At 34.7% G+C, this 72,089-nt stretch overlaps 1 protein-coding gene and 1 pseudogene across 7 annotated transcripts; one reads left to right on the top strand and one right to left on the bottom strand.

Moving 5' to 3' along the window:
* Nucleotides 1-3,395: 3,395 nt before the first annotated feature.
* On the bottom strand, nucleotides 3,396-10,704 carry LOC149565620 (uncharacterized). 7 transcript variants are annotated; one of them, XR_016362058.1, is made up of 4 exons: nucleotides 10,420-10,680; nucleotides 10,103-10,335; nucleotides 6,162-6,396; nucleotides 3,396-4,294 (listed from the first exon to the last, which is right to left on the bottom strand). XR_016362058.1 is itself a non-coding variant. In XM_089819127.1 (2 exons), the coding sequence occupies exons 1-2, from the start codon at nucleotides 10,632-10,634 to the stop codon at nucleotides 4,129-4,131; spliced, it is 381 nt and encodes a 126-aa protein (XP_089675253.1). In that variant the 5' UTR covers nucleotides 10,635-10,649; the 3' UTR covers nucleotides 3,396-4,128. The 7 variants fall into 7 exon arrangements, 1 of the variants encoding a protein (XP_089675253.1); XR_016362062.1 differs by lacking the exon at nucleotides 10,103-10,335 and having other exon boundaries at nucleotides 10,420-10,704; XR_016362060.1 differs by lacking the exons at nucleotides 10,103-10,335; nucleotides 10,420-10,680 and adding an exon at nucleotides 8,359-8,950 and having other exon boundaries at nucleotides 6,162-6,402.
* Nucleotides 10,705-54,670: 43,966 nt separating this feature from the next.
* LOC149565621 (DNA replication licensing factor MCM4-like) lies at nucleotides 54,671-58,918 on the top strand (annotated as a pseudogene).
* Nucleotides 58,919-72,089: the final 13,171 nt, after the last annotated feature.

Below are 72,089 nucleotides of genomic sequence, written 5' to 3' on the forward strand. Positions count from 1 at the left end.
CTACACAAAGAATATTCAAAAACCCTTCAAATAGTGTATCCAATGATTGAATTTGGTGTTTTCTAGCTTCCAACACCATGAAACTTGTATTTTTGGTTGGAACAATAAAACATAATATAGACAAAAACATAGAATATGGGTCAGTAGGGACCCAGACTTTCTTTGTAACCATTTTTTTGGGTGTTTTTACATAGTGCGTACACACTATAAAGCATGTGCACACTATGTGATCTCTTTCTCTCTCTCTCCCCCCCCCCCCCCTCTCCCTAACCCATCCTCTCTCTCTCTTTCTTTTCATCATATCATGTACTCTTTCCCCCATCCCCCCCCCCCCCTCTCTCTCTCTCTCTCTCTCTCTCTTTGTGTCTCTCTCTTGAGCTCTATCTTTATTTCTCTCACTCTCCTCCTGTCCTCCCTCTCATCACCTACTTTCTCTTAATCTCTTAATCTACCTTAATCCCTCTCTCTCTCTCTCTCTCTCTTTGCATCCTATCTTGTGCTCTTTCTCCATCTCCTTATCTCTCTAGCCTTTTCTCTCTCCATCCTCTCTCTTTTTTCCTCTACTCTCTCCCCATCCTCTATCTCTCTCTACATCCTATCCTGTGCTCTTTCCCCATCTCCTTATCTCTCTAGCCTTTTCTCTCTCAATCCTCTCTCTTTTTTCCCCTACTCTCTCCCCATCCTCTATCTCTCTCCACATCCTATCTCCTACTCTCTCCCCATCCTCTACTCTCTCCCTCTCTCTCTCTCTCCCCCCCCCCCCCCCCTTCTCTCTCTCTACCTTTCTCCTTCCCTCTCTCCTTATCCATCCTCTCTATTGAAATACAAGGCTTACAAAGTGTGTGCGCACTATAGTGCATGCATGCTATGTAAGCCTTGAATTTAAAAATGTTTTACATAGTGTCTATGCACTATAGTGTGTGCACGCTATTGCACACACATGCTATATAAAGTATTGGATAAAACCAAGCCTAAGGCTTGGATTTTCCTTAGGGATCCAAGCCAAAGGTTTGGAGGCTTTAAACTGAGACATGTTTTGTAACAAACATACAAAAAAATGCTCCTTCAACTTTCCTTGTGGTTAAGTATCGATAAAATTAGGTTATGTAATATTGTAGATCTTTGTGTTAGCTATATAACCATATAATTTATTTCAAATTCATACTAGTCTTTCAACTATAATTTATTTTGAAACTATGTTCATTTTCTCTCAAAAACCAACATGTACTACTTGGGGTGTAGATTTTCATTTGTTCATTGAATTTCACAACAAGTTAGTTTTTTAGAAACTAGACTGCATTCTACACACTTTGAAAAAAAATAAATTGATTTTGGAATAGTTTTCAATAATTTCTAGGGGAGACACATATATTTCAAATTTTTAAGATGTGTCCACTTATAATATTTATTAAAAAAATACACATCATAAAATTACCCAAAAAATCTAGGATAAAGTAGACAATATTAGATAACTTTTGACCAAAGGAATCAAATAATTTTTTTAAAATGTTCAAATTTTAGGGGGACCACACTTTGCACTATGTTATTTTTTTTGTGGAAAATCAATACCACTTTCTGTGGCCCCTTTTTTTGAGGGCCTAAAAGTAAACTATGTTTTAAAAAAAGTTAGTAATTAAAAACTAGATTCAAAGTACTACTACTTTTGTTTTTGTCATATCTTAAATTTTTGAACGTAACTATCTTCAAATTCTTGTCGAAGCTAATAAATTGTTGACTTACGAAAGAAAGAAAGAAAGTGTCCACTTATACTCCCTTTTGGCACCACAAATTTTTGCACATACCCATATGTTTATGGACACACACACACACACACACACACACACACACGTGTGTGTGTGTGTGTGTTAATGTATATGTATATATGTACATATACATATGTATGTGTATATGTATATGTATATGTGTGTCTACACACATAAACATGTGTATGTTATATGTATGCATGTGCATATCTATATACACATACATATATATGTTGTAAACGTATATGTATATAAATTTATGTATACACATACATAAATGCATATACACATACATATATATATACACGTACATATATATACACATGTTTATACATATTTATCAAATAAAAATATTAAATTAAAAAAATACAAAAAAACACAAAAATTGACATGTGCCTTGTTCTGATGGTCAACTTTCGAATGCCACACCTTCAATTGAAACTTCTCACAGTCACAATGAAAGTGAATGGGGGTTTCACGTGGTTAAAACCCCATACTAATTACTTTCAATTGAACTCTTTCTAGTACTTTTGATTGAAAGTAGTTAAAATGCCATACTAATTACTTTCAATCGAACCCTTTCAAGTACTTTCGATCAAAAGTACATTTGATTTAAAGTATTAATTTTTTTTTGACTTTTGATCATAAGTGTCCCAAAAAATACTTTAGATCAACCATTTGGTACTTATGGTTGAAATTATTAAGAGATTATCTCTTGAGAATGATTTTAGGGTTATGCTTGTTTTGGAAGAATTTCTTCCTCCAAAAAGGCATAACCCACTAATATGGACTCACCATGTAGCTAAAATGAGCCTCATGAGCTTAAACATAAAAATATCTCTAGAATTGAAAACTTATATTTGGACAATTAAGGCTCATTAGGACCACAATAAATAAGTGAATACAAATTCAAATTTGTTATCAATAATTAACAAACTAGAGAACTAAGGAAAACATGGTTAAAAAAATGCAATGTTTAAATAGAAGTCATTAAGAATGTAACATTTAAAGATGCCATTAAGGGTAAAGAAGAATTAGCACATGTGGTGATTTTGAAATTATTGAAGTAATCCTTCAGTTAGTTGGATAAATAAGAGATGCTTGCTAAATTTTTTTAGGCAATAAGCTTAATCTAAATTTATTTTGATATGGAAGGTATAAAGTGTTGGTTTAGAGAGGAAACTTATATTGGTATAAATCAAAATAATCAATAGGATATTAATTGATGTCTTGTGAATAATGTTTCAATCAAGAATAGAAAATTATTTGAATGCTTGAAACATCTTCCAATTATTTCATATTATAAATTTGAATTAAACATATGAATTATAAGAAAATAATAAATAAGATATACAAGATACAAAGCTATCATTATACTATGATACAAAGATCTCATTATGAAAAATGCAATAGAAATGTTAAGGTAGGCCCATCTAAATAGAATCTGTTTCAAATCCCAAATTTCACCAAATAGAGGCATTTTTTGAAGGTTATTTTATCATAATACTAGGAAAAAAATAGTTAAACAATTAGATAGCTAGTGGATGTAGTTGCATCTTTATCATCAACAATACTTACAAATAAAACTAAAAAATATCACAATACGTTATTTCTATTTAATATCTTAAGAAATTAAAAAATACCACAATACTTTATTTCTATTTAATATCTTATATCATAGGGTGTGACGTCCCACCAATAAAAAGAACATTCCGCTTGCCAACGCCTTTCCTGAAATTCCAGTTAAAATGATATTTTGTCCTCGCAAACAATTACCGCATCTGAGTATCAGAGGGTTTACACATAACAGAAGAACCCCATTAATGGATACCGTGTATAACTTACCCATATCAAGATTGTTCTATAAAAGTAGAATACAAGAACTCGGAAGCGTGGAATACTGAGCTTTTATATAAAGCTGTTGACTTGCGAAGAATGATTTCTTCCAGTGAAAAAGTTAAAGCATACAAAGTTGCAGTTTGAATCGGATCCCAGTCTCCCGCTTGACATTGCTTCTTGTACATGCTGACTCGTCTATAAATAAGGGATACTAAAAACAGTTAAAAAGATGATCGCAATGTTTATTGATCCTTGCATATGTCTCCTCAGTAGCTAACAATACTCTGAGGTTAATCTTGTCATTTTGACTGTAACATTAATTATACATCATCGGTGGTCTATAAAGAATTATATATACTATGGGGCTGTATACATTGTTATATAAAAACGATTGAGCCGTTCAGCCAATATCACAAACGGAAAACGAGATTCAGAGAAAAAAACCATGGTGAGAAAACCGCATTTCCAAAATCACAACTCCCCAAATAATATGGACTTGAGAGAGTTTCAGATTGTACAGGCTCTGCTACTTTCCTTTGCTCACCCCAATGCTAATAATGCAAGCTTTTCTTCGTCTGCATCCCCTGCCATCTGCCTCCTCCTCTGCCTGTGCATCCATGCCAGATTTGATGCGTATTGAATGGGAAGAAAGATCCATTTTATTAACTGGCACAGCTCGGCACAGCTCACCCCTGCAAATTACAACTGCTTCGGTTAGGAAAAAAGATCAATCCAGTACATCTCAGTTTGATTTCACTGTTTACGGCAGTTGGTGTAACCAATAAAAGGACTGGGACTAGGAGGGATCCTGCGGTCAGAAGATAGAACGTACTGTTAGATACGTACAGTAATGGCAGGCTACTCATATCACTTTGATTGCATGTACATGGCCCAGTTTGTGGATATGGTTTTTGTTACTTGTAGGGTAGCGATGGGGGACCATGGCCACTCCATTGCACCGTACCTGTTTTGAATATCGGAAAATGACTAATCTCCGACCCACTTCACTGCTTGCCACTTGCTTGCAGCCATAGCTGAGATTGTGACTCCTGAATGCACCCTTTTTAAGATTTTTTTCAGTTTCATTCACTGGGCCAGGTTAAGATTACGGAGATTGTTTACTTTTAGATATCCATCAGACTGATCTTGAAGGGATTTTTCTTGGGTTAAGGATCACTTTTACTGACAAAACATTTCAATCAGTGTGGTTAACTAGCACTTCCACTGTTGAAAGGTGTAACGTTTTTGTCAAGAGGAAAATGACAGGGAAATGATGGAATTATTAATCTAGACAAATTATGTTGAAAGAGATATCAAAGATGTTACATAACATCCTCCTTTTTAATTTTAGTGTGAAACTGCTTTTGGAATGTGAGACAACATTTCTGAATCTGATTTTTTTGGATTTGAATGGCAACGGAGAGAAAATCATATTGGCTACTAAATATGCTACGGGTACTTTCTTACAAATAAGGAAGGAAAATGATTTTTCCATTAAACAAAGCTGAAATTTACTCTCTAACTAATTAAGATGCTTCTCGGTTTTAGTCTGGTTTGCTCGGACCTTAATTGTACTAAATATAGTGTGAAGTCGACAAGGAATCCGTCAAAAATCACATCTCGAAAGGCCTAGTAGGACCCCTCCGCGCTGGGCTCTTAGTCAAGGAAATTTAAAAAATTTGAGATCTGATATAAGATACAGTATGTTATGAACGTCGTCCTTGAATTTCGTAGTTAGACTCAGGATGTGTATTTTTTTATTTTTATTTTGGTAGTAGTAGAATTTATCTATGTACATATGGTTCATTTGTGTGTCATAATATTATTAGAGGATCATTCATTCTCATCAGAGAATGGGTTTCAGATTAAACCTATACTGTGGAAGTCAAGTCTCAAGTCTAATTGCAACTTGCCTTGGCTGGGCTGTTAAGCTTACACTATGGAAGCCTTAAATATTATTTTTAAAGGATTTACATTTCGCCTTTACAAACGTGTTTTCTTGTAGGCCGATGGCTACCCCTATGTCAGTCTTTATGGATTTTATATTTTGTATCCCGGTTCCACGCGCGTTGCTCAACTCTTCCCAATCATTAGACTCTGTTCGTAGAAAATACCTTCGTAAACTATCAAACGGCAACATATTTTTAAGGTATTTGGATTTGTACAGTATAACAGCCCATGTTCTGCGTGCAAATGGTTTTCTGCCGAAATAAGGGAGAAATGCAACAATAGTACATCGCTGTGTGAAACCAAATGTATTATTATTGTCACACTTTATCATATTTCTCCATATCCAGTAAGATCATAAAGTAAGGGCAAATTGTTCAAAGTAATTTTCCTGTGGATTTTGTAAGCATTCGCAATTGGACTCCTACCATGTTCGTGCAAATCTAACTGTTGAATCACGTTCTCTTAAGAAAGAAACTACTTTTCTCTCCAGATAATGAATTTTATATGCTATACTATTTATATACAGTAAAATACCAAATATCACTGCAAATAAGAAACGTGAAAAGATTTTTCCGAAAAAAAACAATAAATCGAGCTTTGAAGACGGACCTGATGAAAATTATCCGAGGCAATTCTTTCAAGTGTTAGAACCCAGAAATCTTTTATGAAGGAGCTTTGTTAGCCAACATTTGCAACTATCTTAATTGAAAACCTGCAACTGCCTCTGAAACCTTCCCTTGTCGAATCAAACTATTCATAATGCTAAACTTATATTTCCCTCAAGTTCGTTGCAGCAGCAGTGCTAGTTAAATAAACATCTAAGACTGTCCGCACGTGTATTTATCTGCAACTACAAATCTGAATGTTAGAAAACAATTACGACTGAAAACAAAGGGGCAGCTTAGAAAGAAGACATAATTTTGCCAACACAAAAAAGGCTGGAAGCGTTAGTTTAGCAATACACGACAACAGTGTCCTACTGACAGGTGAACTGGATAGTGGGCAGCATTCCATATTTCTATGATATTATTTTTGTTTCCTTGTGTAGTTCAAAGATACACTGACAATATAGCAGAGCTGCTACAATACACATCATATACTGGAAGTTTCAGATGTGTTATCAGAGCTAGTGTCCCTATATATAGAACACACGCCAGTATATTGCAGCGCAAAACCCTCTAGTAAAGGCGCTCTTGACATGTCAATAACAATGTTGAATAACCCAACCCGTTTTCTAGACAAGGTGGACGGTCAAATTTGGGATTTGGTGCTTCATTAATCGTCGTAATCTGGGACACACCCAACCTCAGATGTAATCCATTTTAACTCTTGAAATGTAGTGCCAACTAAACCAATGCTATGGAACATCAATACAGATTTGCAGGCAGTTATTCATTTACAGAGGTTAAAATCCAGAGGCGAGGATACAGTCAATCTTTCCAAAGGTAAAAGAAATGAGCTTCCTTTTCCTCTCTGTGGACAGAAGGCAATAGTGAATGCTAAAGCGAAAGTTGAGCTTGGGTTTCAAGTTAACAGCTGGTAATTTGCGGTGATGGCTGTATAAAAAGCATTCGACAGTAGCTTTCGCGTCGAATGTGCAAAAATACATTGTTGCAATTTGAACCCATGATTTGTTTCTGGTTAATTGACAGCTTCATTGATTTGTTTACAAATGTCAGAAATATATCCCACCTCTTATATACTTTGTTTCCATTAAAATCAAAATTACAACTTTTCGACTGCTCAAGATTTTCCATTATTAAGACAACCCAGCAGGCACTAGACACCGGCTAATGCAGCGGCTAAAGCAATTCATTTCAACTACTATTACTGCAAATCATCATGTCCATCATACGAGAAAGGTACTCACAGGACAAAATATTCGCTGCTCAGAAATGCAGTCCATTAGCGGTTTTGTAAAGCGTGCACTTCAATGGACTTAGATGAGATTCATATGGAATATGCTTACGCTGGAGTACTGCTATCACACAATCATCATTTCATTTCCTCAATTTACCTGCTTCACAAAATTTAAATTCCACAGCATGCCCAGCTCATTTCCCTAACTTGTTATGCTCCAACGGTTACACACAGGCCAACGCAGTTATGCTTTCTAGACCAAGGTTATGCCTGACATTCGATGGGTAATAAATTTGTTATAACTTGAAAGACACGATGCAGCGATCGCCGCAAAATATTTCTAGCATTGTGCGGCAAATGCAGAGGAGCTGATTAAAATTTCAACGGCGATATTGCGCGCCGTAAGAAACGATATTTGCGGGGTATTGAGAAATTCTCACAAATCATTTTTCGAGAAAATGTGCCTTCAGATATAATATTCTGTGAATTTGAAGCTAAAATTTGACAGTTCCAAACGAATCTATCTTTATAGAAACGGAAAAACTCTCAGCTTAAATTTAACGCAGAATTCAAACTTCAGATAAAACTTAAACCAGACTGCAAAAGTATTGTTTAATCTCTCGGTCAACAATAGCAGCAGGCGTTCTTGATACAGAATTCGAGATTTGTGCACTCCAGATACAAAATATACCTCTTCGTTCATCTCAAAAATTAAAAATTAAAAGTTATACATGGCGGAAACATCATTTCACTACATAGGGCAGATAAGAAATTGCCGTGGAAGTTTCATTCAAGTGTTACCGTATAAAGTAATCAAGAACAAATTCGATGTGCAAAAAGCTTGATTTAAACGTCGAATCATTTCACAGTGGAGCCTAGAAATGAAATCATACAAGAAACTTAACATTATAAAAAGCTTGAAAATAATTGATCTAAAACCACTTACCGAAAACGTAAAATGCCCCCAAACAGCTGCGGATCGAATATCGTTTTGGACGCACCTTAATGCAACCGCAAATACAGTTCACAGGACAAACGCACACGTCTAATAAACCCTATACTGAGCTGTAACAAATCTCGCGAATTCCGCCCTTTTCTCTCTACCCTCTCCCGCCCATATTAGATACCTTTAGACAACCACAAAATCGTCTCTCCCTCCACAACCAAATTGATACGTGTTTTTCCTCCTCTTCTTTCCCTCTCTCCTTCCTCTCTGTCTGGGTTACATTATTTCCTTTGAATTAAATTGCATGAAACACCGGGCAAACCACAGCAGCAGGTGAGGTCGGGTCGGGTCAGATGGCAGAGGCACGCGTGGCAAAATCCCTTTTCTGACAAACCAAATCCACTAACTACACATTAACTCAATTTAAACTCTCCTGCTTCAGTCCCCACCCTTGGCTTAAATCAAGATAATTCCAGTTCTAAAAGGTTATTTGAATCAGTGTTGTTGAATGAAAAAGTTCAATAATCCAATAAAGATGAGATGAGGTTTGAGATTTTTTATTTTTTTGGGGTCTTGATTCTTAGTAGAAAGAGACAATTGATCAATACATTGATTCATTGGTCTTGTAAACTTTTAAAATTCTGCAATATCAAAAGGTTTAACAGTCAAAATGACTTAGTCTTTTAAGTTTTCAGAAAATTAATAGTAATTAACACCTTATCAATTGTACAAAAATAAATAATTGTTCTATTTTTATTAGTAAAAATAATTTTTGACTATTCAACAATTTGATATTTAAAAATAGTGTCATGCAAACTTCAAAATAGTCTTCTAAATTTTGTCTTGCACTAAACAAATTTAAAGGACAAAATTATTATTCTCACTTTATGAATCTTAAATTGATAAGGGGTCCTGCCTATCAAACTATTTAGAACAATTACACAACCAAAACTATCTTTGAAATAATAATAAATATCCTATATAAAATGTACATCTCATCTGTACAACTGTAATTTCATATTATTTCTATCCAAAATCTCCACTTTCATGAAGAAAAATTTCCAAAAATTCAATAATTTAAGAGTAAAAACTTCCCCTAAGAGTACATATACCTTAATTTTTTTCAAAATTTAGTGCACTTTATCTTAAAGTTCCAGTACTTTGAAATTTTAAAATCTAAACCTCCAAATATAATCAGACAGCTATTAAATTTAACTCTAAATAAAATAAATATAATTATTATCTTTAATTTTAATAAAAAAATATAAGATTGTAACTCAAATTCTAATATATGAAAAACTTCTCAATATGATCATTCAGTCATTAAATTTAAATCTTAAACATAGACATCTTCAAATTTAAATATATTTACAACACACTAATTCATAATTCTAATACTTTCAAAATTTATATTATAATTTCTAGACATGATCATGCACATTAAAATTAGAATCTATATTTATCTTTGAATTCTAAAAAAAAAATATTGAAAGGTAGCTCATACTTCCAATATTTTGAAAAATTAAAATAAAAACTTCTAAATATCATAATACAGTCATTAAACTTGAACTCTGGGAATACAGATCTTCAATTTTTTAATAAAAAATCATTACACTGTAACTCAAAATTCTAATACTTTTCAAAAATTGAAACTAAAAACTTCTTAATACAGAAATTAAATTTAAACCCTAGAAGTACAGATACTACATTTAACCTCAAATCTAGAAAAAAAAAAAAATTGCACCGAAGTTCAAAGCTCCATTTTCTCTGAGTGCTCTGTGCGCGGCCTCCCTCTCTTTTTCCGAAACGAGACTTTGTATCACATTCTCTTTATTCTATTCCTTTGTAACTTCTCATTCACATGCGCGCCGGCCTGGCTTTCGCTTTTGTTTTCTCTGTTTCCGGCGCGGCCATCGAGACGAGACGAGACGCAGCGAGGGACCAGAGGCGTTTTTCCACCATGTGTGTGTTTGTTTACTTTGTTGAAAAAGATAAATAAGTAAAGCAAAAGCGTCGAAGCGACAAAAGCAAAAGAGGCTGGGAAGGTTGAGAGAAGAATACCTAGCTATTGTTCTTTCCGTTTTCCTGTGTCGTAGGTTGTTCCTTTTCCCATTTGCTCCCTTTCTTTTCCATTTGTTTAATCGCCTGGTAGACCCGGTGCACTCGATTAACGTGGAGAGATGTCTGAAAATAATTGTTGTATTATCAAATGAAGTTGTAAGGCAGGAATGGCAGCTGCAGTTGCTCAGACTGTGACCAAAACGGTCTCCGTGCATTTCTCCAATCTGAAAGCGACAAATCCTTTTTATACAAGACTAGTTTTCTTCCCCTCATTCTAACCGCTGCTCCAAATACAATGTAAATCGCCTTTATGTCTTAATCACACCACAGGCCAAATTTCTAGCGTACGGTTCCACCATAGGACCGCCGGTTTATTTTTCGGGGTAAATTTGACACCTGTGTGTCCGTTCTTATGAGTTTGATCGAAATAATTGTTTTCCAAAATCAAGGTCTCTCTTATTGATTTAGAGTCCATTGATTAATTTACTATTAGAAATTTGGGATAACATAAATGATAAATTTAGCTTTCAAATTTTTTCAAATTTTTTTTCCTTAAATATGGTCTAATTAGACTTTGTTCATGTGTGTATGTATTACATTCTTTTTTCCTAACAATTTATATTATAATAGGATATAAGTTATGTGATATTCAATATTGTTTTTAAAATATGAAGAAGTTTTAGTAGCATTCATATATATTATAATAGGGTATAAGTTATGTAAGTTTTGGATGACATTCATTTATGAGAATATGTGTGGAGTTACAATCCAAACAAAAACAATAAAGACCTTCTATCTAGTTTTGTTTTGGTTACTTATATTTTGTTGGGTTAGATACTTTTTAATTAATCTTTTATTTGTTTGAGGTATGAATTATATATTGTGGACGTGCTTCTTTAATATTGTATTATCTTTTATAAAAAAAAGTTAAATGAAATTAATTTTTTTTAAATAAATAAATTTAATAATATGATATTATTGGTTGTGACTATCAAATCATGGGTATTAATTATTATAATAAATATGTCAATTTGATCTAAGATAAAAGAAAATATTTGATTTCATAAAATACACCACATATTATAACTTATGACTTAATAAGTAATAGTTATACTTAATGCACAACTATTATTTTAACCTTTTAAAAAACCAATTTCTACACTTTAACCAAAGACATTTTATTATAACATCATGTTTACTAATGTAAACCTAAAACTTTGTATTAAATAGAAAACCATCAAATAAATCATTATATAAATATAAAATTATTTTGAATAATTAAATATATTTTTAGACTTAAAAATAAAATGATCACATATATTAAAAACCTTTCTACTATACCAATGAAAAAAAATTAAAATTATTTTAAATAAAAGGATATAAAGTATTTGCTATATTAGAAGAGTCAAAGTTCAAATTCAAAGTAAAAGAAGACAACGAATTGAAAGTTATTTTCTTTAAAGTGGAAATTCCTTCAAGTAGAAGTCATAAAAGTTCTAAAAGTGGAAGTAAAAGTAAAAGGAGAGCTCGTATCACATTCTCTTTTCCCAAATGGGACTTGGTATCATATATGCAACTTTATATAGTAGACCTAAAAAGGTGCTTTAATAAATCATGAGCCCTAGACTAGGGTAGTATTGAATAGTGATATTGACTACTTAATATACAAGAAGAGGTATAACATAAAGCTTGTTAAACGTTAGTAAATGAAATTACTTGTTATTATAACGAATTATACAATCTCAATAAAGTTTATCATGATTAGGGAATTTTAGTGAATTAAAAAATATTTATAGTGTAAAACGTTAAGTAATAAAAGTTTAAATTAAAAAGAAAAATATATATTATCAATATTTCTATTAAGATGTATATAGTATATTATATAATTTTTAGTTTAAGATTTTTATGTTTTTCTACGAATAAATAAGAATAATATTACAATTATAGAACTCTTTAAAGTAAGTAATGGAAAAATGAGAAAATTGCATGAACATTTTAAAAGAGTACAAATGAGTCTTCTTTATAAATTCAAACAAGATGAGGTGATGAAGTAAAAGAGTGAAACTTAGTCTACCCCTTCTAAGTATGAAACAAATATAAGCTTTTGTTAACAAGTGTTGGGATTCTTGGTGAATCTACATGAGGTGAGACAAGTCTACCTAACATCTTAGAAATGAAGTTAAGCATAGTGTGAATAGGACTTTATTGTGTAAGATAAAATGTAACTACTTTTAAAAAATTCATTTTTGCACTAACATAACATACTAGCATTCTTTTAAATTCTTCTAATTTGATTAGGCCTAGTATGTAGAAATATCATATACACATTTTTCATCCACTACAAAAATTGGTTAAAATTAACTAGAATATTTTTTATGTAGACAAAAACATCAATTTGTTTCATTTTACTCAAATAGATACATTAAAATGTGCAATCGTTTATTTTTAAATTTAATAAAATATAATTATAATCTCAATATTAAAAGTAAATTTCCAAATACTATAGTGAGCACCTAAAGAGAGTAGAATTATCAATCTATCTAGTAAAAAATAGGGCTTCTAAAAATAAAATTTTGAAATTGATGAAAGCTCAAGCCCACAACTTCTAAGAGTCGCTCCATGCAAACACCTATCACAGAAAGAGAGGAGCAAAGCTATGGAGGCTCGAATTCATAGATCCACATAAGATGAGACATTCGTGATGCGCAAAAGATAAATTGCAATTGAATTGAATGAATTAATTTTACAAAGAGAGATCAATCCTATAAAAGGAATCTAACCGAGGTTGCATGATAATAATTAATATGAGAATTAATTATTACATACCCAAAGTTTAGCTTGAGTGAACTAGAGATAATAAGTGACTTAATAATGAAATCAACATGATTTAATTAATAAGAGAATACCTTATTACTCTAACACACACACCCCCACCCAAGTTAAACATAGGGAGTAGCTAAAAACCTAGAAACTACTACTAAAAGTAAATTTGGGTCTCGTCAACGAGGCCTGATCAGGTACCCAAGAAAAACAAATCTCTAAATAGAGGAGAAATAGAGTAAACCACATGGGAAAAACCCTACTCCAAAAAGAAATGAAAATAATGTTCTAAAAGATAGGAATAAAAGGACGATCAAGAAGAACACCACTTTAGCATGAAGCTACAAACACTGCCAAACTATTCATTCAGATAACCTCCACTTAATAGAACATGACCAAGTAGGGAAGATACACAAAAGAATACACATGTGTGTATTGAGGTGATCAATCTTAGACATTTCATAAGGCTAATGTCATAGATGGAATACTCATTGACAAAGGAAGATGGCAAACAAAGGTGAAATATCAACACCCCATGACAATTTATTTAGAGTAGTGCATGTACAATAAGGCACAAGGTATGGTAAATCTCATAAATACAATAATTTGCATGAGTTTCCTCAGATGACACTATTCGAATCAAAAGGCAAAATAAGGTAAAACAACTAAAACAAAAATACATATTAAATATGACACTTTATCTTAGTGCATTTGCAAAAATACATAAAAATGATGTCTACAAATACTAGAAGAGACATAAGGTTGATACAAGAGATAGTACAACTCATGACAAATCATCTTAAGCAAGAAAATTGATCCCTAGACCTAAAACAACCAAGATATCTACCGGAATGAAAAATGCAAAAAATTAATACAATGTTCCTAGAGAAAAATCTAGAAAATCAAGCAACATCACTAGAAAGAGCTCTGAAAGGCCTTTCCAATGATATAAAGAATTCCCAAATCGAAGATCGGATGCTCAAGATATGTCTCCTAGAGTGCAAAAAGAACTCTTGAATTTGATACCAAAAAAGGTCATCAAACAAGCATCAAAACTAAAAATTACCTATACCACTGTGACAAGGTGGGAACTAACTTTTTGTTGATATCTTGTTTGTAAAAAATAGAGTTTGTATGAGCAAGTTATGGCCAAAAAACCACAAGGTTCTTTGTAAGGGCCAAAAGGCCATTAAAATGGCATGTAATGATGATGTCATCAGTTTCAGTGGCCTAAATTTGATGGCCATATGAATGTCACATATAATAATAAAAACCTTGTTGATGTGGTAGATGACTATACAATCTAGGCATTGAGGTGGCATTGATAGGGTATGTGCAGGATCATGGTGTGCCAAAAGTGGCGATATGAAAAAGGTGGAGTTTTAAAATGTCTAAAAGCATTTCAAAATCTGCTCTGACTTTTTTCCACCCATCCTAATACCACACCTTTTTGAGCCAACCTCAAGTAAGTACTTTTTTTTGTTTATTTGATTGTTTTCATTGAATTACATTTAAAATTAGGTTTTTTAATAGAAATCATTAATTTTTTAATTTTAATTTAGAATTATTAATACAAATAGTAATTTTTTGATTCTTTGAAATTTAATAGGCATGGTTGACCTAAATGATGTTGATAACATTGAGCCACGAAACAATATTCCTCAAAACCCTCCGCCAAATGATCCCCTACCCCCTCAAAACCTTCCTCGAATTGAATATTTGATACAAGAAAATCTTACCGAATTGAGGGGTTTTCAAGCCACATATAACAATATACCTACATTAGCTCCCATGTTATCCACATTAAACACCATAGTGGATAATATTTAGTCACTTACCAAATAACAAAAATGTTGCTTTTCACTGGCATGAGAAAATGCATGCCATGTTTGATGAAGGGTTGGACTGTGATGAGGTTGTGACCCTAGACATAACTAAAGATGATATAGTTAACCTTTTTGTGAAACCAAAGACTGGTAATAAAGTAGAACTTGGACATTATACATTTTATTGTCTTAATAATGAGCTACCTTTGGGTGTTGTGTGCCATCTCTAACATGTGAGGTGATGGATGTAAAGTCAACCTTCTCATTGTGATGCAAGAACATATGGGTTCAAGATAATCTTGTAAATTTAAAATTATTATTTTCCTCTTTATTTAAAGTTTTTTTGTGCTTTGGCTTTTGGTCTTGTAAGTAGGATCTTCATTCAAAATTTAGTCTCCCCCATCTCTATTGAAAACTATTAAAAATTGGAGCTTCTTTGCGAGGTTGAAACTAATTTTCAATGTAATTTAGATGTTACTTTTCAAAATTGTTTGGGAACAAAATCTCATGCCTATTAAATAATTGGATCATTCAATACATATTTTTTTGCTTGTTGAATTGAAATCTATTTACCTATTTAGACTTGGTTATCCCCAAGTTCTTGGTGAAGGATAAAGTGGGGTATGTAGAGATTGTGAACTCAGTGGATCTAGAAACATCTATAGTGGTCAATGTGTGGAGGCTTAACTAGGGATATTCCCACGACCAACAAGGGAAAACAAAAAATAGAGATTTTTAGTTTGATGAATACAATGGTCATTCTTGGAGAGGAAAAAGAGAGCATGAAGTTTTAAAATAGATAAATTTGACAAAAGAATGAAGGTGACTAGAATATGGTGTTAGAAATAGATAATACTGAGAGCGGGGGGTGAATCAGTATTTTCAATCTTTTTACCCACAACTAAATATTATTATTTACTTTATCATGTACTTAAGAAAATAAACCAATAGTGCATAACAATGTAAACAACCATACACAAAGAGAGATCATGACAACATGTTTTGTTAACTAGGGAAACCCTGGCCAAGGGAAATCCCTGGTGGGGATGGAACCCGCTAGATGATCCACTATAGAAAGAATCTGGTTAAGGATATTGACCCTGTTAGAAGTCTATAAAGAATGCATAGTGTCTTGAGTCCTTGCTAGCAGACTAGGCCTTGTTAGAAGCCTCAACCATGTTAGGAGTTTCTTCAACCCTATTAGGAGTTGGTGGATTACATATAAATGTGTGCAAGTAGAGCCCACTACGCTAACATGCAACTATACAATAAGTTTTTCAAGAATTAGGTATACATACAATACTGAGTAGTTTTTTGTACTTCACAAATCTTCTGATTGATGATTCTTCACACAAGAGCGACTATGCACATATCATACTACATCATATCTTTGCATCATATAGCAAAGTATCACATTCACTTGTTACTCACATTTCACAAGATCATATTGACTTCGCATTTACTAATCATTGAATCATCATTCACTTTCGCACATCCTTCTTCACACTTTCTTTTACTTCGCAAATAAATTTCTTTACTTATACAAAAAAATTTGGTAAATTCTTCCTTAGTTGGCTCATATAACATTTTTAGAGTCAACTCAACATAATAAATCAAATTGTTCAACATATTCTGCTGATACGCTTTGTTCTGCGTTGTATCATCACTGCATAACTAATTACTTCATACTTGAACTCAGTTGACTATATGGACATGCACACTGGTATACGTCATCATTATGACATCATGTATCTCTGGTCAACTACACAAGAGAATATTCTGTTATCATCAAAACTGTCATGCTGTTGTAACATTGTTTGACACTTTTTGCAAAAACAAATATGTTGCCATAAATGACAACCATAACTTACCTTATGTGATTTTTTGGACATATTGCCAACAATCTCCCCCTTTGGCATTGATGGCAACATTTTGGGAAAATTGGCTAAATCTCAAATATGTTGTCATGCCAATCAGAACAAAAAGTCATAAAACATTAAAAACATTTGTATTCATGTTATGAAAGATTACATCCCTTATAACTTCCTATTACAACTTATTTCTCACCCTTACATATTATACACATTAAAATTTCTTACAATACAATTTTTCCATACATCTCCCCCTTTGACATCAATGAAAAAGGTATAAAAAACTGTCAAAATCTGGTAGCTGCATATCAAAACTTGGAAAAAAAATCACTAAAATTGGTCTTCAACTGCTCAAATTGTTTCTTCCAGTTATCCTTTAGTGCATTAGATACACTGATAAGTGCACATAAAGCGTATGATGCCAATTCTACTGTATTCAAATCTGTAGCCACAAATTTTTCATATGAAGACTTTGCAGACAAGCATTCTTCCAATTGGTTTTCCAGTAATGTTATCTAAGGGAATAAATGTACTCTCAAAAGAGTGAACCTCTTTAGGATTTTCTCCTTCTCCACTTGTATTTCCCTTATATTATCATGAAGTAGCTAAATTGTATGCTCAATGGTATTCACTTTTTTATTCTACTTCAAAAAGTTGCTGGTGACTGTCTGAAGCTTAGTCACTTTATCCTTGATTTGATCATCATATTCTTTGAGATAAATGTATGCTATGTTACACTTAGCATATGCATGTTTTCCTTCCTCTATGCACTATCATAGTGCTTTAATACATATGTTCAGAGTTTCTATATCATTTCTCATGTTAGTGCACATGGTGTTTAGAAGCTTACCATTGTGCTCAATTTTTGCTTGAATGATAGCCACATTCATGAGTGTAGTGAACTCATTATCAAAAGCCTTGCGCAAAATTGTTGTGCGATGTTGAATATCAACTGGGGTGTCAATAGGGCTTATTAGCTTTTCCATCTTGTCCAAAAATGTGGTCAAAGTCTTCTCAAGTGACTTGACCGATTTCTTCTTCTTGAGGAGTTTTCTTAGAGAAGATATAAGGTTCTTCGCCTCATCTTCTTCATCAGATTGAGCTGGATCTATTATTGCCGTTTTTTGGGTAGGAGGAGTGGAAGTTCCTACTACTACTATTCCTATCAAAGGCATACTTGAGATACCTTCTTCAGTGATTGTTTCCATCTTTTGTGTGACTTCTCTAGTAGTCTCTTGATTCGCTTCTTCATCAAAACTACTATAATCCACAATATTGCCAACAATGCTGGCACCAAAATCCTTGAATGGATCTTCTAATTTATCAACAATCACTTTAGTATTGTCTACTTGCATAGAGTCACTACCAATAGTGATGTGGGGAGGAGAACTTGGTGTACCTGCTAGTTCTGTACTGTGAGGAGGGCTATAAGCTGTAGGACTTTCCTCCTTTGTCTATGCACTCTCCTTGGGTGTCTGGCTGGCTTTTGTTGACTACACGCTTACTTCAAGCTTCTTGTTTGCCTCTTTTGTCTACTCACTATCTCTAGGCATCTATGCACTTGCTTTAGGTATCTGCACACTTTCTTCAGGCATATGGCTTACCTTCTTATTCTACGCACTATCCTTAGGCATAGTGGACATGAAGGAAACTATAGCCTCCTGAGTTTCTTTATTTACTTCCTCATAATTTCCTCCCATAATAAGAATGGATCTTTTGTTATGCCTTAGTAATGGTGCTATTCCTTTCAAAATTTCTTTTATGTCTTCTTCATTATTTATAGTGCATAACTTTCCCACCATGTTTATTCTTATCTGGTTATCCTCTTCTATAACTTTGCTCTTCCTGTTTAGCAATCTATTATACAAATATTTGGGTATTTGCCCGTTTATAGTATCAAACCTTTTATCTTTCAAAATCATGTTCCTAACTACAACATTTTCTAGCTGTCTCATATCCATGTTATTATACAAGTCATAGTATTTATTTAATTGTACATAATTTTTGTCATTAATAATTTGCATGTTAAGGTTTTCTACCTTTGGTTTCCATGCTCTATGTCTTGTTGATGTCTTGGCTTCTTGATCAACTGCTTCAACTGGTCTATCACCAGTCTCTTCCTCAGACTTAGATGAGGTAATCTATAGAGTTTTCCTTCTTTTTCTTGGGCATTGATGGTCTGTTGTACTCTCCTTTTAGGAGGGGTTGTTATCATCATGGATTTTCTTGATGCTGATGTTTCCTCCATCTTTACTAGTTTTCTTGGTGGTTGTTGCTATGCAACTACTGCATAAGGCACAAAAGAAGTCTGCGCACTTGGTTGGGCAACTGTGACCTTTTCAGTAGGTCATGCCACTGCTATGGGTGTAGGGGATAAGAGCTCAGTTTGATCACTGGCCTTCATTTCCATAGCAATTTTCTTAACCTCATCATACTCTTTCCTTATCATTCCAGATTCTTTCAAGATAGAATCAATAGTTTTTCCACCTTTTTCCTAGAGTCCTTCATTACTTGACCAATTTTCACTTCTCTCATTTTCTCTGTATATGTTCCCCATCTAGGACAGTTAGAATCAACTTCAGAGTGAAGGATTATCTGTGCATATCCTTTAATCAAGTCCTCGCTCATCTCATATCCCATAGGTTCAATAAATTTCACTTGAGGAACTATTACCTCCATGCATGTAAAATCAATCTCAACCATGAAACATAGTTCATCCTTATATTTTTCCACTAGTACTGGAGGTATTCTATACCTTTTCTTCATTTCTATTTGGAAAGATTTCATGATCCTATCCAAATCGCTATCTCTGATAGCTTCAGGTCTTGACCTATAAGCTCAAGTTATCTGCTGCACAATGCACTCATTTTCATTCCAAACTGTGATACCAGGAAACTTCTTGATAGCATAGAAGAATATGTTTGTCAGAAGGGATTCAAATTTGAATACTACACTTCTTGATTTCTTGATTCTTGAGATATTATCCAACAATTGTGCTCTGACAATATCACACATGTTCACTTCTTCACCTCTTACTACCAGGTAAGCTGCATGAAGAAATTTTGTAGGATTGAATCTATTCTTGATCCATGATTATACTTGTAACCCAAAATCTTGCAAATAAGTCTCACTCCATCATCTTGGATTGAGTTGACTTTCATGTTCTTTCCATTGAAATATGTGCTGAGATTTGTCTCAACAAGTTTGCGTGCATTCTTGATGTTTATTGGATTGTTGCCCTAATTGCTCAATCCTATGACCTTGTGAAGTAGGTCATTGTCAATGCTAATGATAGAATCTCCCAACCATAAAAGATCATCATGTACTCTACTAAGAATTATTCTTGTCCAATCGTTATTATCAAAATTCATGTAGAACATGTGCTTAACTAGGTTAAGATGTTCTAGATATTTGTGTTCAGATTTCAATGATAAATCATTGTTGTACATTTTCTCCAAATCCTTGTGAATCTTTGAATCACCTATACTTTCAATCTTGTAGTGAATATAACCTCTGATATCTTCCACATGAAGAATATTTTCTAGAACTCACAAAAATGCTCCAATGGGGTCATCAAGAAAAGAAACAAATGAGTGTTTCTTAAAATTATACCTAGGCATGTTGCTTACATTATAAACTTCTTGCCTTGCCATTCTTGAAAGATTATGCTCAACAATTTAGAAAAATACCTTAATTTTGCATGCTAGGGTTTTGGGCGACTTCACGTGCTTGCATGGCTCTTTAATTCTCCAAATCTCACTTCAATCTCGCACACAAACTTTGCACAAGAAAATGATGTATGCAAGTCAATTTGCATCCTTTAAATCTTTTGTAATCTATTCTATGCAATAAATGCATATGTGCCACTAGTTTAGTATATTGTCTCTATGCAACAAAGAGTTTGATCCTTTCATATATCCTCATCCTAATCATATCAGGCAACGCACACTTTATTGTAGATTTTTCTCAATGTCTACTACCTATTGTTAACTACGTAACCCTTAATATTTCCTCTAGCATAAGTCATCAACAACTAATACTTTGTTCCACTAAGAATGCTCAATTCTGGTGAGAGGAGTCACAGATATTAAGTGACTTTATTGACCTGTCGGGTGCATTTTCTACATCTGTATGAGGGTTTTTTGGTTCCTTTGCCTTCAGAAATGATTGCTTTAGTTCATTTGGCTATTCTTTTACTTCATTTATTCTATTGTTCCTTCTAAAATTATGATTCCTATTTAGGTCTCTTCTATCCATTCTACAAAACTTCACTATGTGTCCAAAGTTGTTACACAACTGACATACAGGTTATTCTCTTTTCTGTTCATTCAACTTGTCATTAGGTGTTCTGTAATTCCTTGCAATGTGTCCAAGATTATTGCATCTGTAGCAAAAAATCTGTCTTCTTTCTCCACTATCATTACTATGGGATCTTCTTCTGTTTCCTGCATGGTTAGTGTTCCTATGTATCCTACTATTTACATTATCACTATCAAATTCAGGTTTCTTACAATCTATTACATAATGATCATATCCATGACAATTATGACAATAAAACTTAAAAATAGATTTGAAAGACTTACCTTCACTATTAACTTCAATGTTCTTAGGTTCATCACACTAGGAAATATATTCCTTTCTTTTGTTATTCATATCTTGATTAGATTCTTTAACTATCTCAAAGTGAACAACATTCACTTGGTCTTTAGATGTGTCATCTGTCTTGCTTAGGTCCTTATTGACTTTAGGAGTGATAGGTTCTTTTGTTTCAATAGATTTCTTGATGGATTGACCAAGAAAGAATCCAAGTCTAGTTTTTTCATAATTGGGTCTTTGTGCACATAATTGTTCTTCAATTTTATCACTGCTAGTATATAATTTCTCAAGTTGCTACTTGGTTTGTACCAATTCTCCTTTCACAATGGTGTTATATTTTTCTAATTCTACATGTTCTAACTTAATTGATTCTAGTTCTGATGTTACCTTGCTTAACTGGGATCTTAGATCTACATTTTTAGCTTTTATTTCAAAGTCAATCTTTCCTCCATTTTTCTTAAGACTTAGCTTAAGTTCAACTATCTTTAATTCATGTTTTAGGATCTCATTTTCTTTCTTCAGATCTTCAATGTCATCATCACTGGTATTATTAGTAGGTCCTTTTTTCTTTAGGTCATCTATCTTGTCCTTTAATTCACCAATGTAGGCTTTAGCATCCTTGTATCTATCTTTGAGGCCATCTCTTTCATCAGTAAAAAGATCAATCTGTTCAAGTGCTTCTTCAAGATTTTTCTTCAGTTTTTCCATATCCATAGGGATCTTATTCAAGCTGTTAAGCCTCTTCTGAATAACCAATCTCTGATACCAATTGTTAGAAATAGATAATACTGAGATGGGGTGTGAATCAGTATTTTCAATCTTTTTACCCACAATTGAATAATATTATTTACTTTATCATGTGCGTAAGAAAATAAACCAATAATGCGTAACAATGTAAACAACCATACACAAAGAGAGATCATGACACCATGTTTTGTTAACTAGGGAAACCCTGGCCAAGAGAAAGCCCTAGTGGGGATGGAACCCACTAGATGATCCACTATATAAAGAATCTAATTAAGGATATTGACCCTATTAGGAGTCTATAAAACATGTATAGTGTCTCGAGTCCCTGTTAGGAGACTAGGCTTTGTTAGAAGCCTCAACCCTGTTAGGAGTTGGTGGGTTACATATAAATGTGTGCAAGCAGAGCCCACTATCCTAACATGCAACTATACAATAAGTTCTTCAAGAAATAGGTATGCATACAATATTGAGTAGTTTGTTGTACTTCACAAATCTTTTGATTGATGATTCTTCACACAAGAGTGACTACGCACATATCAGACAGCATCATATAACAAAGTATCAAATTCACTTGTTACTCACATTTCACAAGATCATATTGACTTTGTATTTACTAATCACTGAATCATCATTTGCTTTCACACATCCTTCACACTTTTTTTTACTTCGCAAATAAAGTTCTTTACTTATACATTTTTTTTTGGTAAATTCTTCCTTAGTCGGCTCATATAACATTTTTAGAGTCGGCTCAACAACAATTCATAACTCAACATAATAAATCAAATTGTTAAACATATTTTGTTGATATGCTATGTTCTGCACTGTGTCACTGCATCACTAATTACTTCATGACTTGAACTCAGTTGACTGTACAGACATGCGCACTAGTATACATCATCATTATGATGTGATGTATCTCTGGTCAACTGTGCAAGAGAATATTCTAAGGGAATGTTTTTTTATCATCAAAATTGTCCTGCTGCTGTAACACTGTCTAACACTTAGACAATTTTGTTCTGCAACTGGATGAGGCTAATCTATAAAAAAAATATTTTTCCATAAATGACAACCATAAATTACCTTATTTAATTTTTTGTAGATATTGCCAACATATGAATGCCAAGAGAAGTTACTACAAAGATTTGGGAATGAATTTTCTTTCATATAATTGCTTTGTGATGTCTTTACTACTTGTTTACATAGGAGTTTGTAGTGAAATTAAAAATACACAAAGGTTAGGTTAGGATTGTAACTTATTTCATGTAGCTTGTGTTGGCATTCATCATATGGTTTGTATCTTAATAAAATTTCTTCATGTATTATAGACAATTATTAAACAATTTTCATGGTTTCATTATTTTTATTGTAAATGTTTTCTTTTTGAACGTTTGGTATTTGAATGTGTTACAACAATTGATAATTCAATCTTGAATTCTCAAATGTTTTCAGTATCTCATTATATAATGATTACATTTTTCTCAAACCTTGTGAAAATTACTAAATGATATAATTGATCTTTTCATCACTAATGTTAGTAACAACTTGATGTAACCATTGCAGTTCTTAAGTTATGTCTCTTTAAGTTCACTTAGAATGTGTTTAATTATATCACATAGTTGCCAAACTTTTAGTCTATCCCTTTGAGCTTCTAGTTTGATGGTATTCATTATAATTATGTTCACTAGTTTGTCTAGGCAACCCCTAGGTGGCTCTCTTCTCATCAAGTTCCCTAAGAATCTCACTTTGTGTCTTTTTTGGGTTTCCCTTGATCCACTTCTCCTTATACCTCCATGTAGGATTTTTGCCATTCTATTGCATTTAGGTCTTAGGTGAACTAAATATGGATGGAATGTTGTTTGATCATCTTCCTAATGAGAAGAGAGTCTTACTTGTTTCTGCAATTCTATTCCTACTTTAGAAGGCATATTTCCTATAGATTATGAATAATTCGACTAGCTATCCACCTTTGGTGAACTTCATAGAGAGGTTATCTGAAGAACACAATTATGATAGAATCTGTAGATATACACCCACTCATTTTATGATGAAAAGACCAAGAGGAGAAAATGTATAGAGCTAAGAAACTCTCAAATCTAATTTCCAAAGCTAGAGTTCATTTTTCTATAGAGAGACGGAGGTTCATATTTTTAGCTAACCATCTGTTGGAAACAAACTTGTTCTATTTTGTTCCTAAAGCTAAGAAAACCTGCACTCCATTCTGTTGGAATTCTTTAGAATAACTGACCGGGGGGTGAATTAATTATCCAAGGTCCAAATGTACAAATAAAACTTTTTACAACTTAGTGAACCCATAAAACATTTATCATCATGCATGTATCCATAAGATTATGCAATCACTTAAACTTGTAGGTTACTGTCAAATCAATTTCTGGAAATATAAACATAAAACATAATAGATTCAATAACACACTTGACACAATGATTTACATAGAAACCCAATTGAGAAAAACCACCAGTAACATGCTACTTTTTCTTACTCTTCTAAAGTGATGCCCCGTGAAAGGCCAACCCTATTAAAGGTTACAATACACATTGTTAAATGTGACCCTATTAAAGGATTTCAATCACCTTGGTAGGAGTGAGCCTTGGTAGAGGACTTTAGACCATTCACTTGGAATGTCACCCGGTTAAAGGATTTACAAATGACTATTAGGTCAACCTTAATCAAAAGATTTACCCTAGACTAATACAATTATTAGAGAGTAACAATAAGGCTTGATTTGATAAAAACTTACAACTCCATTTGTAGATTACAATCTCTGTTTTAATCCTCCATTTTTCTTGGCTTTCACACACTTTAGCTCTGATAGTTTTTTCACCCTTCAAGCATACATAACCTTAAGCCTTCTTGCTTAACTTTCCAATATAGACTCTTTACTTAGGTCACTGAATGAAGCAATACCCTAGACTCCTTTTCTTCTTTTGGTTCTCACACATGACAACCTTTTTTTCATTCCTTCTCCATCGTCCAATTTAGGGTTATGATAGATTAGGTAGGATTCAATGAATCTACCCCTTATTTCATTTCATTCCCTTCTAGAAACTTCTCCTTTAATCCTCTTTGAATTCACCTCATAATGGTTTACCATGAATTCTATGCCACTAGCTCATCAATCTTATCTTCCACATGGTTCACACAATCCAAGAAAATAAACTTGTCAGCTCAAATTGATTGAATTTATGATCTTTCTAATAATGCTAACACTCAACATTAACGTGCTTCTGATGCTTGGCACATATTGCATTGCTCAACATCCATTGTAAAATCACTCGCCATAAACTAAAGTTTACTAGTGCTTGGCATCAACTAAACTTTACTAGGCATCAATTATTTTACTCATCTTACACTAGAATAGACTTTTGCTCTGCTTCAACTAATTTTCTGCTCAGCTTGCACTAACATTTCTTGTCACCTACTATCCATTCGATCCAGCTTGGCAAATAAACTTTTTTAAACTTGTTCTTCTGAACTTGCTTAGTGTAACCAACCTTTGCAACCATAACTAGATTATCAATGCACTATGATATTACTGTCTTAGTTGATTCTTGTACTTCTTTTCATATCATAACTCAACCTTTTCTCTAGGTGTTATTGTTACATCATTTGATCAAATCCTCTTCACCAATCAAATAAGTGATCGTCCTTAAATCATATAAGCAGTTGTCTTACCAGCAAATAATATGTTTGACATCAGTGAAAAAACAATGATTGATACATTTATCATACTTGTATCAATCTATTTTCAACAATCTCTCTATTTGGCATTGATGACAAACCAAACTGATCAACCAAACTAACTAGGTTTAAATAGTAAGACCAACAAAATACCTAAAAGAAAATAATTCCTTGTATTGAAATCTCTTCCTCTATCAACAACTTTCATCTTCTGAATAGGTTACAAAATTCTATTATATTATGATTAACAGGCAATCAACTCATCCTTATGACTCCCTCTCCATTACTTCTTATATCTCCCTCTACATTATCTTCCTTTTACTAGGTAGATGTAATCAATAGATACACTTTCTCTATCAGTAGTCAGAATTTCTCCTCATAATGTGTGTTATGATTTCTCCCTCTTTGTTTAGTTTCTTTATGTGTTGTCAACAATATTTTTCTTCAATATCTCTCAGGTTCCTTATATATTTTCCTCTCACAGGTTTGTGTTGTTCAGTTATATCTCCCTCTTCCTATATATATCTCCCTCTTTGACAATAATGCCAAAGACTTGTCATCTTAATATGCAGATATGAACTTCTTCAGTTTCTTCCTTTGTCACCTTGCTTGTGGCTGATTTTTAGTTCCAACACCTTGATTACTTTAGTTAGCTCCTAAAGTAAGATACATTACATCAATGTGTAACATATGTCAATCAACTTGTTTGATGTAGGGCACTTCTCTTGTTTCTTAGATAGCCTTTTATAGGGGTATCAACCCTAGTTTACCTCTTAGATTCTAATGAGTATCCTTGGGTAATGCTTTTGTGAAGATATCAACAATTTTCTCTTTTGTGTTAACATATTCCATCTTGACCTCTTTATCTTGAACTAATTCTCTCAAGTAATGATACTTGATTGCAATTTAGTGTATATCACAGGATTCTTTGATATATTTATAGCATTTGTATTATCACAATAAAGTATCACTAGTTCATTGATCTCTTCCTTCATACCTTTGAGTAGCTTTTTGATCCATACAATATTTGTACAATTTACTACAACAACAACATATTCAGCTTCAATAGTAGATTGAAAAGTGTAGTTCTATTTCTTGCTAGTCCATGTAAGTAGCCTCTTGCCTAAGAAAAATGCTCCTCCACTGGTGCTCTTTCTATCATCAATATTTCTAGCCCAATTAGCATCAGTATAGGCTCTTAATTCAAATTTCTCATTTTTCTTGTAGTATAGACCATATTCCTCTGTTCCTTTCATATATCTCATTATTCTCTTTACAACCATAAAATTATTCTCCCTAGGATTAGCAAAGAATCTTGCCACTATCCCTACAAATAATGCATTATTAGGTCTTCCATGTACTACATATTGTAATTTTCCAATCATAGACCTGTATAGTGTTTGATTCACCTCAGCTAAATCATCATTCTTTGAAAATTTATGTCCTATCACCATAAGAGTACTTACTAGCTTGGAATCGTCCCATCCAAAAGTTTTTAGTATCTCCTTGACATACTTTGACTAAGTGATGTATATACCATATTTTATCTGATGTACTTGCAAACCCACAAAGAACTTGATCTCTCCAAACATAGACATCTCAAATTCTTGCTTCATTTCATTTGCAAAGGCCTTACATAAAGTATCTTGACCTCCAAATATGATATCATCAACAAAAATTTTAGATAATAAAATACATTTACCTTTCTCTATCTTTAAATAAAGATTGTTGTTATCATCAGTCCTTTCAAATCCAATCTTCACAAGATAATAAATGAAGTCTCTCATACCATGCTTTTGGTGCTTGCTTCAAACCATATAAAAAATTGTGTAGTCTACATAACATATTTTTATTGTCAACATTAAAAAATCCTTCTGGCTATTCTATTTAAATTTTTAAATGCAAATTTAACATTCATTTGATAAACTTTGAAACCTGTGTATGCAGAATAAGCAAGTAGAGTTCTTACTCCTTCTAATCTAGCAACAAGGGAACATTTTTCTCCATAGTCAATCGCTTCTTATTGTGCATATCCTTTGTAGACTAATCTTTCCTTATTCTTTGCAACTTCACCATTTTCATCTAACTTGTTTCTATATACCCACTTGGTACAAATCACATTTTTGTCTTCAAGTCTAGGAACTAGAGTCCATATTTTTTTTTTCTCAATTTTTTCAATCTCTTCTTCCATGGCTTTTCTCTAGTCCACATCTTCTAAGGCATCTTTCACCATTTAGGTTATTTCATGCTCAACAAACATTTATCATTTCTCATCTTGTTCCTTGTCATTGGTCTAGCATCTTTTTCTCCAATGATTTGTCCAATAGGATGATGTCTCTTGATATATTTATGCAATCTTGGTTTAGCTCTGGTTTCTTCATTTGGTCTTTCAACTTTTGAATCACTATGTACATCTCTATCAGGTATTTCAATATTTCTTTCATTTACACTAATCTCAGAATCATAATGTGCATCAACTTCATTCTGTAACTCGGCACTTGAATGTAGCTTGGTTCCTAAATGTAACTTGACATTCATAGTATGTGACTCGGTAGTCATTGAAACTTGCTATTGGTTTGTAGCTTGATTTGCAACATCTTCTTTAGTAGGCATACCTTCATAAAAGTATACAAATGATTTGTATTCTTCTAGTTGCTTTATAGGTTCAGCCTAATACATTTTTGTATATTCATCAATTTTCACATTTGTACTTTCCACAACTTTGTTAGTGTTAGTATGTAAACACTTATAAGCTTTAATTCTTATGGAATAACCTAGGAATATACCTTCTTCACTTTATGCATCTAGTTTACCATTCCTGAAACCTTTTGAGAATATAGCATTTGCTTCCAAATGCCTTAAAATATTTTACATTGGGTGAGTATCCATACCATAGTTCAAAAGTTGTTGAATGAGTACCTTTCTTAACTTGTACATGATTCAAGGTATAAATAACTATACTTACAACTTCTCTCCAGTATTTCAAAGCAACATTTTTCTCCATATGAGTGTCCTAGCACAGTCCATTATAAACTTGTTCCTCCTTTTAGTAATTCCATTTTATGGAGGGGTTCTAGGAGAAAATTTTCTTTTGATTCTTTGTCATTACAAAACATCTCAAACTCATTTGATATAAATCGACAAATTTTTTAGTGTTAGTATTTAAACACTTGTAAGCTTTTCTTCTTGTAGAATTATCTAGGAATATACCTTCTTCACTTTTGGCATCTACTTTACCATTCTTAAAATCTTTGAAAATATAGCATTTGCTTCCAAATACCTTAAAATATTTTACATTGGGTGAGTATCCATACCATAGTTCAAAAGGTGTTGAATGAGTACCTTTCTTGACTTGTACATGGTTCAAGGTACAAATAGTTGTACTTATAAATTCTCTCTAGTATTTCAAAAAAACAATTTTCTCCATCATGAGTGTCCTAGCATAGTCCATTACTGACTTGTTCCTACTTTTACTAATTCCATTTTGTGGAGGAGTTCTAGGAGCAGATGTCTATCTTTTGATTTCTTTATCCTTACAAAACATCTCAAACTCATTTGATGCAAATTCTCCTCCTCTATTAGATCTCAAACATTTCAAACTTTTATTGGTTTCCTTCTCAACTCTTTCTAAGTGCCACTGAAACATTTGGGAAGTATTAGATTTCTATTTCAGAAACATAACTGTCATCATTCTAGAATAATCATCAACAAGCAGTATAATGTACTTATCTCCTTTTAACATTTGGAAAGTATTAGATTTCTATTTCAAAAACATTACTGTCATCATTCTAGAATAATTATCAACAAGAAACATAATGTACTTATCTCTTTTTTAGCTTTGCACTTCAATTAGTCCACACAAGTCAATATGAACAATCTCAAGTATTCCTTTAGAGATATGAGTTTAACTCTTAAAACTTGAGTTTGTCATTTTTGCCTAACTAACATTGTTTGCACATTATATTGTTAGACTTCTTCAACTTAGAAAAACCTCTAACTTTTCTCATGTTACTAATACTAACCAAGTTATCACAATTAACATGAAATAACCTCTTGTGCTATAGCCATACATCATCAAATTATATAACTAAACATGTAGCATCCTCTATATCAAGGTAGAATAGATTACTCCTAGTTTGATCACCCTTTCCAATAAATTTTCCATTAATATCATATATCTTAGCAATCTTGTTTTCAAACTCAACCTTACATCTTGAATTATTTAGTTGTGACACACTCAACAAATTATAGTTAAGTCCTTCCACATAGTAAGCATTGTCACATAAAATACTTTTTGTGAGTTTGATAGAACCTTTTCCTTTTATCAACCATGGTGCATCATTACCAAATCTTACACTTCAAGGTAATGAACTTACTTTTATCTCTAGTCATATGATGTGAGCACCCACTATCAATGATCCATTTGTCATTCTTGTTCACACAAGACACAAGTATAGTTGCCTCATCTTCATCAGATTCATCCTTCATTGCAACATACACCACTTCATTATCAAACATGGTGCATCATTACCAAATATTACAATTCAAGCTAATGAACGTACTTTTATCTCCAGTCATATGATGTGAACACCCATTGTCAATGACCCATCTGTCATTCTTGTTCACACAAGACATAAGTGTAGTTGCCTCATCTTCATCAGATTTGTCCTTCATTGCAACATACACCACTTCATCATCATGTTCATCAAATTTATCTCTTATTTCCTCTTCAACAATGTAGCAAGACTTCTTGCCTTTGTCTTTGTAATCTTTGTTGTCTTCATCTCTTCTATTTTTGTACTTGTCACAACCTCTGTAGTTCTTCTTCTTTGGACATTTAGTAGCAATATGGCCAACCTCATTGCAATTGATATAAATTATAGGTAGTTTACCTTTAAACTTGCCTTTACCTCTATGAAATCTCTTTGCCATTAGTGGTTCATGTTGATCTACATCCTCCTCATTTGTATCACTGTCACTGGACACATATTTTATCTTTTTCTTCTTCTTCTCATTAGGTTCCTTCAATGATAGCTTAGGTTTGAAAGAAGATTCAATATTTCAAAGTTTGTAATTATCAAAGTTATATAGCTTAACAATAATGAGTCTACCTACCAGAACTTCAAGAGTTAGAACATTCCCTAGTACACATCATAGTTCTTGTATTGCAAAAATTCTAATAACATATATAGGTAACAGTGTTCTCAAAACTTTGCTTAGTATTGTATTATCATCTTTTGTACAAGTAGCTTCTCTTATTGCATTAATAACATCTTTTATCCTTGAAAAATATTGAGCAATATTTTTTTTAGAAATATAGATGGAGTAACTGAGGGGGGGGTGAATCAGTTACCACAAAAACAAATCCACAGATCCCTTAGATGTTTGATAAAATTAGTTACTGATGTCACTCGGTAAACATACAAAATTTTTTGTAACTCAGTAAATGCAGTGTATGTTAACTTTAACTAATCTTAAACATTCACAATGATTAACATGCAAGCATAAAATAATTAACATGAACACATGAGACACCAGATTTAACGTGAAAATCCAATATGGGAAAAACCACCAAGTAACTAGCTACTAATTTTTACTCTTCTAAAATGAGCCCTATTAGGAGCCATCTTGGTTAAAGGTTACAAAACACACTATTAGGTGTGACCTTGTTAGAGGATTTGATTACCCTGTTAGGAGTGGCCTTGCAAAAGGTCTTTAGAAGAATTCAATGGAATTTTCACCTTGTTAGAGGATTTACAAATAGCTGTTAGACCAACTTTGCTAAGAGATTTTGGAATCACTGCTACAATGGTAAGAAAGTAGCAATGAAATGACCTAAATGAGATGTAACTAAATTGTTGAATATAGATCTCTATTTTGTTTCACTAGATCCTTCCTAATAAAAATATAACTTTGTTGCTCCTTAAGGATATCTGACCATCCTTCAAAGTTCACTCACTTTCCTTCTTCAAACAATCAATACACTTGCATACTCACTCATACTTTTAGAATTCTCAACTTGACCATTAATTTATACCTTACAAATTGTCAAGTCGACTCAGTTACAACTTACAATCACCAATAACCATAACCTCATTCAGCAAGAATCATTACTTGAAATAGTTAAACCTTATTTCTCAAATCAACAAAATTCTTCATTGGCCAACCCTACTCGATAAAAATTGTTCCTGAAATGATTTCCCGTGTTAACCAATAGATGCTTGGTTAACATAGTGATTCCTATAAAATCCTTTGGAGACTGAGTGAACTCAATAAGCACTAACTTCTAACTAAATTTCCTTCATTAACCATGTGAGCTCGGTTAACACTACTTTTTGCCACAATTTCTTTTGATGCCTGAGTGAGCTCAATAGACACTGTCTACGTAGAATAATTCCCAGAAATGCTTGATAGACATAGAAAATTACTTTGTTGACCAACTGAACTCGGTAAGCAATGTCTGCCAACTAATATGACATTTGTGTAACATCAAAGACAACACACAATTAGACAATTGTATCCAACAATCTCCCTCTTTGGCATTGATGGTAACACAACATGTCATAGCATAATGAAATTTGAAAACAAGTCTTTCTCTAATAGAAATTTTCTCCCTCTTAGATTTTATGCCACAAACTTCTCTAATGTAGTAATCTCCCTTTGTAAAGGAATTACATTTCAAATAGTAAACTTTCCCTCAAACAAATTTCAGAAAGATATGATAGTAAACTATCCCTCTTTGACAACAAATGCCAAAGACAACACATACTAAATGAGTATCAATGTACCTTGAGTACTGATTCATATGCAATATTCCCTTGATTATGTTGCATCAATTGATAGATCTTGAACTTGATACTTGTTGATGCGTCACTAAAACTTTACTTTAGTGATCTTCAAATAGGGGAATGACCCCTAACTTACCTCTTAGATACATGAATGCATCCTTAGGTAATGGCTTGGTGAATATGTCTGCAATTTTTTCTTTTGTATGGACATATTCCAATTTGATCTTCTTATCTTGCACCAATTCTCTGACAAAGTGGTACTTTATAGCAATGTTCTTGGTTTTGGAATGCATCACTGGATTCTTTGATATGTTAATTGCATTGGTATTATCAGAAAACATAACAACTAGTTCTTTGATCTCAACCTTCATGCTTTCCAACAACTGTTTAAACCAAACAACATGAGAACAATTCACTGCTATTGCAACATACTCTGCTTCTGCTATAGATTGGGATGTGTAATTTTGTTTTTTGCTTGTCCAAGATACCAACCTTTTTCTAAGAAAGAATGCTCCACCACTTGTACTCTTTCTATTATCAATGTTTCCTACCCATCAGCATCAGTAAACACTTTTAAGTCTAGATTTCCTCCAAGTTTATACCACAATCCATAATCTTCAATATCTTTCAAGTATCTCAAGATCCTTTTGGTTGCTATCATATGATTTTCTCTAGGTTTTGCCAAGAATCTTGCCACTATACCAACTGCAAGAGTAATATTAGGCCTTGTGTGAACTACATATTGCAATTTTCCAATCATTGATTTGTATAAGGTCTGATCTACCTCTTTTGAATCATCATCTTTGGTAAGCTTTAATGTAGTACACATGGGGGTTCCAACTAGTTTACAATCTTCCATACCAAACTTCTTGAGTATCTCCTTGAATAACTTAGACTGAGTAATGTAGATAACATTCTTGCTTTGCTATATCTGGAGATCAACAAAGAACTTAATCTCACCAAACATAGACATTTCAAATTCTTTGTTCATTTGCTCTAAAAATTCTTTGCATTGATCATCATTCCCTGTAAACAAAGTATCATCCACAAATATTTATGCCAAGACAATCTTGTTATTTGGTCCTTCCTTGATGTATAAACTATTGTTATCATTATTTCTCTAGAAACCAATTTGAATAAGGTAGTTATCCAATCTTTCATACTATGCTCTAGGGGCTTGTTTCAGACCATATAATGCTTTGTGTAATTTATAGACCATGTCCTTTTTTTCTGGATCAACAAAACTTTCAAGTTGTTCAATGTAGGCTTCTTCATAAAGAATACCATTGAGAAATGCAGATTTAACATCCATCTAATATACCTTAAATCTTTTATGTGTTGCATATGCAATTAAGGTCCTTCCACCTTCCAATCTTGCAATAGGAGAAAAAGTCTCACCATAATCTTGTAGATACCTAAAATCCTTTAAAAAATAAAGTATTTTTATTTTCTGAAAAAGTTTCTGATGACATCATCATTTATTAATTAATTTTTTATGCCATTAAATCCCTTTATCTTAATTAAAATATTTAATTAAGGAATCCCTCTAGAAAATTTTTAAATCTTATTTAAACATTATTTCCTTATTTATTAATTATTTAATTAATAAATTGACCAAAAATCCCAAAATAAATAATTTATTTATTTTTTGCCCAAAACTTGGCCAATTTCCTTAAGACCACTAACCTCTTCCAAAATCTTCTAATCCTTCTTAAATTTTGATTAAAGCCTAATCCCATCATTTCCTACCCCTAATCCCAACTCAAAATATTTAATTAAGATTAAATATTAATCCTCATGTTTATTAAAAATGTTTTAATAAATATCTCCTCAACCAAAACCCTTGAAATAAATCAAACTTTATTTATTTTCTAGAAAATTTTTTTTTATCCTCATCCTAGGAAGTTCTAGACTCTTCTAGAAAGTCTTTATCCTCATCCAAAGCCTAGACTCTTCTAGAAGATGTTAATCCTTATCTTTAATCCTAATCCTAATCCCCTCCTAACCTTGTCACATTCCCTAAACATGGGTTAAGACTTGCTAACCCAAGCCAAAGATAACAAATATCTCCTCCTTCACCCACCCTCATTTATTGCCATCCACTTGCCTATCCCTAAGCTAATCCTAAACCATCCTAATCCATCCTCTAATCATTTGCACAATCCTAAGCAAGCTTAAAACCTTCCTAATCCAACCCAAGTTGAAATTCCTCACCCTCCAACATAAATGACCCTCAAATATCTCTTACACTCTCCTTCAATGCTCTTACAAAGCACTTATGAAGGGTCTTTATGAAGATATTATCCCTTGAGCCTCCTTTGTTGACTCATCCTTACCCTTTCCTCCATCCTCTCACCTTGTGACATGTGTCACTCCCTGATTGGCTATAAGGAAGCACAATCCATGTGCTCTCCTCTCATTCAATCTGAGATCTCCATAAGCTTTCTCCTTTCCTTCCATCTTAGCCCTCCATCCCTCAAGCCTCTTGCCTATAAATTGGATCCTTCCCCTTTGCAAAAACAACACAATCTAGAAAGTAAAGCCATAATGCCATTTTGAGAAGCCATTTTTACATCAAATCCATTCACCAAAATCTATCAAAAATTCTCCATTGAAGCCCATTTGAGCATTTGAGCATACATACATAATCAAGCCATCTTATCTATTAGACACACCTCTACATCAAGTGATCATCCTTATTGAGAGAGCCTATCCATGGCTCATATTCTCATTTGAGGACTTCACTTTGTCTCTCATGAAGTTATGTTAAATTAGTATGCAAATGCTTTTGATTGTTTTAATTTAGTGTTTCTAACATACTAAAGTAGCATATACATTTTGGCACGCCCGGTGGGACCCCGCATGGGTCATCTTCATTAGCTTTTTTTAGTCAAGTTTTGTATGTCATTTGCTAATTTTGACTGATTTTGCTTGTTTTTGTGATTGGTAGGATTGTATAAATTGGTTTTGTAGGTCCACATGAGCATGAATTAGACAAAGGAACTCATAGTCTATCTCATAGTGTTTGCAGATTTTTCAAGCTCATAGGTGGACGGAGCACTTGGAATTCTTCTTCCTCTTCTTGTCAGTATTCTTCTTCTATTCCGTCTACTTCTTCTTCTTCTTCTTCTTGAGGGATCTTGGCCTTTTTTTTTTTAGGAAGCAAAATCATACACACTTTTTTTTCAAGCACTTAAAATGAACCCCCAAATCATACTTAAATCCATTAAAAACTAAAAATTTGCAAAAAAAAAAATCTTTTAACAAGTGAAACTAAACCAATCCAATCATTTGCATCCTTGCAACATCAAGGTTTTAAATGCATTCATGCAAAGTTAGGAACAATTCATTTTTGGGAATTTAAAAAGAACTTCAAGTTTCCATTTCAAAAGGTTCAAAATCAACACTAAGTGCACACTAAAATCTAAATCAAACTCAAAGCATCAATCAAGGATAAAATGAACCTCATTTGCAAATATTTTAAAGTTCTTTTAAAAATCTCATGAAAACTAAGAGTCCTAAATGGTGCCAAAATTGTCCTAAAAGCTTTGTTATTTGTTCCAAACAAATGTGTTGTTGCAAAATCTTAAATGTTTCCTAGGTTTTTCATGCATCAAAACAATTTAGGAATATCATTTTTTTTAGGCTTAAAATATGCAAACTAGAACACAAAATCTTGAATGAAAACCAAAGTTCAAAGAGTCATTTTCACTTTTGAGTCCAAAACAATCTTGAATGATCTAAGGTTAAAACAAAACACTTCAAAGTTCTTAAAATAATATGCAAAATCTCAATCTTGAATGCTCAAAAGAAAAAACTTGAATGTTTAATTACTTGTGTTTGAATGCATGTTGCTAAAATCACTCTTGAGTGCCATGGATTAAAATCAAGTTTTTTTTAATTTTTATGAATGCATGATTAAAACAACAAATCCAATCTTGAATGTCATAGATCAAATAATCATCTTTTCGACCATAAAAAGAATCCACATTTTAGAAACTTTCTAAGTTATAAAAACAAATAAAGACACTTTCCCTCTTTAATCACCCAACATTCTAACCATTGGTTGCAATATCAACTCCATATATGGGGATGGGTCTACCTAAGAAGGTGTTAAGTGCTCCACAAAAATCAAATTCCACTCACTTGAGTTTTTATTATTTTTCTAAGATAGAAAATTTCTTGAATGCACATTAGTCTTGCTAACACTTCATTTGGGCATAAAAATTGAACAAATCTTGACATGGAGGGCCTTCGGGCAAGCACTTGAAATCGAGCTTTACACACATCTTTGTTTTGGGCTTAAAACAAAATCTCACTCAATCTTGAATGCCTTAAAGAAAATAATCGATACTTGACGTGGAGGGCCTTCGAGTGCGCGAGTTTACTTTTTTTTGACCCTAAATCTTCTTGGTATATTCATTCTTTGATCACTTCTCTTTTGTTGGTGCATTTCAAATTGGAATTGAACCTTTGCATCTTAAATCATGTGTGTTTTCAAAAGGTCTAGATTAGAAAACTTAAAGCGTCAGTTGGAAAAGAACTCTGTCTTTTAGCCCAAGATCATCCAAGTCTTCTCTCCCCTTGTCGTCTTTTGAGGCCATCTTGGGTGCATAAGATTAGGATCCAAAATCTTGTCTTAGCTTTTAGGAGGCCTGCTTGGGGATTTCATCACCCCTTGGGATGACCTCAACTCCAACATTCCAGCGGAGTATAAAGATCGAGAGGTGAATCCAAAGACACCTCTCTTGGGATCAAAATTTTGTCACTCGGGCTAAGCCTCAAGGAACTTTATACCCTTGAGAAGTGAAAGAGGAGAAGTGGGTTACCGCTCCTCTCAGCTGTGTGACATTGTTTTGGTTTCATTTATGAATTTGGGCCTTACGTACCTTGGGTATATCGAGGACTCCCTAGCTAAACCAACTGTCAGCCTTGTAGACAACCATCTAGGATGTTAATGTGTTTGAAGTGACTGATCAAAACATTTGTAGAACATACACACTCCATGGCGCAGTTACTGTCTTCTGAGAATCAAAACTTCTATCTAGTTGTTCCTATCTATTGCTTGATCTTTTACTTGTTGAATGAATGTTTTCTGAACTCGGTCAATCCTAGCTTAGGGCACACTTAGCACAGTCACTACCTATTTTAGAAGTTGAACAAAGTTGAAGAAAAATAACCACGATCTCTCAAAGTGAAATAGATTCAGGAATTTATGTCAGAAAAACCCAAACCCAAACAAAAGTTTCACAAAGACAAACTCAAGCCATCTCAGGTATACCAAGAAATTTCAGCCAAGAGAAAGGAAGTAACACCAAGCCCTTGAATTACCAAACTCCACAAAGAAGAAGACAAAGCTGCCGATGAAGCCCTTCAAGATGCCTGGTTAGATCGCACTATCAGATTTAGCAAGCATCCAAGAGTTAACCCTGCTTATGCCTTACCAACTAGGCATGATTTTTATGATTAGATCCACTTGTTTCTCCACATCTTCTTGCATAAACTTCATGTTAGAGTCATCTTTGTAGGAAAGCCAACCATTCTAGGTTATCCCTTTAAGCATTTTTGCTCATCCATCTCATCTAGTTCTTTTCCTTAGAACCAAACCATCTAGCCAGCAATCAAAAAGTTCACATCCAAGCCTTCAAAATTGTTGTCACATTACCAGAACTTTCTTTTCCTATCATCTTGAAAATCCACTAGTCTCACCAAGGTTATCCCTCTGATAGAGATTTGTCTAGGGTAATCTAGCCTTGTCACTTGTCATACCTCATCACCTTGAGCTAAAGGTTGGGATCCACAAGTGGTCAATCTCATGTTTTTCCTAAGGGATAAACAGTCTATCCTTAAGTTGACACAATCACCACCAAGCTTGCACATAGGAAAGAAGACCTTGCCTACTTTGGCAACATATCTTTGAAGATTAGAATCCCCAACTCAATCCTCCTTAGGTTTGTCATATAGCTTTGCCTTAGCCTAGGAAATCATTTGCCTAGAAAAGTCTTCCCCCTTTGCATTCATTAGCATTGTTGCACCTCATCCCTAGGAACATTTTCATGTCACCTATCACTCGCTTAGCCAAGAAGAAGAAGGAAACAATGGAGCCCTATCATTTGGATTAGACAGCATCGCTCCCCTTGAGCGCTTAACCATCCTTCAGCCCAGAGAACGCTATACCATCACCTATTGACATTGAAGCTTTCATGAACCAACCAGGAAATGTAGTATTAGTGAATGCCATTATAGACAAGAACAAAGAAACAATCATGGAAAAATTTCAGAGGGACAAGATAGGAGCCTTTGATTTTGTAAGACCTCCTCCCTTATTAGACCCTTATCACCCTCTATTTGGGAAGCTACCACCACCCATAGGCTCTTATGATCCAAAGCGTCCTTTGTATATACCAAAAGAAAAGCCTCAACCCACCTCATATGATCCAACAGACCCAAACATACCAGCCTCCACTCAAGTTGAAATCTCCATTCTACAAGCCAATCCAGCTACCACCACTCCACCATTGGTCCATACCACTCCATCCCAAACCCCCTTCACCCAAAACACCTCATCATTCACTCCCTTCACTATTGTTGCTGCTGCTCTCCAACCCAACCTTCCAAATCCACCCATCTCCCAAATTAGTGCTAGCATCTTTGGCCAACCTCAGCAATATACAATCGGGATGCCACCCATGGGGCCAAGTAATCAACCTTTCATCACCCCTAGCTTGTTTACCTCAGCTCAGAGCACAATTCCATCATTTCCACTAGGTCCTTGGAGCTCAATGCCATCAGCCACAAATCCACAAGCTACTGCCCTCACTCCACAAAGCTATCAAACCCCACAAGCTACTACCAATGTTCTGCCAAGCTCTTAAGTGACCCAAGCTCTTGCCACCAGTCTACCAAGCTTTCAAATCCAGCTACCAAGCTATCAAACCCCATCAATTCCATTTCTAAGCTTTCAATTTCCACCACCTCCATCACCAATTAATCCATTACCTCCTATTACTAACTATTTTTCTATGCCACTTCTAGGAAGAAATCCACCACCACCAACCACCAATTACTTGGCCTCTTTTTCCATGCAGATACCTTCCCAAATGGGGGCACAACCCACATATATTGGTCAAACTCCTCAAATCCAAAGTCAAGTTCCACAAGCTCCTTGATCCTTTCCCCAAGCTTCACAACCATCTTATGCCTTACCTCCACAAAGAAATCCATTTATCCCACAGCCAGCTTATGTTCCTCAATCCCAACCTCAAATCCAATATCAAAAACAAGTCTCACAACACATGTAGAAATATGTGCCACCTCCACCTCAGCAACCCATCATCCACCATCTAGTTGCTCAAGCCATGTACAATCCCCACTAGCCCATACCTCAAAGGCATCCATATTTAATTGCACCATTCAATGCATATCTCCCTCAGAGTGCTCCTACAGTGGAGGCACCACAACCATCACCCATTAATTCAGAATGGGAAGCCATGAAGACAGCTTTGAAGAACATCCAGGAGGGAAATGACCCAAAAACCTTCAAGTTTGAGAAAGTATGTCCTTACCCATTTGATAGAGCTATTACCATGACACCATTTGTTGTTTAGTGTGGAGCCTGATCAGTCCCCAAGTGGGAGATTATTAGATTGTGGTGACTGATCAGGAAAGTACTATACATACTTCATAAATAGGCCCCGAATTTTTTTTTTTTTGGAAGTAGCCGACATGGTAGCCGACATATTATGGCTGACATATGGCCGACATGTTATAACCCTAAAGCGGTTTAATACTTGTATAAAAAGGGCTTAGGGTTGGGTATTTTTTATGTGTGGTGATATGAAATTGGTTCTTGCGGCGGTATTGAGCTGTAAGGGATTACGGATTGTAATCAGGTTGTAATCACTGGATTGTAATAAGATCGGACTTGCTGTTTGGTGGACGTAGCCCAGGGATTGGGTGACCCACGTTAAATCTTGGTGCCTTGTGTTCATTTCTGTGTGTTCTATTATTTTTCTGTTATTGGTTATATTTGCATGTAGTTTTTATTTCTGTCCATGGTTTATCCTAACACCTTTTCCCAAACACTTTGAGATACCCAAGTTTAACAAATTTAGAGTTAAAGGGGACCCTGTCGCACATATCAAAGAATTTTACATGCACTGCCAAGAAGTGGCATACAGTGACGTCTTCCTTTTGCGCCTCTTCCCCAAAAGTTTGGTCAGACCAGCTCTTGAATGGTTTTATAGAATCCCATATGGCACAATCAAAAACTTTGCTAAATTTTCTGAGGCATTTGTAGCCCAATATGCCCATCTTGTTGAGATAAAATTATCAGTGGTTGATCTTGTCCACACCAGGCAAAAAGGTGGAGAATGTCTTGGTGAATATCTGCAAAGATGGAAAACCCTTACCACCCACATATCTTGCACCCTACCAGAGCGCCATTTGGTGAAAATGTTTATTGATAATGCCCATCCCAGCTTAGCTCACCACATGACCATAAACTATTTGCAGACCTACAAAGATATCAAAGAAAAAGGAATGATCCTTGAGCAAGGACTCATTAAAGATGGTGTGGTCAAGATTTACAAGGAAGTCAACCAAAATCAAACACATTCAAATGACAAGTCTAGGTATTGGAAAAAAAACAAGCACGTTGCAATAGATGGGGTCACTGACACCAAACATGTGAATATTGTTGGTCCTTCCCAAAATTAGTCCAACCCACCTTATCAACCAAACAATCAATAAGCTATCAACAACCAACAGTAGAATCAACAAAGCTTTCAAAGCCACAATCCAAAGCCCAACTTTCAAGGGTCTAACAATCAAGCTAATGTCATCTATGTAGTTGCAGGACCAAAGCCCAAGTTCCAACCTGCACCTCGAAACTATACATCCCTTGGTGAGCCATTGGATGTTGTTTTTGAAAAATTAGTCAAGGAAAACCTCATCAAATTTCCTCCTACCCACCAAATTGACCCAAGCCAATCCAAAGTTGCATGGTATAGAGACAATGAGTATTGCAAGTTTCATAGGGTGAAAGGGCACACCACCCTCAGATGCATGAAGCTAAAAGATTATGTGCAAGACCTCATTGATCAGAAAGAAATCATAGTTGGAGCACAAACCTCTCCCAATGCAGGCTTGCAGATCTATCAAAATGCTTTTCCTCCTCACAACAACCAAAATCTTCGAAAAGCACGCATCCAAACCAACAACAACAACACCAACAACTGCCAGCCAAACCAACAGCATGGGAAGAACAATGACCACACTTCATCATACATAGACTACGGTAGCCTCATAGGTTGTATATCTGAGAAAGAGCCTTCTGTCAATGTTATCAATATACAAGGCCCAAACAATGAGTGTGCAGTCACCACTCGAAGAGTGCGATTGAACATCGTAGCCTCATTAGTCCCATCAGCACTATCAATCCTAGCAATATCATCAGCTCCATCAAAAAGTTAGTACAATATCTTGGAACACCTTGGGAACATGCCAGCCCAAATCTCCATTTTAGACCTTCTTTGCACTAGTCCTGTGTACAAAGACATCCTTGATAGTGCTCTCATAGAATCCTGTGTCCCTTCGGATATCAATGCGACTGATTTTCATAATCTTGTTGGACACCTTTCATCCTCATGTGCCTTATCATTCAAGCCCACTGACATACCCATGGTCGAGCCAGATCACACCCTTCCACTTCGCATAGCCATTATGGTATCCAATTTCATTGTAAAAAGAGTAATGATAGATAATGGATCAACCTTGAATATTTACACCCTAAAATTCATAAAAAAAGCTCGGTATACTGAGGCAAATATCATCAATGAGGTTATCACCATTAAAGCTTATGATAATCTGGAGAGAACCACAGAGGGAATAGTTTTGCTACCCATCAAGGTTGGGCCAGTCATCCAAGAAACAATTTTCCATGTTTTTGATCTAAACCTACCATTTAACATCCTCCTTGGATGCCCATGGATCCATGCCATAAAGGCCATTCCATCCACATATCATTAGAGCCTCAAATTTTTGCATCAGGGTACTAAAGTGACCATCCATGCCAATCCAGAACCCTTTGCTTATTGCAATGCAGTTGAAGCCTCATATACAAACCATTTTCCTAGCATCAAAATCGGCCAATCCATCGCCAGTTCATCCAACACCTGTGATAACCCAGAAACCATCCTCGCCTCCACCCTATCTACTCTAAAGATCAACAACAAAGGTTGTGGAGAGTATAACCTGTCTGATGCATTTGCAATTGGTGCATTGACACTTGATCCACACACCCATGGATGACCCACATATCATAGAGCCAAGGAGACTCCACCTCCTCGATACACATAGCTTGGCCCAACAACCTTTGTATCCTTGAGAATCCCTCTTCATGAGGAGCTCACTCCGAATATCAACAATTGGTTACATAAGGATGCACCTCCAAGAAATCAAGCACACCTTGATCATTTCAACCAGAAGTATCCCCAAGCACATAAGCTCATCACTAAAAAATGGAACTATCAAGGTGGTGGGCTAGGACCAGAGGAAAGAAGCATGCTGTGTCCCATTGAAGCACACAAATGGGAAAAGAAGTTAGGTCTAGGCTTTGACATACCCACAACTGGGGGCACCAATACGGATGGTCATGCTTTTTTGAACATCCACCGTGACCTTGTAGAAATCAAAGACATTTCGGAGGAAGTTGAAAAGAGAGCCTACGATGATATCCCAAACCAAATCTCCTTGGGAGACTCTGTTCTCCAAGAACTATCCATCCATTTCATCGACCTACCACTCGCTCACCCTGAACTCATAGATTGGGACCAACCAAGCGTCATACACATTGATGAGTTCACATCAGAGGAAGTGCTTCTAAGATTCATGGGAGCCAAAATTCCTCAAAAGAAAAAAAAGCCAGATTCTGCGTATATCTATAAGCTAGATCCCAAGGGGTATTTTGGAGAAAATCCCCAACCTAGTTTCGATACACCCAAAACTAGAACTAAGGCGAATCCGAGACTAGCTAAGGCAGCAAAGAGAGCCCCTCAGCAAGAAAATCTAGAGTCACAAGCAGAACATGAGGATTTAGCATTGCCTCCTCAAGATAATCGACCAGAGGTGCCTTCTATTCTAATTGAGGATACTAGAGAAGTCAACATCAGTTCTTTAGAGATCCCCAGACTTGTTCACATTGCTGCATCCCTATCACAAGACCAAGATGACCTCCTCTTTGAGGTCTTAAGAGAGAACATTGGCTGATTTGCATGGTCATATCAGGACATGCCAGGACTTGATCCAAAGCTTGTAGTTTATCATCTTGTAGTCGATCCAAAGTTCAGGCCCATCAGACAAAAGCTTAGAAAAATGCACCCCAAGGTGGCATTACTAATCAAAATTGAATTAGAAAGAATGTTAGCTACTAAGGTTATCTGACCTATCGACTACTCAGAGTGGATCTCTAACATGGTCCCCGTCACTAAGCCTTTTGGTGACATCAAAATCTGCACTGATTTCAGAGATCTTAACAAAGCTTGTCCAAAAGATGATTTTCCCTTACCCAACATAGATATGATTATAGATCTTACACCTGGACATGAAATTTTGTTCCTCATGGATGGATTTTTTGGGTATAATCAAATCAAGATTGCAGAAGAGGATTAGCATAAGACATCATTCACTACCCCTTGGGGAACCTTTTGCTACAACATGATGCCTTTTGGCCTAAAGAATGCTAGGGCTACCTATCAAAGAGCTATGACATCCATTTTCCATGATCTTATCCATAGCATTTTGGAGGATTATGTAGATGATATCTTGGTTAAATATGACACCTTCATGGATCATCTTGCTAACCTAGAGAAAGTCTTTGATAGGTTAGCTAAATATCATCTCATGCTGAATCCCAAGAAATGTGTCTTTGGTGTCACATCTGGCAAGATTCTAGGCTTTATAGTTTCTAAACAAGGTATAGAGATCAACCCCAAGAAGGTCAAGGCTATGTTAGACATGCCTCCTCCCCAGACACTGTGACAGCTTCGTACTCTTAAGAAAAAGCTTCAATCTGTCTGGTGCTTCATCTCCCAGCTTGCAGATAAGTGTACGCCATTTTTACTTCTACTAAAGAAAGATGAGAACTTAAAGTGGGATTCTTTATGTCAACATAGCTTCGATCAGCTCAAGCAGTATCTTGCCAATACCTCTATCTTGGTTCCACCAGTTCCTGGTCATCCCTTCATCTTGTACATGTCAGCAATGCCTACTGCTCTAGGGGCCCTTCTAGCACAACATGATGACTATGACAGAGAATGAACCATCTACTATATTAGTAGAACCCTAGTTGGTTATGAACTCAATTACACTCATATGGAAAAAGCTTGTCTAGCAGTTGTCTTCTCAACTCAAAAGCTTTGCCACTACATGCTAAGTCATACCATCCAACTAGTCTCCAAGATAGACCCTCTCAAGTATATGCTCTCTAGAACAACACTTATAGGCCGTTTGGCCAAATGGGCTATGCTCCTTAGCGAATTTGACATCCAGTATGTGGACAGAAAGGCAATCAAAGGGCAAGCTATAGCAGATCACCTAGCTGATGCACCTCTAGTAGATACATATCCTTTGATCACATAATTTCTAGATGAGCATATCTATCTAATTGAAGAACAACCTCCATGGAAACTTTATTTTGATGGCTCATACACATCTCATGGATCAGGGGTAGGAATATTGTTGGTCACACCTCAAAGAGATTACATTCCAAAAGCTTTTAAGCTACAATTCCCTAGCACCAACAATATAGCTGAATATGAGGCTCTCATAGCAAGATTAAAGATAGCCGCAGAATGGAACATCACTAAGTTACAAATCTTTGGTGATTCTCAACTCATCATCAAGCAAGTCCTAAATGAATATCAAACCAAAGATGAAAAGCTATTACCCTACAAAGAGCTAGTTTATAAGGTAACCCAACATTTTACAAAGCTTCAGTTTACACAAGTGCCTAGAATACATCACAAAGCAGCGGACGCTATGGCTACTATCGGCTCACTCTTGGAAATTCCCCAAGCGGCTATGCAGTATGAGTTTTAAGTCTAGTAGCTCCTCACACCCACTTATGTGAATGAGGATTCAAATCATGTTTGCATCTTGGTTGGTCCTCAATCCCCTTGGTACCATGAAATCCACACTTACCTTAAAGATGGTATCATATCCCCTCACCTCACACGAACCCAATGCCAAAACCTCATCCAAAAATCATCCTGCTATGTCATCACAGCCAATACCCTATATTGTCGGGGTTATCACAACACTCTCTCTAGGTGTTTAGACCAAAACAAGGCCACGATGGTGTTAAAAGAAGTACACTCTGGACTTTGTGGTGCCCGCATGAGTGGTATTGTCCTAGTGTGGCAAATCCTTAGAGCAGGCTACTATTGGCCTACCATTAAAGAAGACTCCTATGACTTTGTTAGAAATTGTCTCTCATGTCAGCAGCATGCAAATCTTGTGCACACTCCAGCACAAGATCTACAGCCTATTGCACCACCTTGGCCCTTTGCATGTTGGGGCCTTGATCTAGTTGGAACTATCACACCTCTCTCATCTAATGAACATAAATGGATAATAATAGCTATAGACTATTTCACCAAATGGGTGGAAGCAATCCCCCTAGTCTTAGCTACAAGAGTTCAGGTCTCCAAGTTCATCTTTTACCACATTGTTTGCCACTTTGGCATCCCATCCACCATCTTAATTGACCACGGAGGTAACTTTGAAAATCTCAACATAGAGGAATTATGCACTTCCCTCTGCATCCATCACCACTTTTCTAGCCCATATTTCTGACAAGGCAACAGCCAAGCAGAGGCAACTAACAAAACCATCCTCAAAATCCTAAAGAAAGTTGTCAATGATTCCGGCTGTGATTGGCACCTACAAATAAATCCAGCCCTATGGGTCTATCGAACCTCCTTCCATACATGCACAGGAACAACTCCATACTGCCTAGTCTATGGTGCCGAAGTGGTACTACCCATAGAGGTTGAACTTCCCTCCTTGCACATATCTTTTTGAGGGCAAATATCAAATGAAGAATAAAAAGTAGCTTAGCTCACCTAGCCAGATCTCCTAGATGAGAAGTGGAAACACACCTATGATCACCTCAAAATCTATCAAACTCATCTCAAAAGGAACTTCAATAAGAAGGTGCTTGCACAACACTTTTAGCCGGGTGACATGGTCCTCAAAGAAAACATGAAAGTCCAAGTAGATTGAGAAAAGAAAGGTAAGTTTGAACCTACATTACTTGGCCCTTATCAACTATCTACACTAGAAGGAGAACTCTTGAATGATCCTACTAACATCATTCATCTCAAGAAGTTCTATGCTTGAAGATCCTTGGTATACCCAGCTTTTGAAAAATATAAAAATAGTAAAAATAAATAAATGTCCAATGGTGAAAACTTGGCAATTCAAGTGCCTTGGATAGGTACCTTGGTGAAAACTTGGTAATTCAGGCGCTTTGTGTACTAAGACCAATCTATTATCTATCACTACCCTATCTCTCATCCATCCACTCATAATCCAATAAAACACTTGCTTGTTGCCTTGGTTTTCCAACCAAATATCCAACATGTAATGAAGCTTGTAAATACCTCTTGTACAGCTTGTAAATCTTGTACCTCAGCTTGTAAATCTTGTACCAAAGCTTGTATCATACCTTGTAAATCTTGTATCATAGCTTGTATATTCAAATCTTTTCCAAAACTTGTACCATATTCCAGCTTATAAATAATCTTGTATCCTAGTTTGTACCCTATCATGTGCACACACAAATCCTACTTTACTTAAGCTTTTCACAAAACCCTCAAATTATCCAACTATCCATCTATCCTACATTGCAAACATCCAACACACTCTAAAACATTTCCATCTCACCAACCCAAAACATGAACAAGCTTGTACATTTGTACCATATCTTGGTCCATCAGCTTGTACATCCTCTTTAGCTTAGTACCATTGTATCTATCTAGCTTTCATGATAGTTCATCCTTGATCAACATCTTGTACACATCACACAACCCTTGGTTAGCTATTCCAAATGCATCCTTTAGCTAGATCTCCTGTCAGCAAAGTGTTATCCTTCTTAGTTCAGCTTGCCAAGTTCATCACTCATCCAAATCCACCAGCTTAGGTGCTCTTTGATAGATCCTTGTAGGATATAGCTTTCGTCATGTCTGATCTTGATCTGTTAGTACTTTGTCCTACCCATCTCATTGGCAAACAATTCTCTTTTGGATTTTCGCTTTCTTTTGATTTGGAATCTTCCCTTTTGGGTCTTGAAGTATCTTTTCCAAGCAATCTTTTGTTCCCTCCTCAAGGTTGCCACAATCTTCCATATCATGGTATGCTGCGAATGGGGCACTCTGAGCGTACGATTTTGATCAAGTCTTTAGTTTATTTTTTTTTGCTTGTGGGTTATCCAGTGTCGGTTCCACGCTGTTTCCTTTGGGTTTCATGTGTGATGCTGGGGCAATCCTTGTGTGTTTGTTTCGAGTCAATCCATCAGTCCTCTGGACGGTTGGTGACATGGCCTTGATGTTCTTGGTAACCTTGGAAATTAACCAACAGTCCTATAGCAAATCTAGTGCTCAACTACATGGTGGTACTTCTCTTTGATGTATCCCCCTTCTCAAAAAGCTTCAATGGATTCCCATCATCTCCATTATCCCCCATCCATATCCAGCATCTGTCTCTCCTACCCCAGCTTATGCATCAGTATCTCTTTGAATCAATCTTCACTTTTAGCTTTAGTGATCCACAATCCTAGTCTTAGGGATCCACTAATCCAATCAATCCACCAAGCCTCATCTTTCGAGATCCACAATCCCAGTCCTAGGGATCTCCGAAACCTATCTTCCACCAATCTGACTCTTTGAAATCCTGTTGCATCAGCTTTATAATCCCCTCATCCTTCTCCCTATCCTAGATCCCTTTTCATAACGCTGCACTCCTTCATCCTCCACCTTCCCTAAAGTCTTAAGCTTGCTTCCTCTTGTGCCTCTGATTCTCCCTTTGTCATTCTCTCGTAGTGAGAGTTTGAGCTAATTCAACACCTTCTCTTTGCCAATCTAAGTCTCCTTGCTCATCTTGAATTCTTGTATTTTTCAAGAAATCATCGAGCTTTGTTTTCTCTCACCGTCGCCTTCTCGAGGGGGCATCATGCAGTCCATTCTCTCTCTTCTACCCGAGACTGGGGCAACTGTGTTTCTCCATAAAGTCATCTCCATGTCATTTATATTTGAACTTCTTTGAAATAGTGTTGTTTCAACACTATGTCAAAGAGGAGCAAAATGTAGACACCTAAAGTCCATTAGAAAATAAAGTATTTTTATTTTTTGAAAAAAAATCCTTGATGACATCATCATTAATTAATTAATTAATTTTTTATGTCATTAAATCTCTTTATCGTAATTAAAAATATTTAATTAAAGAATCCATCCCAAAAATTTTTAAATCTTATTTAAACATTATTTCCTTATTTATTAATTATTTAATTAATAAATTGACTAAAAATTCCAGAATAAATAATTTATTTATTTTTTGCCCAAAACTTGGCCAATTTCCTTAAGACCACTAACCTCTTCCAAAATTTTCTAATCCTTCTTAAATTTCGATTAAAGGCTAATCCCATCATTTCCTACCCCTAATCCCAACTCAAAATATTTAATTAAGATTAAATATTAATCCTCATGTTTATTAAAATTATTTTAATAAATATCTCCTCAACCAAAACCCTTGAAATAAATAAAACTTTATTTATTTTCTAAAAAACCTTTTTTATCCTCATCCTAGGAAGTTCTAGACTCTTCTAAAAAGTCTTCATCCTCATCCAAAGCCTAGACTCTTCTAGAAGATGTCAATCCTTATCTTTAATCCTAATCCTAATCCCCTCCTAACCTTGTCACATTCCCTAAACATGGGTTAAGACTTGCTAACTCAAGCCAAAGTTAACAAATATCTCCTCCTTCACCCACCCTCATTTATTGCCATCCACTTGCCTATCCCTAAGCTAATCCTAAACCATCCTAATCCATCCTCTAATCATTTGCACAATCCTAAGCAAGCTTAAAACCTTCCTAATCCAACCCAAGCCAAAATTTCTCACCCTCCAACATAAATGACCCTCAAATATCTCTTACACTCTCCTTCAATGCTCTTACAAAGCACTTATGAAAGGTCTTTATGAAGATATCATCCCTTGAGCCTCCTTTGTTGACTCATCCTTTCCCTTTCTTTCATCCTCTCATCCTATAACATGTGTCACTCCCTGATTGGCTATAAGGAAGCACAATCCATGTGCTCTCGTCTCATTCAATCTAAGCCCTCCATAAGCTTTCTCCTTTCCTTCCATCTTATCCCTCCATCCTTCAAGCCTCTTGCCTATAAATTGGATCCTTCCGCTTTGCAAAAACAACACAATCTAGAAAGTAAAGCCATAATGCCATTTTGAGAAGCCATTTTTACATCAAATCCATTTACCAAAATCTATCAGAAATCCTCCATTGAAGCCCATTTGAGCATTTGAGCATACATACATAATCAAGCCATCTTAGCTATTAGACACACCTCTACATCAAGTGATCATCCTCATTAAGAGAGCCTATCCATGGCTCATATTCTCATTTGAGGACTTCACTTTGTCTCTCATGAAGTTATGTTAAATTAGTATGCAAATGCTTTTGATTATTTTAATTTAGTGTTTCTAACATACTAAAGTAGCATATACAAATCTATGCCTTCTTTTTGAGAATATCCTTTACATACCAATCTAGCTTTGTTTTTTGATACGTTATCATCTTCATTCAACTTATTCCTAAATATGCATTTTGTTCCAATCATATTTTTATCTTTAGGTCTAGGTACAAGAGTCCAAGTTTTATTCTTCTCTGTTTTCTCTATCTCTTCATTCATAGCCTCAATCCAACTTTCATTTTCCAATGCATCTTTGACATTTCTAGGTTCAAAATTAGCAAGTAAACAAGTACCTTTTATCTTACTTCTTGTCATAGTACCTTTTAATTTATCTCCAATAATTTGATCTGGTGCATGATGTCTCCTGATATACTTGGCAATATAGTTCTTTTCCTTTTGACTGAGCTCCACTATCTTCATTTTTAATTTCAACTTCTAGATCTGGTTGTTTTGTTTGTAGCTTGAGTCCTTCAAACTTGGTAGGCATTGGCTTGGGAGCCTTAGAATGTGACTTGGGTCCTTGTGACTTGGTTTGAACTTCTTGCAACTCAGTGACTGAGGAAGACTTAGGAGTAGAAGTCTCTTGATCGATAGATATGTCTGGCAATGTATCAGGTTCAATGAAAACAAATCTCCTGCAATCTTTTGGTTCCTTTTTGCTTTCTTCTTCAGTCTTTTCTGCAAACTCATCAACTTTCACAAGTACACTTTCTATGATTTTGTGAGTAGACAAATTCAAACATCTATATGCCTTACTCTTTCAAGTATATCCTAAAAATATACCTTCATCACCCTTTACATCAAATTTTCCTTTTCTAGATTCTTTCAAGATGTAACATTTACTTCAAAATAATTTCAAGTAACTTACATTGGGTTTGTAGCCATACCATAACTCATAGGGGTTTTTGAATGAGTTTTTCTTCAACTATACTCGATTTAAGGTATGAACTGCAGCGTTGATAGCTTCCTTCTAGTATTTGATAGCAATATTCTTTTCAATCATTAGAGTCTTTAACAATCCATGACAGATCTATTCCTCCTTTTAGCTATGCCATTTTTCTCGGGTGTTCCAGGAGCTGATACCTATCTTTTTATTCCTCTTTTAATGCAAAATTTTTGAATTCATTGGAGATGAATTCACCACCTCTATTTGATCTCAAGCATTTCAATCTTTTCATTGTTTCCTTCTCTACTCTAGCCAAAACCCATTTCAATTTTTCAAATGCTTTTGACTTCTCTCTTAAATACATAACAGTCATCATTCTAGAGTAGTCATCAACAAAAAGAATGAAGAACTTTTCTCCAGTATAGCTCTCAATTCCAATAGGTCCACACAAATCAGTATGCACAATTTCCAAAATATCTTTAGACTAATAGTTTTTACTTTTAAAGCTAGTCTTTCCCATTTTACCAATCTGACAATTCTTGCATAGACCAACATCAGGTTTCTTCAAACTAGGAATGCCTCTTACTTTCCTGAATTTGCTTATTTTCACCATGTTATCAAAATTCACATGACATAACCTTATGTTCCATAGCCAACTTTCTTCAACTTGAGCAATAAAACATGAGCACTCACCAAGATCAAGATAAAATAAGTTACCTTTTGTTTGTTTTCCTGATCCAATCAGTTTTCCTTTGTCATCTAGTAGTCTTGCCTTGTCATGCATGAATTCCACCTTGAATCCAATATTGATTAGTTGTGCCACACTCAATAGATTATGTTTCAGTCCTTCAACCCAATAGGCATTATCACATACAAGTTCTTTGGTTAATGAGATTTGACCTCTTCCCTTTATGCAACAAGGTTCATTGTTTCCAAACCTTACACTACCACCGTCATAATCTTCAAAGTGTTCAAACTTTGTTTTGTCACTAGTCATATGATATGAACATCCACTATCTATGATCCATGTATCATTTTTTCTCACATGAGAGAAAAGTGCCATCTTATCTTCTTCAACGTTATCAGATTCATCTTTCACAATAATGTAAACTATTTCATCCTCACTATTATTAGAATCGTTAGAGTCATTAGCCATAAAACATGTTTTCTTACCTTTATCCTTGAATTATTTGAAATATTTCTTTCCATTGCACTTGTGACATTTCTTCTCATCCTTGCTAGCTTTTTTTGGGCACCTGGCTACAATATGACCAATTTCTTCACATGAAAAATAGATTAGGAGAACTTTACCTTTGTATTTTCCTTTGCCTCTAGAATATTTCCTTGTAAGTAGAGCTTCAACAACTTCAAGATCGCTATCAAAATTTTCCTTTGATTCTTCTTCACTTTCTGACTAAGTTTTCGTTATCTTCTTTCCTTTTCCTTTAAGTGAAAGCTTGGCATCAAATACTGATTCAATGTTCTTAGAAGCTCGAACATAATTGTCATAGTTATCGAGCTCAAAGGTTGTCAATCTTCCTACTATGGCATCCAAAGTTATCTTATGATTTTCTTCACATCTTCTTTCTTGAATTGCATATACTCTAATTGCATAAATGGGAAGCAATTTTCTAAGAACTTTACTTACAACTGTTTCCTCCTTGATATCTCCTCCAGAAGCTTTGATTGCACTGACACTTTCTTTGATCCTTTCAACATATTTGGCAATGTTTTCATCCTTTCTCATTCTCATCTAATCAAATTGTCCTCTTAGGCTTTCTGCTTTGGCTCTCCTCACATTATCATCACCACCAAAGATATCCTTTAGCTTGTTCCACATTTGAAAGGTATTTTCCATCCTTGATATTATCAAATTCTTCATAGCTCAGAGCAGATGCAATGTCTATCATCATGGTGTTATGTGTCTTCTTTTCAACAATGTCATTAACAGATAATGTACTACAAGGAGTTGTCTGGTATGACCCATTTACTTCAAAATTTAGATCAAGAGCTCACACAACAATTCTTCATATGTGGAGGAGAAAGCATAGTCCTACATTTCCACAAGCTTGTCTTTTTCTTTAATTTGAGATCATAGCGCAAGCAATACTCCTTTAATACTTTGGGCACCTTTTTTCTTTGTTTTTCATACAAGGCTTCTTTGCTTAATTTAAAAACCTTATTTTGGGAATTTGATGAAATATATTTTGTAGTACATATGACGTTGATGACATTTGGCACATATGACGTTGTCAAATCCAAAGTTGAAATTGAATTGAAGACAACCTCTATTATTAAGAGGAAAGATAAATTAGTAAAGAACATAAAGAAGAAATTTGGAGCAAATATTGAAGGAGAAGTAGGTGGTGAAAAAGAAGAAGAAGAAGAAGAAGAAGAAGAAGAAGAAGAAGGAGAAAGTGAAGAAGAAGGAGAGCAAGGGCAAGGCAAAATAGAATTGACCCAAGGCTTAAGAGAAGACAAGGAGGAAGGTGATGAGGAAGAAGAAGCCAAGGAAGCACCTACACTAGCTGAGTAAAAGAAAAGAAAGACTAAAACTCAGCCTCCAGCTCAACTCAAGCCTACGAAGGTCACTAAGCCTACACAAGCCAAGCCAACACTAGCAACAAGAGCTACCACAAGGGCATCCACACAAAAGTCCAAAGAAGTAACAAAAGAGAAAAACAAGGCTGTTAAATGGGTCATACCAGACAACCCTTCTATTCTACAAACCTCAATGGGTGGTCCACATTGACTGTCCTAGCAATTGCCTCCTAAGGGAATTGGCATAGCAGATGCCTATGTACCAACTTTTGGTGCCTTCTACATTAAAGAAACCTATTTTGAAGATATTGCCTTGTACCAAGAAACCTTTTGGATAGAGAATTGCCTATAAATTGAGTCAATCATTTCTTTTCAATTTGTATAATATGTCCTGTTGAAACACACATTAATTACCTCTTTTGGCTGTTATAATTAGATGCCCCAGTCTTCCAAGGGTGACCTTGATGGCAACCCCCCCTATGCTTGTTTGGGGCACAAACATAAGTGTTCAAGATGTCAATCAAATAGTCCAACACTTTTTGAGGAATTTTAGGGATGATCCTTCAACCTTGAGGGGAAATACATGAGGCTCTTGGAATAGGTTCAAATTTGTCCCTGTTGGCTTCTTATGGTTACCATCTAGTCTCATTTCAAATTATTGGTTGAGCACATTTGCTTTTGTATTCACTTCATTTAGTTGATTTCTCATTTAGACAATGGAAGTCAAAGGTGATTCATTGAATATTGATGCAATGAACATCTTCGAATATGATGAAGACCTTTATGGCAAGATGGTCAGATATCCTCCTGAAGTTCTCACCATTTTTGACATTGTATTGATGGTTGTAGCTATTCACCTCAACCCTTTGTGGGAGAAGCACATACAGGTGACTGAATTGTATTTTTGGAAAAATATGTTTTGTCAGTTAGTATGTTTTCATTTAATGAATTTATTGTTTCAGAATTTTTTTATTTATGCACATAAATATGCCTCAGACTTACATATAACTACCATTGCATTTAGGAAAGAATATTCAATCTTAGAGATATAGTTAACATGCAAGATTTGAATCCATCAGGTAGGCAATGCTTTTTAAAGTTACATCTTCATTGTTCAATGCTATTTGAAATATCTAATAAGGGGATTTTGTTGTCTTTGAAATATAGATATTGATAAGATGGTTTTAGTCAAAGGAATGATAATTCGGTGTAACTCAATTCTACCAGAAACCAAAGAAGCATTCTTTAGGTGCCTTGTTTGTGGATATGCTCTAGCACCAGTACCTGTTGATAGAGGTAATTCATTGGATTGCAATTGAACTCTTAATATAATAGTTAATTGTGTCTTCATTGTATGTTATGTTTGTTTCTCAATTCTATTTTGCATAAACTGTGGTGGAGAATCTATGACTTTAAACAGATTCATGCTTATGAAAGTGATCTTAGAAGCTTTTAGATTCTAGGATTTTGCAAATAAGATCTCACTCCTTATTGTGACACGGCCACTATTGATCTACTCTCTGTAACCTTAATTGGAACTAATAGGACACCGTACATGAGGTTCTTCTCACATTGAGATGTTTGTTTGATGAAAGCTATATATGAGAGAGCACATTTTTTTAGTGTGAAAAAATCCCTGTATGAGAACTTTCACACCAAATTTTATTCTCATATTCCATGAGAATCTTCTACCAAATTTTTTCAAATGTATTTCATGTTTTAAAAAAAAATCTCATATCTTCGCTTCACTATGTACAATGGTACTTGTTGTCTAAAAGTGTTTTTGCTGGATTTGTATTCACATCCTATTTTATGCTTGAAATGCTCAGGTCAGATTGATGAACCTACACGTTGTGCAAGGCCAAAATGTGCTGCTATGAATTCTTTGACATTGATGCATAACAGATGTAGGTAGGAACTTGTTGATTTTAGTTTATGCATGATTTGAAGCTGCATTTTCAAGACTCTGAAGACAACTATATCCTTTTACTTTGTGGTTAGGTTTGTTGATAAGTAGATTGTAAGGCTACAAGAAATGCCTGATGCCATTCTAGAGGGGGAAATCCTACACACTGTTAGCTTGTTGATGCATGAAAAACTTGTTGATGCAACCAAACCTGGTGATCGAATCAAGGTGTGTCTAACATTACATGATATATGAATTCTACACTCATTTTTATTGCCAAGTGTTAGCATTTGAACGTTGACATTGGTTTTTTTTTGTAGGTTACTGGGATTTTCAGAGCTATGATAGTTAGAGTGGGACCAAACCAAAGGATTATGAAATCTATATTTAAAGCAAAGCTCTCAAGCCTATCTTAGTCCATTTAAGTTGGAAATGAGGACCTTAATGTTGTATTCTATTATTTCTAATTCTAATTTGTAAATCATTTGCTAGTACAGACCTACATCAATTGCCTTCATCTGGAAAAGGTAGACAAGACAAGATTGTGAGCTGAAGATCCAATGGAACATGATACCGATAGTGATAGTTTTGCCTCTTTTCAAGAGGGTGATATGTCACTAGCTAATTATGAAGCTAAAGTATAAACTCATACTTTTTACCTTTTGTATATAACATGAATTTTGCAAGCTTTGAAATTGAATTTTGACTGCCAATTTCCAAATTGAGAAGTTGAAAGAACTATCTCACATGCCCGATATCTATGAGAGGCTAACTAGGTTCTTAGCTCTGAGTATTTGGGAGCTAGAAGATGTAATGAAAGGGCTCTTGTGCCAAGTATCTTTCTTTCCATTCATGTTCGATTAATTGGTAATTTTTTGCATGTTCTTTCAACCATATGTTAACCATTATGCTTCTTAAACAACTTTTCAGGGGAACTACAATAAAACTAGCTTTAGGTGCTACTTTTTGTGGTGATATCAACATCTTGCTTTTCGGGGATCTAAGTACGAGTAAGTCTCAACAACTTCAGTATGTGCATAAGTTAGCTCCTCGAGGCATTTATACAAGTGGTCATGGAAGCTCTACGGTTGGTTTGACTGCTTATGTATCAAAGGATCCTGAAACTAGTGAAATAGTAAGTTATTAACTCAATTTTTTGATCACTGAGCTCTTTGGGTTGCTTGCTCCCCCGCTACTACCTACCACTTTATTCTATATAAACTGCTTATTTCTTTGAACTCAATAGGTTCTAGAAAGTGGAGCATTGGTAATGAGTGATAGGGGTCTTTGCTGCATAGACGAGTTTGACAAGATGTCAGACAATGCTCATAGCATGTTACATGTGGTGTGATTTTTCTCTTAGCTCTTCGAATTATGTGCTTTTACTAGTTTCTTGACTTCGTAATCTATGCTGTTGGTTGACTTGTATATTAATGTTTGGTCATTCCTTTGAAGTAGGTTATGGAACAATAAACAGTGTCAATTGCAAAGGCTAGGATCATAGCATCTCTGAATGCAAGAACATCTATTTTAGCTTGTGCCAATTCTAGTGGTTAATGCTACAACCCTAGATTGTCAGTGATTGACAATATCCAACTTCCTCCAACATTGCTTTCCAGGTGCAGTATGTTTGGTTTTAGAATTCAAGCTAGAGAATTTATTTGTTGTCACTCAAGTATAAAAGAATCACAAAAAATGCCTGCAAGTTTGATTTGATCTACCTAGTGCTTGATAAAGCTAATGAACAAACAAACAGGCGCCTTGCAAGGTATCTTGTTGCATTACATTATGATGAGCCAGAGGTAAGTTTTGATTTGGTCAATACTATGTAGTAATTAATGAGGGGTCCAATGACTTGATATTTTTGATGTGAAGTACATTATGATTCTAGGACCAAATGTTGGATGCATTCGACCTCCCAACTCACTTCGTATATCACTTATGCAAGACAACATATACATCCTAAGACATCTTATAAGGCAACAAAAGATCTGATTCATGGTTATGTTGAAATGTGTAGGAAGGGAAACTTCCCTGGCAGTAGCAAGAAGGTTAGCTCAATATATTCTCAAATTCAATTTCTATATAGTATGCGTACAAGTTACACACGTGAAAAAAGTAACAGTATATCTCATACTTCTACTAAAGAATGCATCTAGATGTAGGGCAATTCTCATGTTATGTTAACTTGTTCTCCTGAATGAATTGTATAGGTTATCACAATGACTCCATGCCAAATTGAAAGCTTAATAAGAATAAGCGAAGCCCTCACCCGCATCAGATTCTCTGAGTGGGTAAGAAAATCCTATGTAGACAAAAGTGGGTTACATTCTTGAATGTTTTAAAGCTATATTGAGACAATAAAAGGATATCTTACATTCCAATTCTGCAGGTTGAAAGGTGTGATGTGGTAGAATCATTTTTTCTTCTTGAAGTTGCACTTCAACAATTTGCCACTGATCATTCAACTGGTAACCATTGTGCATCTTTGGCAATGAGGATTGTCAGTTCATTTAGTTGTATATTGAATGCATTATCATCACAAAATTAGTCAGCTCTGAAAGAGCTATGTTAATTGGAAGCTACTAAATGCATTTGAGTCTCATGGTTACAGGGACCATTGACATGGATCTCATAAACATGGGAGTCTCAGCCAGTGAAATAATGAGATGAGCCAATCTTATTTCATCACTGAGGATTCTTATCATGGAAAGGATGCAGGCAGGGGGACCATCAACCTGTATTACTGAGGTAACATTCTTTATATTGCCCTAAATAGTGTTGAGAAAATTGTTGGTATGACACCTAACCAGATATGAATGAATGCAATCACAGTTGATGGAGGAAATGCACAAATAGGGATCCAAGGAAGTCAACCTGAATGATGTAAGTAATTCTTTGTTGTGGGTAAATTTCAAGCTATTTCCAACTTCATTTTCTTGGGGGAAATGAATACATTATGAGTTATGTTGTTCAATTTCAGATTCATAATGCAGTTGGAAACCTTGTGAGTGAGGGGTTTGTTACAATTCATGGGGACAAAGTGAAGAGGACCTGAACGAGTTTTGAGGATGATATGGCCACTATAATAATTAGTAATGAAGTATTTGATAAGGCTACGGTCAATGTCTTGTGGCAAACTATTTTAATATGCCTTGAGCTTCATGCTCTGTAGTACATTGATGGGTACTTTCTCTGGTAAAAAGATCTAGAAAATTGAAGGAATCCAAAGCCTGGGTGTACTATCTGTGACAAAGAGAACCATCGAGGTAATGATGGATATCTTATAATTCTTGCTCAAATAAGAGGATGACAATTATAAATTATGAGAATCATTAGTGTTTTGTTCTATCAAGTTTTGGAGTGAGGAAAAAGTAATTGCAATTATAAAGGTATTTTTTTTTCAACCAACGTAATGGAAAAATTTCATTTTAATGTTCACAATGGTGTTTGTCCTCTCCCTCTAGTTTCATGTGGTTACCTAAATATAAAGAGAATTAAATATAAAAAGAGAAATTTATTTTAATCTATATTTTAAATTAAATATAAAGAGGAAAAATTAGAATCTAATCTTGATGTAGTGATGATTCTATGGTGGTGACTTCAACAATTGAGAATGCTGAATATCATCAGCAGCTTGTCTTCCATACACACCAATGATGTCAATCATGGTGCCATGAAGACTTGGTTTGCTATGAATAGCTACAAGGGATAAACAACAAAAGTGTAGAATGCAGATGAATTTACTTGGCACAATGCATCATATGCTCTATTATGAAGCAACTAGAAGATGTGCAAACACATAGCTATTAGCTATTTCTCTAGATATGATCATAAGAAGTTTTCAAGATGTAGAACATTCTTATTATAAAATTGAAGCACTTATAAGGAAAAGGGATTGAAAAAAAAGACGACGAAGAATCATTATCAAATTGGGAAGTCATTATTCAAAATTTATGAATTAAAGGGAATCACAATGTACAAGATATTATAGAGGTGAATTCAAAAGCTTTATAAGAGTCTAGCAATCATGACCATGATACATCACAAGGATAATCTCTAATAAATGCTACCCACAGTCAGTTTCAAGCTAGAGAATTCAGGAAAGAATAGGGATTGTTTGAAATTACTTGGATGCAGTACTGATGAAAATTCCTTCTATAGTACTGATGCAAATTTAATTTATTCAAATATATATCTACTATTTTAAATTTACAGACTGAGATTTATATGCAGTACAACTAAATGTTTCAACTAGTATATAGCCAGCCCCACCGAGCTGAAGCAATTAAGTGCCATGAATACATTCTTGATAAGAAAATATAATTATCATAGTACATAGTACAACTATTTTTTATAACACTCAAATTTATGTTTGAGATTATAGATTCTCTACCTAAAATCTAAATTTTTTGATAGGAAAATCAATAAAAACTGATTATCTGAGAGTCCGAGTTGTAGATCCCACCATGGCACAAGGAATTCCAGTTTATTTTTCTTCCTTCAATTGACTTTACATTGGACCAATCTCAAATTGCTCGAAACTATTTTGCCTCATCCTACAATCCAACAAAGAGTGTGTATCAAATCTAGCAAATTTATAAATAATCAAGTCATCTACACAATCATGTTCATCTCATTTCAAGATCAAAAAATACATAGTTAAATGTAGTTGAATCATGGTGTTGTTACAAACAAAAAAGCATGTTGAAGGAGATTGTACTCCAAAGTTCAATCAAGGGTCAAGATAACTAATTGCCTTAGATTTCCATATTGGAAAAGATAATCCAAGTTTTGGGGCTAGATATCTTTAGTGTCGAGTTTGTGTAGATTGACCAAATGGATAATGGTTAGATTTTTCTACATGGAATTGAAAGACATTGTTTGAGGGTTTGATGAAAAAGATTTGTTTTTGAGCATGCAGATTGATGTATCTTTTAATGGGATGTAGGAGCTCAGTGACAAACTATTTTTCAAAGTACAAGAGGAATGAGTTATTTTTAATTGCCTTAAATTTTCTACATGTTGAGTTTCTCCTCAATATAGAAGTTGTTGTGAAGGTCCTCCAAGAATGAATAGGGAATGAAATTGAAGAAGTATAGGAATCTCCAAGGTAAGTTTATAAAGTTGCTATTGAATTCTAATATATCAAAATGTGCAAAGTAAAGTTCTGCAACAAAGATTTATGCATAGAGTTGTTTTCCAAATTTGATAGTAAGGTAAAGATAGGATTGTGGTTATGATAAACCCATCTAATGATAATACAAGGAAAATTTGGAATGTGTTTGGTCATTAATAGGCTTGATTTTTCAGAATCGTGCATAGAAGCTAGCATGTGGGAAGTCTCCAATTTTGAAAACTTGATAGTACTAATTTCATTCAACTTTTTTGAGAACATTTTTGAGCAACTGTTTTAATTGTTTTTTTAAAATTTATAGTTCAGAGTTCAACTATTCAAATTATTTAAATAATCTTAAGTATAGAATCATAAAGAGTCTTTAGCAATTCAAAATTATAATTTTTACTTCTAAAAATCTCTACTGTATTTACTTACTGTTGTTCATTTTTGGTAGATTACCTACTTAAGTTTTCACTATGATGCATGAATAAGTAGACATTTGAAGCTTTAGTTTTGCCACATTTCAAGCCTTGTGAACTACTTTTGTATCATTTGCAGTAACAAAAAAATCTCTACTTTCATTTGTTTCCATTGGGGGATCCAATGGAGTTGAATTGTGTAAATTGATTTCAGTTGCCACTTGCAATAAACTTTCCTTACTCATTTCATCCATGGAAAACTGGATCTCATCCCATCCACTGCAACTGAATCAACTTCAATTGGAATAGCTGACATTGGATGATCTCTCGAGTGAGGTTGTGGAAGCCTGTCTAAATCGATCACCTCATAGCAGGCTTCACATATATCAAAATCTGGGCAAACATTATAATACCAATGCTGCCTAAGAATGGGAATAGTTGAGCAACCATCACAACAATACTAAACAAATGAACTATTGGTATCTTCTTCAATAATCCCCTGGCCACTGCCTCCAATGGCAACACTTGTGTATGAACGAACTGGACAAGATCTATTATTCTCTGTCACATCATCTATTGCCAACATTGTCTACTTTGGGAAGGGAACCTGAAGCAACCTAGAAGACATGGCCAAGCTGGAAGAGAACAAAAAATAAAGAATTTTAGGCATTTGTGAGTGCAATTATCCCAAAAGAGTCAATTTTCCCTAAAGAAAATACAAACTAAGCATATTTGAATATCAAAGCAAAAACCTATAAGATGTCTGAACTACCTCATAAGGAGCAAATAGAAGCCTTTTTAGTAATGCAACATCAGGTGCAACAGTAGAGCATGTGAGCGTTCACTATTACTATCATCATCATCTTCTTTGTCCATACTAGCCAATTCACCATCTAAGGTACCATCATCTTCATCTTCATCTACTGATGTGGCATCACACTCCATTGCGGCAGATTGAGCTCCCTGATTGATTGGATTAACTAGTGCATTTGTGTTCTTTTTAGTAACTTTTGACTTCAACTTACATATGGCAGATCCACTGCTACAACTAGTATTTGACCATGGTTTTTCTATGGACTTTTCCAAAACATGTTTGTTAGCACCACATGCAACCAACACAAATATCAGGAAGCCAAAAATAAACTTCAATCCTTCAAGTTGAATTTTGCAAGCAGATAGCTTGACCATTATATTAATTGCACCCTTGACAATATGCTTTATGGTAGGCTCACCATTTTCCAGTTGAACTAAGAAATTGAAGTAGGCTTTCGCACTCGAAATATCAAAAAACACAAATGCTTTCTCTAGCCTGATAAGAATTGCATCTAGAAAATGATCAAGAAGCTCTCTAGATTTTAAATGAGATGATGGTAACAAAAGAGCATTTATGAAAGCAATTGCTGAGTCCCATACTTAATTGGAGATTCCATGTGTTGATGCAATACCTGATGATGATATAATGGTATATCCTAACAACCTTTTCTCCAACCATCCAGCCAAAGTAGGCAAATCCATCAATAAAAAATTTCATTGCAAATCCTGCTTTATGTTGAAATAACTAGGATCGTCAGTCAAAAAGTTGACAAAAAGCTGTAGCACCTTTACATTTATTGATTCACTATGGCATCTATCCAAAGAATCAACAAGAGCTAAAAGGTTATCATGTTCTCTCAAAAAATTTCTTAACTTCAACTCGTTCAACTCATTTTTACCATAAGAGTAGAATTTCCATTCCCTTTTACCTTCTCACTTCTATGAACAAGGCTATCTCTAGTTTCAAGAAGAAAGCCATTGTTAACCCTGCTTTGCATGAGGGTTTATTGCTCCTCATCCATGAGCATTTCAGAGCTTATTCTATATGCAAAAACCCTCCTCAAGTTGAGGATGTTGACAAAGGCAGCTCCAGCTCTTCTTCAAACTCTAATGACATTGAGAGCATTAGCTCAGAGGAGGAGAATGTTACCTCAGGAAAGAAGAATAAAGGTCAAGGCAGGAAATAGTCCACAGCTACAACTCCTAATAGGAAAAGCCCTAGGGATCACGACCAAGCTCAAGCAAAAGAGAGTTATGCTGAGGAGGAGGAGGAGGAAATGGATATGGAAGATTCTGACAATGAGTCAGAGGAGGAGTTGGAAGAGGAGAAACCTGGGAAAAAATGGAAGAGGGAGGTACCAAGAATTGAGGAGACTAGAAATTAGAGGATGGATGCTATTCCTCTTCCCCTCTCCCCTGTCCAATCTCAGCCTCCTTCGGAGGAAAAAGTGAATATCATCACCGGTGAGAACGAGGGGGAAGTGCAGGTCAATAATAGAAGAAAGGCTTGGAAAAATTTCAATGTGAGGACTACTACTATGGGGGTTTTTAGGGAAGTTATGAACCCTTAGATCCTGGTGGACAATTTGGAGGAGCCTAGGCTCAATGAGCTCATAGACCCAGCTATCCTGGCCATTTCAGACAATGCAAGGGAGACTGGAATGAACCTTCTGAATAATGCCCGCAGTATTATGATTGACAACTTCAAATCAATCAAATGGCTCTTCCATGAGCTGGAGGAAGTTAGAGAAAAGATATCCCAGATGGAAAGTACTAAGAAAAAGACTGGTATTGACAGCCAAGAGGACTAGGATAACAAAGAAAGCTTAAATGAAAGGAGAATTAGAAATCTTGAAAACTAGAACCACAACCTGGCAAGTCAGATGATTTCTCTCCTGAGTTTGATGAACGACACCATCCAATCCCTAGCTGGTAAAATTAAGGACAAGGGCTTCTTGGTGGAGGAGGGAGGACAGAACAGGGAGAAGGCTAGGCCAGATGATGACAAGGCCAATTTTAGTATGTTCTCCAGTATGGATCAGGGCATGGAGAAGGTTCAGGATCAAATGGCTAAGGAGCAACAAAATATAGTCAAGGCAACTCAGACTATGCAGGAAATGGAGAAGATTACTAAAGACTAGTTTTCTTGTCTTTTGAATTTTTGTCTTTCTGGCTTTTGGCTTTTGGATAGGCTTTCTATAGTCTATTTTAGTTTGTTTGTTTTCTAGGCTTTCTGTGGGCCTTTGTTATGGGCTGGGCCTTCGGGCTTTTTTTTTAGCTGTTGGACCTCTGTTTTGGTTGGGCTTCTTTTGCTTATTATCAGCCTTGTTTTTTGTAAAACTTATGGGTTTGAGGATCCCTTAAAACCTGTTTATCTTATCAAAAACATATTTGATTCCCTAGCATGACCCAAATAATATTTAAGCACATCAAGCTTATTTGGATCAACCCTAAAACATTCCACTATATCATCTGCATTTGTGATTACATTCTCTTTTACAGCTAATTATATATCCTTCGAGTTCATTTCACTTACCAAACCTTTCATATGCTTGATTACAAATAGATCAGCATAGATGTACCTCTCTTCATTTTTGGGAATCAAATAATTTAGGAATGCCTCACATTTATCATGTATACCCTCAAACCGTCTGTCAAACTTCATGATCATTGTAACAATAGTTAATAGTTAATGTAGGAGGTTTGTTAGGATTTTACTCTCAACCAAAAACTTCCATAACTAATATGATTATAAAGTGAAAATTCTCATGGGAGTGACATTTCCCAAAAGGTCTTCAAGAAGCTCAAAGAGGTAACGAATTCATTATCATGCATAATGAGAAAGAAAAAGAGACAAAAACTAGTGCTTCCCTAATAAAAAAGTGTTTATAGAGAAAGAAGAAGAGAACATACCCAAGATCTGGTGTTGCTCTTGAGAATGGTGATGTTAACTTCAAAGGCTTCAGATAAAACAACTCCTCTTCTTAACTGATAACTCTTTGTGCGTGATATCTTCTTACCTACTGCCAATGAACATGACATTGTAAGAAGACTCTGAACAAAGATAATATTTCATGAATATCATCATGTGTTTCTACACATTTTTCCAATTGATGATGTAATAATGCCTACAATACTTCACCATATAATACTTACCCATAAGGGCAAATAGGATAGTGCAAAGAGAGCTACTGGATTGTTGCATGTAATTTGCCAAAAAACACAAACCTACTAAATCCACTTCATTTCTGAGTTTCCACATATGAATATTATATCTTGTATCAAAATTTATATGGACCATAACTATTTAATTACTTGTAAATTTGGATGTTGTTTGTGAAAAGAGGATTTAATATAATATATAATTGTGCACTAATTCCATGTTTCCCATAAATTCTATTCTGCACATAATAATAGTTTTAAAGACAGTAATAAGGAGGTCTTGAAGCTACCTATGAGGGTTTAATAGACATTGTATAGAGAGGGATTAACAACAAAGATTGTATTAAGAGGGATTGGACTTAAAAACAAAAAAAGGAGCATTTATATCTCTAAATTATCAGAGGATTGAACAAAGCCCATATAATTTTGGAGCTTCTGAGACGGAGTTCTAAACATATAAAAGACTAGGAATGTTAGCCAATCCATCTAAGCATATGGGTATTAAGGGTTGAAATATGTGTAGCGGTATTTATGAACATTTCTTTTTCTTTGCATTTTTCCTAGATTTGATACTTTTCTTATAGGTGGACATGTCTATCACAAACATCCAACATGTCTGTCCTTAGACTTCATGGCAAAAACCCTACAAATGACACACAAAAAAAAAGGACATGAACCATCCAAACATCTCTAATAGCTTGTGGATATCCCAAAGATGCATAAGTACATGACTTGTGAAAACCAAAAAGATAAGACTAACTTGTATAACAAGCAAATAACCAAAATGATTTTATGTCTGTGTTATGTTTGACAATGATAATGATATTTGGATTCAAGTATGAGGAAATTTGTATCAAGCAATTCATTAAATATCATTTGAATACAAAGAAGATTTTAAGAGATTCAAGAGCATAATTATAAGCCAAATTTGTGGAAGACCTAAATTAGACCTAAGTGAACAGACATGTGAAGGCTTATTTTGAATATGACAAGTAGATCTAAGGCATAATTTTTATGGAGGTATATTCCAAGTTTAGAGAATTTATTGAAAAACACTATTTCAAATCTTAGTGGATTATTCATAAGTACAAGGTAGATTTATTGAAGACCTTGAAGGAGATCTAAGGCAAATCTACCTACATTATAAACACTTTGCATTTCAAAGGTCAGTTCCTTCTGCATTGTAGGATTTGAGGTTGGTGTCTCTTGTTAATTCAGCCTACAAATTTGTTTGAAGTTATATACATACATACATATGTGTGTGTGTGTGTGTGTGTACATACACACACAATTCACCTACAAGGATTTCCATGCTAAATAGTATATGCATCTTGTCTTCTTTTGTTAGACATCAACTATGTGAATGCTTTCTACATTGCTTTCAGTTGACTAAATATATATAATAAAATATACAAGTTTCTATGCCAAACTAACTCCAATGTGGAAAAATATCTAATAATTGAGATTTAAACTAAGCAAGAACTATATGTTCAAGGAACCAAAAGATGACTGCAATGAGACTATTACAAGTGAAAAAACTTTAGTCTCGTTAAAGAGAATTGGGATGTGTGTTTGAAGACTTAAAAAATTTGAGCTTCACTTGGTTTCAAGAATACTATAATATTCTCTAATTAACAAGGCCAACCACGTGAAGGTGGAAGCTCATCTGGCCTCACCCCCCTCCCCCTAACATCAATCTAAAGTACCCATTATCATCTAATTACATACTTCATTCATTCACTCATCCATTTATGAACTATAACATTCAATCAATACAATCACATAACATTCATTAATATGATATAAAATTCATGAATACACAGTACTAATCAAAACTTCATTAACACATAACAATATTCATTAACATAAAATAAAAATCTGTATTAATACGCATCATTCATACGTAATTACTTAAAACAAAGTTTTTTCATTAGCCAACAAGGTTTATCAAAGAAGATTTTTAAAACGTCATTTCTTTTTTTTTGTTTTTTTGAGCTCTCTTAAGAAAAGTGCTCATAGGGACATCCATATTTGCTTCATTCTCCTCCTCTTCTAGCACATGTAATGTCAAATTATGATGTTTCCTTCTCGTTGGAGGAGCAGGAGGTTGCTGCACTAAAGGGGGCTCTGTTGCAAGAACAAGTGAATGCGATAAATTGGCATACTCTTTTTCTTTTTCTAACTGTTACAAGTTTGTAATTAAGTATGAGTACAACATAAAATGCATTTTTCTTACCTAACAATGCCACATCATGTACATTAACATTTTGATCTATCACCGCGTCAACATGTTGAACACTTGGAACATGGTCCAGTCCTTCAGCATGATGTTCAACATGCTCTGAAATATTCAAAAAAAGGATACACGTCAAATTCCAATTGAAGATGTTAAATTGTATTCATAATTGCATAATTAATTTCTAATAGAAAATTAATACCTCCACCACTATAATGCACATCATGGCCTTCGTTAGGAGCAGGTTCTGTGGTAGGATATGAAGGCTGTAGTAAAATGTTATGCACATTGTTATATAGTCAATTTACGTTTAAAACTAATACCAAAAAAGAATCTTCTCAACTATTTAATTTCATTTACTTTTCATCTAACCAATTTACCTGTGAGATATCATATGGTGCACTAGATTCTTGGGCAAGGTTTACAGATTCTTCACGTAGGTATGCAACCACAACTTTATAGCCTTCCTTCAAGGCAATTTTTCTATCTTCATCTGTGACCTCCACATTGAAATTTGTGCCCTGTGGTTTTTGCTTAATAACATCAGTTTTCCATGTATGGTTTCATTAAACAAAACTATTTGCAACATTATATTAAAAAAAAAAAAACAAAATTCATTGCTCTACTTACAAGTGGAGACTGCAAATTCATATAGCCACCATAGCCAAGTTTGTGTTGGCCAACCTTTTGTATTCTCGCTTTTGTAGCCATGGATGTGTCCTGCAATCTATGAACAATTTCAAACATCTTAGATTATATATTTACAAATATCAATATTTAGTGCATGATTACAATGTACTTAATACTATAATGACTTACCTCTGTTTTCCCTATGCTGCTTCATTATCTCTATCTTCACATAGCCTTTTCTTTGTTGCATCTTCTATTATTTCATTCCACTCCATTGGTGGAATCATAGGAGGATGGTCATACTTTGGGTTATCCTTAAGACCCCTTATATATTGATCCCTCATAGTCTTTATATGCTTTTCTAATCTTTTCAAAAGTAGGCTAGTGTCAAAAATGTTTTTCCCAAATTTCTCCTCAATGGATGCAATTAGCTGATTTTTTAATTCCCCAGCTTGTAAATTCCACCTTTTTAAAAACAAATAGATTGTTAGATCAATAACTTTAATATATTACAATAAATAGAAGAAAAGAAAAATTGTGTAGCAATGATATGAAACTACGTACCTTTTACATATGGTGGGTCCAAACAGTCTTAATGTCATATGAAAAAGATGTTCAAAGAAAGCATTATTACCTACAAAAACATAAAGGATTTATCAGTCCAAAATGAGTAATGTAAAAGTAAACTAAATTTACACTTTAAATAATATCAATTGTAAAGCACCTGGAAGCTTTTGTTTTTTTAATGGAAACATAGTTTTCTTATTCAGCAACAATGTCCCTTCATACGAACCAGTACTAATCACACAAACTGCTCCAGGAAATGGATCAGCTTCAGTAGTACTTCTCTCTATTGCTCTATCAACTAAAACATCATAACAATTAAATGACAATTTTAGTACTGCTCTCTATTGGTCTACTTCCCTGTCTATGTCCATGTCTCTCTATGTGTGGCTATATATATATATATGTACATATGTATGTATGCATGGTGTGTGTATGCATGTGTTTGTGTGTATACAAGCTTCTGTAGAAATCATTTAAGCACTAATATGCTACTTCATTGTTCATCAACTTGTACAAAGACATTAAAAAATATAGCAAAACAAGGTTTTACCAGTTCTATTGGGCATAGAAGATGATGTTTGCATGGTCCTTGTTTCCGACAATGCAACAGACAATAGTGGACCGCCAACTGAAGGAGGAGTCCGCACTTCATCATGAGCTGAAGAATATAATATTGTTAGCAAAGACATTTGCAATAGATAAAGATCAAATGGGATACTAGCGAGAAACGTCGACAAAAAAAGGTAAGTGTTATAATGTCGATCAAAACAAACAAAGTGTTACTTACATGAGGGTACTGTGAAACAACCTTGACCATGTTCAATATGTGATGTCACAACTAGCACATATGTCTATACAAGAACACATAAAATCATAGATCATTATCCATAAGATACTATAAAATATTAATATCTATTGAACTTCTATTACTGCTTTAGTCAAATTACTTCTTACTGTCAAAGATTGGATTCTACGGTCCAATTCTATTCTCAGTGCCTCTTTCTCCTCACTTCTGTCACCCTTGATGATAATTTGAACAAGCTCATCAGTGTATCTTTGTGTAATTTTTTGGGTGATGAATATAGGGTTAGTACTAAGGCCAATGTCATGTAGATATGACACTCGTATTTCAGATTGCATTTGATCAGTGATCATTGTAGCTTTTTCCTATCATTTGTGACATCAAATATTCATATACTTTCATCAAAATAACTCCAAAGCCATAAAGAAAAGAACATAATAATAGGACATTTGTTTCTATATTAACATTAAAATTTACAATAATTAATGTTTACCTCTACTAAAGTTGTCTGACATGGTGCATCCATATCACCCTATGAAAAAAATTAGTAAGAAATCAATAGCGAAATTAAAGTAATAGACTTACCAAAAAAAATATTAATAATAAAGTGCATTGTATATGTAAATCATTTGTCTTAAGTGAAAAATTTAGCGTAACTAATGTTTATATCTAAAAAAATATTTGACATGTTCTACTTAATGTTTATATGTGCACATATGGTTTGGAAAGAAATATTTGGTCATACAAGACCCCATCATAGTTGACATTGATCGTACTTGAAGATTTAATTGATCATCATTATTGTCATCCATGTCATCATCATCATCACCACCATCATCGTACTTGTCACTTTGATTGTCGTCATCACCACCACCATCTTCATCACCATCATCATGCTCTAGATCAATATCATCATCATGACCATCATTGCCATGATCATCACCATCTTTGTCACCATGATCATGATCATCATCAGCATCATCATAATCATTATCACCATTATCGTTAGCATCACCAAAATCATCACCATTTTGTTCTTCTTCATCACTAGGTAACTTTTGTTCTTGATAATCATTTACTTCCTCTTGTGCTTCTTCAATATCTTCTTCTTCGATCACATTATACTTTACTGGCCTTCCTCTTGGGTCATGTCTAACAACAAATGACCAACCTAGTTTTTCTGGAACACCAAAGTAAAACACTTTCTTGCATTGACTTGGAAGAACATAGGGCTCATCTCCGACTAGGTCAAATGACCTTGTATTAATCATAGTAAATCCACTATCGTGTTCAAAAACAATCCTATTGGGATCATTTCGATTCAGTCGTAACCTAGACCATTTGATGACAAATAGAACTATTTTGAATGAATTAAAGTCGCACTCAAGTATATCATCCAAAATGCCATAGTATCAATATTTAGATTGTTGAGGATGTATTCTAGTTCTAGATGAAATATTGGTGACCGCAAAGACAACAGTTATCCTGGAATCACACATTTTCTTCGTTTCATCTAACTTTTTTGTGCAAAATTTATAGCCATGGTAGTACATAGCTTTGTGTTGTTGACATGTAATTATTCAAACATGTCAAGAAGCTTCTCATTGATCTGTGAGTTGTTATTAAACTTATGTCTTATGATTATTAATCTTATGCATACCTTTGTATATCTTAAGCCATATATTAGATCAAGTACCATTGGCATAACATTGAGATCTCCATTATGATGAGCTTCTTTAACTAATGATGCAACACCATCCCATGTTAATGAGCGACCATTTTCTTGAGACTCTTCAATCCACATTTTCATCCAATCAAGATTGTTTACAATATACAAGTGTAGTGCATCCCACTCACGATCAACTATAAAGAAGACAATTACACCAGTTAGAAACAACTTATATATATATATATATATATATATATATTTATGATGGATAAGAATTGTTAAATTACAAAAAAAAAACTTATAATTACCTCTCACCCTCCTCAATCTACCTTTCCTCGTTAGGTACTCCCATTTGAATTTGTCATTATAGTTGGGATCCCAAATGCGATCTAGATGGATACCTGCTGCAAACTTTGGAAGATATTCATTGATATACACCATGGTCTAGTATATCATATATCCCTCTATCATAAAACCCTTAGGACGTGCTCTTTATCGAACCAAGCCCTTCATAAATTTCAAATGCCTCTCAACCATCCACATTGATCTAGCTTGTAGAGGTCCGCACAATTCAATCTCCTCAACTTGATGTATAAGGTAGTGTTCTTGAGCATTGAAAAACATTGGAGGTAAACACTTTTGCATTTCACACATAAGCTGTGAAATTTTTCTCTTCCAATATTTTATATATTTTTTATCAATTTCTTTAGATGATAACCACCTAAATGAGATTCAACACGCAAAAATACATAGAGGATATTTCAAATAAAATTATACAATAGATTTCAGATAAAAAGCTACAAATCTAAGAA

Source organism: Cupressus sempervirens, chromosome 3 (genome assembly GCF_028749045.1).
Source record: "Cupressus sempervirens isolate cs-2001-9-10 chromosome 3, ASM2874904v1, whole genome shotgun sequence".
In the NCBI taxonomy this organism is placed as follows: domain Eukaryota; kingdom Viridiplantae; phylum Streptophyta; class Pinopsida; order Cupressales; family Cupressaceae; genus Cupressus; species Cupressus sempervirens.

Excerpts from the sequence above, each read along its gene's own strand:
- LOC149565620 (XM_089819127.1), bottom strand. The coding sequence starts at position 10,634 with ATGCACGGAGACCGTTTTGGTCACAGTCTGAGCAACTGCAGCTGCCAT. Across the intron at positions 4,295-10,419 it reads ACGGAAAGAACAATAGCTAG|GGGTGAGCTGTGCCGAGCTG; the intron begins GTATTCTTCTCT and ends TGTAATTTGCAG.